The 72089-nt window shown below is 37.9% G+C and overlaps 2 protein-coding genes across 2 annotated transcripts; both read left to right on the plus strand.

Moving 5' to 3' along the window:
- Positions 1 to 1394: 1394 nt before the first annotated feature.
- On the plus strand, positions 1395 to 6876 carry LOC139198088 (uncharacterized). The gene is made up of 3 exons (XM_070826347.1): positions 1395 to 2949; positions 3228 to 3281; positions 6701 to 6876. The coding sequence occupies exons 1-3, from the start codon at positions 1395 to 1397 to the stop codon at positions 6874 to 6876; spliced, it is 1785 nt and encodes a 594-aa protein (XP_070682448.1).
- A 27670-nt stretch (positions 6877 to 34546) lies between these two features.
- LOC103410218 (uncharacterized) lies at positions 34547 to 39940 on the plus strand. The gene is made up of 5 exons (XM_008348961.4): positions 34547 to 36060; positions 36217 to 36965; positions 37046 to 37135; positions 38399 to 39151; positions 39364 to 39940. The coding sequence occupies exons 1-5, from the start codon at positions 35952 to 35954 to the stop codon at positions 39496 to 39498; spliced, it is 1836 nt and encodes a 611-aa protein (XP_008347183.3). The 5' UTR covers positions 34547 to 35951; the 3' UTR covers positions 39499 to 39940.
- Positions 39941 to 72089: the final 32149 nt, after the last annotated feature.

Below are 72089 nucleotides of genomic sequence, written 5' to 3' on the forward strand. Positions count from 1 at the left end.
TAACAACGAGTATTATTTAATTACGATAATAGGAAAAATAAATCAAAAGCTAAATAACTACGTCGACGTTAGGTTCCATTTTGCCACCAAGGGCAAAATCATCATTTTACATACTCGGGAAGAAAATTACATGGAAAATTAGGGACGGGTCGTCACAACCCACCCCCCTTAAAAAAATTTCATCCCCAAAATTTCAACACTACTGAAGATCATAGTTAAAGATGTTAGGGTAAAATTGGCAAACCCTGACAAAATGCCTGAGTCTATAATAGCTTAGACTTGTTACATATTTTCAATTGTAATAGTTTAAGTCTAGGGAGGTTTCTCACACTTTCGATGCGAAGATGTTACCGAAACGCGATACTCGTTCAGGTACGTTTGCATGCATGCATCCAACTACATTCATCTATATCACATGTTATTGTATTAGGGATAGGACTTTTATCCGTGTGGGTTTTATTTCTTTAGAATGAATTATCCCGTCTATCAAACCATGTTTTCAAACCGTGTTTTCAAACTTAGGTGTTTGCATGTTGGTAGGACTTATCTGTTTGCATGGGATCTATCTGATTGCATGGGAGTTATCCGACTACACGGTTTGCATTCTTATCGGTTTAATAGGTGTAAGTCTTTAAGTCCCTATAAGAGTTGTCTGGGACTTTGAAAGAACTCGAGCCATATATGCATAAAAACTAATTTTATTCAAAAGCATTTTCAGAAGCACTAGCTTGGGTTTTTGTGTGCGTGGAAAAACAATTTGATTACTGATGTTAGCTTGTGGTTCCAACAGCATGGGTTTTTTAGAGAAATTGTTATTTTTTATGCTGTTTTCTTTGAGGTTTTAAATTGAATATCAATTATGGAAATGAGCTTTGTGATTTTTGTAATTGATTGTTTTTCAAGCAAACACTTCATCATATAAACATTCTGCATGATCGAGTTAGCATCCTGCAAAGTTCGAGGGAAAGGTGATTGACGGCTGCGTTAGTGTCGTGCCACTTCAACTCGAAGACTAAAGAAATATCAAGTAGCAAAGCACGGAGATAAAGCTGCCAACTGGTATGAGTGTCTAGTTGATGAGTTTTGTAAGTCTTTATGTATTCTTTATTTCTTAGTGCTTCCTGGCTTGGTAGCCCGAGGATTTTCCCAGTGGTGGGTTTTGCCTCGTAAAATCCTACATCGTGTGTGTGCTCTTTATATTCGTGCTGAATATTTGTGTAGGATTAAGTTTGCATAACTGATTAGTTTAAGCCATAATTTAAATTAGTCTTAAGTTGAAATTTATTTATAGTCTAGATTAAATTAGTACCCATCCTAGGACTTTCAATTGGCACCAGAGCAGGTCACTAAAAATATCTAGTAAGATCCGTGGGTAGTCTAGGATGAATCGTGCTATGGGTTCAGTTTCTCATCCACCACATTTTGATGGTGACAACTACGCTGCATGGAAGGCAAAGATGAAATCATTTCTCTGGGCGCTTGATGACAGAGTATGGCTTGCGGTTGAAGAAGGCTGGGAACCTCTAATAGTTAAAGAAACCAAAGGTGAAGGACAGTCTTCGGTAACCATGTCGTTGCTTAAACCTAGAAGGGAATGGAGCGAAGAAGAACGCAGCTCTAGCACATTCAATCAAAGGGCATTGAATGCGTTATTTACTGTCGTTTCGCCTGAGCAATTTAACTACATTAGTAAATGCATAACGGCAAAAGAAGCTTGGGATATTCTTGAAGTTACTCATGAAGGTAATTCTACTGTCAAAGAATCCAAGCTTCAAAATCTCATCACAAAATTTGAAAATATCAAAATGCTAGTTGATGAGAGTTTTTCTTACTTCTATGCTAAGCTTAGTGTAATTGTCAATGGTTGTCACAATCTTGGTGATAGCATTCCAGAGCATAGGGTTGTTAAGAAAATTCTAAGATCTCTTCCTTCAAGGTTTCATGCAAAAAGGACAGCTATAGAAGAATCAAAAGATTTGAACACTTACAAGTTGGAACAATTGATTGGATCCCTACAAACATATGAGTCCGACTTTACAGAAGGCAAGAAAGGGAAAAATGTTGCCTTTAAAGTCAAAAATGAAAAAATGAATGAGGATCCATTTGAAACCTTGACTCAAGACGAATTTTCCCTCCTTACCAAACAAGCTAGGAAATTTTTGAAGCTTAGAAGTTCTAGGGGACGTGAAAATCGAAACAATTTTGATTCAAACTCCAAAGTCCCTCGTTCTAGAGATGTTTCTCATGGAAATACTCCCAAGTCTGTCAAACTTGGTGAAAATAAAAGTTGGAATGATAAAGATAAGTGTTTCGAGTGTCAAGGGTATGGACATCATGCTCATGAATGTGCCAATACTCTTAAAAGGCTGAAAGATGAAAAGAACAAGGCTTTAACTTCCACGTGGAGCGACAGTGATTCAGAAAAAGACACGGCATCTGAAGATGATGAGGAAGTGGTTGCATTTTTTGGAACTTTTGATGGATATGAGACTGATGATTCAAAAGTTGAAGAGTCTGACTCCGTAGAAGTCTTACAAAAGTACACCGCACTTTATGATATCACCATGAAAGTGAAGAAAGAAAATGAAGAACTGAAAAATAAACTCGTGCAGCTTGAAAGTGAGAAAAATGAAGCAGAGATCGAGCATCAATCTCAAATGGAACATGCAGAAAAGCTACGAGAGTCAATGTTGGAGAAGTTACATATGCTAGCATCAGACAACAAAGGTCTTGAAAGTGAATTAAATGACATAAAGAAGAAAGTTGAAGAGTTTAGCATTGGCTCAAGCAAAATTGACAAAATGTTGAGCTATGGAAAGATTTCAGGTGATAGAAGCGGTCTAGGTTTTGATATAACTGGAAGTTCTTCCACTTCTGTTAGCAAGTTTGTCAAAGCTTTACAAGAACCTAGTAGGAAAGTGAGTAGTGATGAACATTTTGGAAATTCGTGTATCACTACAAAATAGTCAAATTCCGTGAGAAATTTTGTTGATCCAAAGAAGTTCATTAGGTCAAAAAATTGTAGTCCTATCTGTCACTTTTGTGAAAAAATAGGACATATCAGACCTAGGTGTTACAAGCTTCGAAAGGAAAATCAAACTAAACACACCACTTCTTGGATTTCTAATAAGAGCATATTTATGCGTCTTAGTTGGCTAGTTCTTATGCATTTTCGTTATGTTTTCTTAGTTTAAGTAGTCTTTTAAGCTAGTTTTATGTGTTTTCAGGTTTTAAGGGCATATTATACAAAATGATGCAAATTGGAGCTTTTTGGAGCAAAAGTGAGCTTAGAGTGAATAACACATGCTTGGAACAAAAGGTTTGGACGAAATTGAAGATTTGAAGATTTGAGGAGTCCTAGTCCAAGAAGGAGTCCTAATTGAAGAAGGATTCCTAATCAACGAGGGATTCCTAGTTGAAGATGGATTCTTAGAAGAATGAAGATTCCTACTCAAACAAGGTTTCCTACTTGAAGTAGGAAAGTTAAGCCTAGAAGTTGCTATTTTGGGTTGATCTTTCCTAAACCTAAATGGCCTTAAGTTTCAGCAACATTAGGAGGTTTTTAAGTGTTGGAAGACACAAAGAAAGGTTCGAGAGCATTTCCTTATCCTTGCCGTGGGTTAGGGTCTATTTCCTCTTGGTTTTGGGTTTTTAGAAGCCCTATCCTTATCCCCTTAATCCATGCCGCACCTATCCCTTTCTAGAACCTATTTCCTTGCCTTGCAAGGCTTTCTAGAAGCCTTACCCTGCCTTATCCAAACCTGCCGCACCCTTTAGCCTATTCCCTTGTGGATTCTGATTTTCTAAGTCTTTTTCTTTGTGGATTTGGGTTATCCAAGTCCATATCTGATTACCCTAGGGTTTTAGGTGCCTATATATATTCAAACGTCAGCCCTAGCTGAATTACCACTTCTCATACACATCAATCCACGTCAGAAATCTGCCCTCTTCTTTGCCGCAGCCTTCCACCACCATACTCCATAACTTCTGCCAAAAATCACCCCTTGCCGCACCACCCATCCATCCTAAACACTCTCATACCATTCCATATCCATTCCCCCATACAAATACCACCCAAAACCTGTCCAAAGTCTCTGTGCCGCAGCAAGGAGGAAGGAGGAATCGTGGATGCACCTGCTGCGAAGTTGGAGCGTTTTAGGTGTTCTCTTTCTTTGGATTTCAATGTTTAAACTTATTTATCTTTGCTTTGTGTGTATGATGAACTAAAGCCCCCCTTGGCTAGGGGGAATTCGAAACCATGTTTATGCTTGCTATATGATTTGATTACTTCTAATTGCGTTTCATAAGTTGTGAATTCAATTTACTTATCTATATGAATTAAAACAGATTTGTGTGTGTTGGTTGAGAGTGCACGCTTAATTTTCATGCATAAGTTTGATGCTAGGATATAAGGGAATTTCACCTAATCGTTACGAACTTATATTCAAAAGTAGTAAAGGTTGTTGATAATAATCGTGTTAAGTAAATTCTTGGCATAAGTTTCATGCAATTCATAGTAACAAGTGCCTCGCCAATGCTTATGATTTTCATAGAACTTAATGATCTTTGCTTGTATCTTTGTTATGCAATTCATGCAGGGAATTTGTGAGGAATGCTTTGGGTTGTCGTATGCAATTCATCCAATTCGATAACTTTAGGAAAATCTGAGGGTTAATTAGTGCAATTCACGGTTAATCTGGGGCGTTGGGAATTCATGGTTTATTGAGAAGCAATTGGAAATCGTTTTGTATGCAAGTGTGACATGTGTGGAGAAGAACCCCTTAGCTAGCTATCCATCCATTCACTTTAACCAAATTCGTTTTTAAAATCTGTTTAAGTTACAAAGTTTCTGTTTTGTTTTCAAATTCGTCTAAAATCAATCCCCCTTTATTTTGTTGAGTCATCTTAGTTAGAAATCAATTTAGTTTGTGTTTTTAAGTGTCTTGAGTCAAGTTATAACCTATTTTCGTCCAAATTGTGTTTTGTGTTCAAAACTGCCTAGATTGTGTTTTTAAGGCAGTTTTGAGTGTTTCGAGGCTGTTTTGAGTCTTTTGGTTTGTTTTAGTGTTTTAGAGTTTAGTTTTGCATTCTTGGAGTCTAGTTTAGTGTTTTAAACTTTGTTTTTACATTTTGAGTCAGTTTTCAAGTGATTTAGCAATCCCTCCTAATCCCCGGCCTAGAACGATCCCTACTTACATACTTTGCTACACTTGATAAAAAGAGGGTTTAATTTGTGTGCTTATATATTTCGCATCAATTTCTGAAAAATCAAATCTCAAAGGGAGATTTGTTGCTCACCCAAAGGGAATGAATAGAATTTCAAAAATAATGCCCAACTTCCTTACTCCAAACTTAAAGCAAGTATGGAGAAGAAAAGAGACTTAAATTTGTCTATTGGATAAAGTGTCACCTTCATCTGAGGAAGACAATCTTACATGCTTGGTGGCCTTCACTACTCTTTCATCTTGTCAGTCTGATACTTGGTATCTAGACAGTGGTTGCTCAAGGCACATGACTGGAGACAAAAGATGGTTCACAACTCTCCCCGAGGATTGCAAAAATGGAGCAGTCACGTTTGGAGATGGAAAAAGAGCAAGGATCGTTGGAAAAGGAGAAATCAAAACACTAGGAATTCCATGCTTAAAAAATGTCATGTTAGTTGATGGGCTTAAAGCTAACCAAGGAAGAAAATATCGGTAATATCAGAAATATCGGTAGTCCGAAAACACGGAAATATCGATGGAAATATCGGTAAAATATCGATATCGATAAAAATTACATGGAAACCACGGAAATTGTAAGAAAAACTTGGAAATTTTTATTGAAACTTTGTAGGATGTTTATTTAGTCAATTATCTATTAGTTTATCACAAAAAATTGGAAGGAAATGCATTGCATGATGGATTTAACATTATCAAGTTGATTATATAGCGATCTGACAAATATTGTGAGTGTAGAAAATATGTAGTAATTAATGAAAGAAGTCTAAACACACCATAATCATTTATATATAATGAATTAGTACAATATTTTACACTTTAGTACCACATAGAGTTCCTATGAGGTTCAAATTTTTCACTATCTTCATCATCTCTATGTGTAGAATGAGTGTATTGTGAAGAGTAGTTATCAAATGATAAATCCCCAAAATAGTTTTGCATGTAATTGTTAATATGCCACCCATATGGATCCGAGATTGGTTGAGGTTGTCCATAAGAAAAATCATTTGAAGATTGAGTCTGGGATTGTTTCCATGAGTCGCTCGATTCCATCCCAACAGGAATGGGATATGAAGGGTAGGGAAATGGTTGGTTATGAGTATAACCATAGTTACTACTTCCCAATCCAACAGAGTCTAAAGTTCTAGATAACGAGTCATCTTCTTGACTTGACAAAATCCCCTTGCCTCTTTCTCTGCGAGTATAGTCCTTCCCTATGGCACCAATTCCTGGTCCTGCCCGCCTACTGCCATGGTCATCATCATGTGTTGCATGCGTGAAGTTTGCCTCACCAGTGAAGGGGCTCATATATCCGGGAGGTGGTGGTCCATAATAGTTTCCATATCCACCACCACTACCTCCAGCTCCACTACCTCCAGCTCCACTATGTCCTTCATCATTCCCACCTCCGGTGGTAGGTGAGTCTCCTGATCTTGTACTAGAGCTATCATTAGTATTAGCACGATGTTGTGGTTGTGTAGGATTGGAAGAAGGTGGAATTCCAGTGTTTCTTGGTCTTGGGTGCAAAAGTTCTTCAAAAGAGTCAGAGCTGCTAGATCCCACCTCCTCCTCTAATACTCTTTCTACATTTATCCCTTCATTATGTGCTTCTTCAGCAACTCTGGGAGCTGGGTTGCCTTCATCAGCATCTAAATGAAGATGTCTAATCCATTGAAAAAATTGGTTACCCTCCGTATCATCATCTTCACCAACAATATCAAACACATCTAGTGGGTCACCACGGTCGACATGATCGATTTCTGCTTCCTTATCTCGAATTTGAAGCTTCATGTTGTAGTAGCAATAAACTAATTTTTCCAAGCTACCATGAGCCAACTTATTTCTTTGCTTTGTGTGTATGAGTGCAAATGTGCTCCAATTTCTTTCACAAGCAGATGAGGAAGCTGTTTGTGATAATACTTTTATTGCTAACTTTCTCACAGTTGGTGCATCGGTCCCATACATGATCCACCATTCAGCTACAATGAAAAATAATGTTGATAAGCCTAATAACTCCAACAAATTCTATTATAAACTTATAGTGAAATATGTTTATACTCACTAGGAGACATATTTGTTCAAGCAGCAACTGATGTTGGTTCTCCAAATGTTCTTCTTGCATCTTTAAGCCATGTTAGCTGAATACAATAAATTGTGTTAGTTTAATCCAACAAAGTAATTATTATAATTTAAGTAATTGTGTACCTCATTTCCAAATTGGCCAACTGCTGGTGATGCAGGGTCTAATTTAGAGTATACATTATGTACAGCACGTATAAGGTTACCATCATCTCCAACACCGGGTCTGTATTGGTATCGGGGATTCAAATAATATGCTGTTCAAAGAAACACATACTCTAATAAGAGAAATAATACTTATGCAACTAAAGAAATGAATTGCAAATTATGACATAATTTATACCTGCTGCATGCAAATCGTGGTATAATGTTTTATACCATCGGTCTTCAATTATTTTTATGACCCACCTTGCACCATGTTTTCTTTCCAATTCATCCTTCACTACACGCATCAACTCATATACTGCCCCCATAGTAGGATACACTTCTGTGTCAACGATCCGTAAAACTTTGTAAAGAGGTTCAAACACTTGACACACATGTTCTGTTTGAGTCCAAAAAGCATGATCAAGCACTATACTTTCCACCATACGACCTGTATTTGAGCGGCTGAAATTGTGGTTGGCCCAATCGTCACTAGTGAATAGTTGCTTCAACCCTGCTTTCTTCTTGAGTAGGCTGTTTAATGCAATATAGTTGGTGGCGAATCGAGTGGTAGCTGGACGAATAATTTCTCCTTTGCAAAATTCACGCATCTTTGCCAACAACCAACCGTGATTGTAAATATAATTTGTGATCGTTCTAGCTCTTTTGACCACAGTAGCAACATTCTCTCTCTTCCCCATTGCCTCAAACATGAGATCAATACAATGTGCTGCACATGATGTCCAAAACACATTATGATGCTTCATTAACTTTTTTCCAGCTTTGACAAATGCAGAACCGTTGTCGGTCACGACTTGGACAACATTATGCTCTCCCACCTCCATGATTACATCCCTCAATAATTTGTAAATATACTTGTAATTCTTTATATGGTCTGAAGCATCAACAGACTTCAAAAAAATTGTCTTTCCCTTGGAGTATACCATGAAGTTGATGATAGATAATCTGGTCGGGCCGGTCCATCCGTCACACATGATTGTGCAACCATTAGTTTCCCACTTTGACCTCAACTTGTTAACATACTCGCCAATGTCTTTATACTCCATATCCAAATATTTGTTTCTTATCTCATAGGGAGTGGGAGGTTGTACTCCAACACCGGCATGTTGACATCCCACTACCATATTTTTGAAATGATGTAATGATGCCTTCGCAGTAGGGACATTTTCATAGATAAAGAACTTGCTAATTAGACGCCCCATTCCCTCCTTCACATTACCTCCAGTGAAATAACTACAAACACTCTTTTGACGTGCTTTGGATGACTTATATAAACTTGGGGCTATTGGTGGTGTTGGTTGTGATTCTCTAAGACTGCCTCCCCGTCTCATTTGTGCACCACCACTTGTCCCGGAACCTTGTGCTCTATTAGGAATTTTATGAAGGTGTTCTCTTTCCCATGCTGACTGTTTGGAGGCACGTAATGCTTTTTTCAAACTGCGTCGTTCTTCAGGTCCCATGTCATCATCACATTCGTCCTCATCGTCATCATCATCACTGTCAACCGCTTGGCCATAGACTTTTCTCCGTAGCCCAGCTCGAATATTTTCCATTCCCTGTGTTATCTTTTCCTTCTGCTGTTTTTTATTTTTTAATAATGTGCTGATGAATGCCTTCACTTCTGGGGGGACATTATCGCATCGTTGGACATTTTTTTATGGATCTAATCCACTAAGATGATACTTCAGTCGTGTCACTCCGCCACTCTTCATTACCCGACCACAATATTTGCAAATTGTGCCATGTTTGTTTCCGTCTATTGGGTCTCCATGTTCCCAAGCTGGATCACGTTTACTGGACATCTTAAACGTACCTATATTTATTTTTCATGAAAATTAAACAATTATTTTTTGATAAAATAAGATAACCTAAATAATAAAGTTATTCTACAGAAGAATTAAATACAAAGTAAATAAAATGATTGTAAAAATTTAAGTAATTATACAAATAATATGGAATAATAAAACCTAATATTAATGAATAATAATCCAATTTCATAATAATTCAATTTAATGAATAATAATCCAATTTGATAAAAAAAAAATCCTAATATAAAACATGGTGATGAATAATAATCCAATTTGATAATAATCCAATTTAAAGAATAATAATCCAATTTGATAATAATCCAATTTAATGAATAATCCACCAATTTGATAAAAAAAAATCCTAATATAAAACATGGTGATGAATAATCCTAATATAAAACATAGTGATGAATAATAATCCAATTTGATAATAATCCAATTTAATGAATAATAATCCAATTTGATAATAATCCAATTTAATGAATAATCCACCAATTTGATAAAAAAAAATCCTAATATAAAACATGGTGATGAATAATAATCCAATTTGATAATAATCCAATTTAATGAATAATAATCCAATTTGATAATAATCCAATTTAATGAATAATCCACCAATTTGATAAAAAAAAATCCTAATATAAAACATGGTGATGAATAATAATCCAATTTGATAATAATCCAATTTAATGAATAATAATCCAATTTAATGAATAATCCACCAATTTGATAAAAAAATAATCCTAATATAAAACATGGTGATGAATAATAATCCAATTTGATAATAATAATCCAATTTGATAATAATCCAATTTAATGAATAATCCACCAATTTGATAATAATCCAATTTAATGAATAATAATCCAATTTGATAAAAAAAAATAATCCTAATATAAAACATAGTGATGAATAATAATCCAATTTGATAATAATCCAATTTAATGAATAATAATCCAATTTGATAATAATCCAATTTAATGAATAATCCACCAATTTGATAAAAAAATAATCCTAATATAAAAGAATAATAATCCAATTTGATAATAAAAAAAACCTAATATTAATGAATAATAATCCAATTTGATAATGAAAATGGTAAGGGAAATAAAATAATAAATAATATTAAACATATTAAAATGATCCTAGGGAATAATTATACAACATTACTTAATTACTTAAAAAAATTAACATGTAATGGTTAACATTACTTAATTATTTACAAAAATTAACATGCAAGTATTAATTACTTAAAAAGATTAACATACGAGTCCACACAAATTTATTTGTTGTTGTATAAATTACAATAGTATAAATTTAAGTTTGTAAACTTACCTTAAATATGGAACCCTTTGTGTTCAAGCTTTGGAATGGATCTGGAATGACTTTGAAAATGGTAAGGGAAATAAAATAATAAATAACATTAAACATATTAAAATTATCCTAGGGAATAATTATACAACATTACTTAATTACTTAAAAAAATTAACATGTAATTGTTAACATTACTTAATTACTTACAAAAATTAACATGCAAGTATTAATTACTTAAAAAAATTAACATACGAGTCCACACAAATTTATTTGTTGTTGTATAAATTACAATAATATAAATTTAAGTTTGTAAACTTACCTTAAATATGGAACCCTTTGTGTTCAAGCTTTGGAATGGATATGGAATGGTTTTGAAAATGGTATGGGAAGAAGAAGAAATGAAAATTCTGTGAATGCCTCTGATACTCCACCTTTGATAAGGTGAAAGAATGTAAGTATATAACAGACATTGACACACTGACATTGTTTTGCATGTGAAAGAATCTTACTGACTGTCACACGATTTCATTATGAAAGCAGTATTATTTGTTGTCCATGCTCTGAAATTGCAAAAAGTTATTTGGATCATTGGATCAGAGAGCTAGAGATAGGTTTTGAATTATTTGGTTTTGAATTATTTGGATCATTGGATGCTTTTTTTTTCTTACACGCCACCACACAGACAGTCAAAAACAGTGAAGAACTCACACTCCACCACACACACACTTCGAGACCCCCCACACCACACCACACACGCACACCACACACGGAGCTCAGTCTCTCTCTCGATCATTCCTTCCTTTCTCGAATCGTCTCAATCTCTCTCTTCTCTCTCTTCTCTCTCTGAGTCTTCGTTCTCAGTCTTCTCCCTCCCTTCCCCCTTCTCCAGTTCTTCCACACACACACACAGACATCATCTCTCGAATCTCGATCCATCTCTCGATCCTCCTCGTCCGTGTCTCCCTCTACTCCTCCCATCTCACCCGCCCTAAACCTAACCGTCGACACCACTCGATAACCGCCTTCTAAACCACCTTGTTTCATGGAGATGGACCGGAATTCATCGTAGTCCCAGCCGTCGACACCACTGAGGAGCACGACGTTGTCCCAGCCGTCTTGGATTCGTGAGGAAGACGACGTTCCCAGGCTCCTACTTCTCTTCTTCTCGGCTTTTAATTTTAATTTTTGTACAGATTTCAATTTTTCTGCATGTTGCACCATTTTTGTACTGAAATCGATTTTAGGGATTTAGGAATTAGGGATTCAGTTCATTTGCTTTGATTTCGAATTTGGGGATTTAGGGATTCGGTTAATTTGCTCCGGCGTTCTTCTCGGCTTGTAAATTACAATTTTTGTACAGATTGCGATTTTTCTGCATGTTGCACCATTTTTGTACTGAAATCGATTTTAGGGATTTAGGAATTAGGGATTCAGTTCATTTGCTTTGAAATCGAATTTGGGGATTTAGGGATTCGGTTAATTTGCTCCGGCGTTCTTCTCGGCTTGTAAATTACAATTTTTGTACAGATTGCGATTTTTCTGCATGTTGATTTTTGTACTGAAATCGATTTTAGGGATTTAGGAATTAGGGATTCAGTTCATTTGCTTTGAATTAGAATTTGGGGATTTAGGGATTCGGATTATTTGCTCCGGCTTTGTTCTCCGATTTAGCAGATACAAAATATCGCGATAGTTTCGAAAATATCGCGATATTATCGATATTATCGATAATATCGCTATATTTTTCCGAAAACAAGTTGGATAGTTAATAAAATATCGGGGTCCCAAAAAAACGATAATATCGGCGATATTTCGCCGATATTATCGATATTTTCTTCACTGAAGCTAACCTAATTAGCATTAGTAATTTGTGACGATGATGATGCTGAAGTACTTTTCAATAAGTTGAAATGTAGTGTAAAGGTTGCTAAAGAGGTTGACAGTTTTGAAGGAAAAAGGTCTAAGGACAATTGTTATTGTGTGAATGCAAATGAGTTACATGTGCCTGACATATGCAATAAAGCAACTGACGATGTTTTGGATTTATGGCATAAACGATTAGGTCACATGAACTGTAAGGATTTGATCAAGCTTTCCAAGAAAGAGTATGTGAGGGGTTTACCGTTGTTGACTGGAGAACTTGGAATTTGTGGAGAATGTCAAGTGGGAAAGCAAACAAAGAGTTCACACAAATCCACAAATTACATCTCAACTTCACGACCTTTGGAACTGATGCACATGAACTTGGTTGGACCAGTACAAACCGAAAGCATTGGGGGAAAAAAATACACACTTGTCTTGGTGGATGATTTCTCACGCTTTAATTGGGTTGCCTTCTTGCGAGAGAAATCTGATGCATTCACAGCATTTTTTGGTTTGTTGAATAAAATTCAAAATGATAGAGTTGCTTCAAATGATCGTGTGGTAAAACTCAGAACCGATCACGGAACTGAATTTGAAAACATATCGTTTTCTAAGTTTTGTGACGAAAAAGGAATTGATCACAATTTTTCTGCTCCAATCACTCCTCAACAAAACGAAGTTGTGGAACGAAAGAATCGTGTTTTACTTGACATGAGTCGTGTCATGCTGACAAACGCTCGTTTGGCTAAGCATTTCTGGGCTGAGGCAGTTAGCACTGCGTGCTATACGGCAAATATAGTCTATCTTAGACCCGGTACAAAGTGCACACCTTATGAGATCTGGAAAGGGAAGAAGCCAAATGTTAAGCATTTGCGAGTATTCGGTAGTATATGCTACATTTACAAAGATAGAGAAATGTTAGCAAAATTTGATTCACGAAGTGATATTGGAATTTTTCTAGGATACTCTCTCACCAGTAAAGCATACAGGGTGTTCAACAAGAGAACTCAAAATGTTATGGAGTCCATTAATGTTGTTGTGAATAACTCTCTCTTAAGTATTGAACAACCTGCTTCAGAGGAAGAAATTTTTCAAAGAAAATCAATTGATGGGTTGTCCACTACTCAGGGAGAAGTGCACCAAAATATTGACTCAACAAAAGCTTTGAGAAAAAGACACAAGCAAGTGCAAAAAGATCACTCCAAGTCAGACATCATTGGTGACGTAGAAGATTAAATGTTGACAAGAAGTAAAACTACTGCTGTAGTAAACTTCACGTGCTACATATCAAAGATTGAGCCAAAAAATGCCAAGGAAGCTCTTTTAGATGATGACTGGATAATGGCCATGCAAGAAGAACTCAATCAATTTGTTAGAAATGATGTATGGTACCTTGTTCCCCGACCCAAAGAAACAAATGTTATAGGAACAAAGTCGGTGTTTCGGAACAAAACTGATGAACATGGTATCATCACGAGAAATAAAGCTCGTCTCGTTGCTCAAGGATACATTCAGGTAGAAGGTTTGGATTTTGACGAGACATTTGCACCCGTTGCGAGATTGGAGTCCATTAGGTTGTTACTTGCTTTTGCTTGTCATCTGCGTTTCAAATTATACCAAATGGATGTCAAGAGTGCTTTCTTAAATGGAATACTTCAAGAAGAAGTCTATGTGGAACAACCAAAGGGGTTTGTTGATCCAAAGCATCCTGATCATGTGTACCGATTGAAGAAAGCTTTGTACGGTTTAAAACAAGCTCCGAGAGCATGGTATGACAAACTCTCAACGTACTTGTTAAAGAAAGGATATACTCGAGGAGCTGTTGACAAGACTTTGTTTGTTAAAAGAATCAAGAAGGACGTGATGATAGCACAAGTATATGTGGATGATATAGTGTTTGGTTCCACATCTGCCACACTTGTAAAAGAGTTTACTGAGGTCATGCAGAGTGAATTCGAAATGAGCATGTGTGGAGAACTAAATTTTTTCTTGGGATTACAAGTCAAACAAGTTGAAGATGGTATTTTTGTCTTTCAGACAAAATATGCTAGTGACCTAGTTAAGAAGTTTGGCTTGACTTCAGCAAAACCAGTCTCCAATCCCATGGCAACAACCACAAAACTTCACAAGGATCCAAATGGAAAACGTGTTGATCAAACACTTTACAGGAGTATGATTGGCAGTTTGTTGTACCTTACTGTTAGTAGGCCTGATATCTCTTTCAGCGTTGGTGCTTGTGCATGATATCAAGCTGATCCAAAAGAGTCACATCTGGAAGCTGTCAAAAGAATCATCATGTATGTGAGTGGTATAGTTGATTTTGGACTACATTATTCCTTTGAAACCAATTCTGAAATTGTTGGATTTTCCGATGCCGATTGGGCAGGAAATGCTGATGATCGGAAAAGTACTTCTGGAGGTTGTTTCTATGTTGGAAATAATCTTGTTGCTTGGCATAGTAAGAAACAAAACTGTGTTTCTTTATCCACTGCCGAAGCCGAATACATAGCTGCTGGTAGTTGTTGTACACAATTGCTTTGGATGAAGCAAATACTCAGTGATTATGGCATTCATCAAAATGCCTTCTCTATTTTCTATGACAACACTAGTGCTATAAACATTTCCAAGAATCCTGTTCAACATTCTCGTACCAAACATATTGACATTCGTCATCACTTTATTCGTGTTTTGGTTGAAGAGAATGTTTTAGTACTGGAATACATTGCCGCTGCACATCAACTTGCAGACTTGTTTACTAAGCCTTTAGACACTCATCGTTTTGAAACCCTTCGCAAGGCATTAGGAATCTGTCGTGTTTCTTAACTTCTGTTTGTTTTCATTGTTTTTCCATGTTTTTTTTTTCTCTCTTTTCATTTTTTTAGTTGTTTCTTCATAAAAATACCGAAAAAAAAACAAAGGATTTCCATATTCTTTATACACAACTTTTGTCCACAAAAGTCTCTGCTTTGTGCTAAACATGATATATTTTGCCTTGGTGGTTGATACTATATGTATGTTTTCTGATTAAACATGACTACTTGCCAGAAACTCCGCACCCTGTGAGCTTTTGAGCCTCCAGTTCGTGTATGCATTTTTCATACACTTTTAATTGTTTCTGTGTGATCTATCTTATGTGATTTGACTCTCTAGAACTTGCTTTGAGATCTCTCAAGGCTTTGTATCACTCCTTACTCTCCTCTTGAGATGAAAGTAGGACTTACGTTCTTCATCATTATCCTATAAGCCAGTGCCTTTCTATTTTTCCCTATCCGCATTATTGAGCCTCTCCTTCAGTATATATTACCCTCTTCCATTTTTATACACTGATTCTCACCTCCGTTGCAAAATCAAAGCCAGTTGCATCAATCATTTTTAAAGAGAAGAGTCCAAGATTGTTTCACTACTGCAGACAAAAATATTGTGCTGATAACAACTTTCCAAGTCAAGAAAAGATATCGGAAAAAAAAAAAAGGGAATCAAGAGTCGTATGTTTGCCACACATGGTGGCTGTTTATCTCTGAAGACAATCAACGTTACAGTTGTACATGACAACCACGAATATATCAAATGTGCAAAGCACTCTCTAATGCTCCAGTGGTTCTCTATGTCTCAAACTCTCTCCAGTTTTATGTCTCAACAGCCTTATGTTCTCCTTCTTCTTCTTTAAATTCATCCAGTGCCTAAGCCCTGTTACAACCCTTCGTAAGAACTTACTTCATCTTTTGAGGGTAGGTTGTTGATGTGTGGAGATGAGATTGATCTGCAAGCCTATGGTAGAGCATTCACATAATGATCTTTTTTAGTGTAAACATTTCAACCCAAACACCTTAAGTGATAATTGAGAATATTCCTTGTGAGTTTAGGGGTTGCTGTTGAGTTGGCTTGTTTAATCATATTGCATGTCTATGGTTTCGATTGTTTTGGCTGTCTCCCGTTCGTATTATGTCTCTGTGGACATTACATCTTGTATTCTGTTTTATTTTTTTTATCTTTTTGGTATTTTAGTTGCTTTGCAATTGGCGTCAATTTGTGTTTCTCTCTTATTTATTGTCGGTTTTTTTTTTAATTATTCATTGCATGGTGTACACAAACCTCTTTTTGTCATGGCATCCTCACGCAAGTCTGCATGTCATCACGCTCCGAAAGGCAAGACTCCTGTTATTAATCCTTCCTTCTCTTCTCCCCGTACACGTTCTGCAAACATAGATTGTTTTCTTCCTCCTCTGATTGTTCAGCTTTGCCTGATGTTGATTTTTCACAAGCGGTCTTCCAACAAATGCTTGATCTGAGCAAGCAATTTTCTTTACTGGAACGTTTTATTAAGAACTCTACAAATGATCTCAATCATCGAGTTTCTAATTTGGAGCAATGTTTTCATCGCCTTCCCAACCACTTGTTTGCTCCTCTTATTCATATTTCTTCATCTGATGACGAGGTTAACTTCCACTCTGATTGTGTTCCACCGTCTACTCGTACTCCTTGTCCACCCATTCTGGACCACTCACCGCTGCCCACTCTTCCTCCAGAAGATGATCCAGAAGAGGATCCTGACGAAGATCCCGAAGAGGATCCAGAAGAAGATCTCTACTGGGTTTCTGATGAAGACGGTGCAGCCAAGGATGATTGATTTTCTATCTTTGGCTTTTCCTGTGCCAAAAAGGGGGAGAGACTATAGTTAGGGGGAGAGATAGATGAGATAGATTTTAGCTACAAGTTTTTTTTATTTTAGTTGTGAGAGTTCTATTATGTTCTTTTTATATTTCTTAATAAAGTTTTTTTTATGAACGTTGTGCAATGTTGATGTGTTTGAATGATTATCATAATATTCTTGCAACATCTATCTTTTGTACGTCATGGGTGTTTCGTTTAACTGTGTGCAGATTACAGACTTCAGTGCATAAGTTTTAAGATTTCTAAAATGTCGTTATTGAGGGTTTTGTCAAGGAAATGCCAAAAGGGGAGATTGTTAGGGTAAAATTGGCAAACCCTGACAAAATGCCTGAGTCTGTAATAGCTTAGACTTGTTACATATTTTCAATTGTAATAGTTTAAGTCTAGGGAGGTTTCTCACACTTTCGATGCGAAGATGTTATCGAAACGCGATACTCGTTCAGGTACGTTTGCATGCATGCATCCAACTACATTCATCTATATCACATGTTATTGTATTAGGGATATGACTTTTATCCGTGTGGGTTTTATTTCTTTAGAATGAATTATCCCGTCTATCAAACCATGTTTTCAAACCGTGTTTTCAAACTTAGGTGTTTGCATGTTGGTAGGACTTATCTGTTTGCATGGGATCTATCTGATTGCATGGGAGTTATCCGACTACACGGTTTGCATTCTTATCGGTTTAATAGGTGTAAGTCTTTAAGTCCCTATAAGAGTTGTCTGGGACTTTGAAAGAACTCGAGCCATATATGCATAAAAACTAATTTTATTCAAAAGCATTTTCAGAAGCACTAGCTTGGGTTTTTATGTGCGTGGAAAAACAATTTGATTACTGCTGTTAGCTTGTGGTTCCAACAGCATGGGTTTTTGAGAGAAATTGTTATTTTTATGCTGTTTTCTTTGAGGTTTTAAATTGAATATCAATTATGGAAATGAGCTTTGTGATTTTCGTAATTGATTGTTTTTCAAGCAAACACTTCATCATATAAACATTCTGCATGATCGAGTTAGCATCCTGCAAAGTTCGAGGGAAAGGTGATTGACGGTTGCGTTAGTGTCGTGCCACTTCAACTCGAAGACTGACGAAAGATCGAGTAGTAAAGCGCAGAGACAAAGCTGCCAACTGGTATGGGTGTCTAGTTGATGAGTTTTGTAAGTCTTTATGTATTCTTTCTTTCTTAGTGCTTCCTGGCTTGGTAGCCCGAGGATTTTCCCAGTGGTGGGTTTTGCCTCGTAAAATCCTACATCGTGTGTGTGCTCTTTATATTCGTGCTGAATATTTGTGTAGGATTAAGTTTGCATAACTGATTAGTTTAAGCCATAATTTAATTTAGTCTTAAGTTGAAATTTATTTATAGTCTAGATTAAATTAGTACCCATCCTAGGACTTTCAAAAGAACAAACATGGATAAAGGTTTGCATACGCTTCTCTGTCTCCTAGGTAGCTTTCTCCATATAGTGGTTTCTCCATAAGACTTTCACCATACGAATTGTTTTGTTTCTGAGAACTTTGTCTTTCCAGTCAATAATCGTCATTGGAACCTCATCATAAGTCAAATCTGGGTTAATCTCTAACGGTTGAGGAGGAACCACATGTAACGGATCAGAGACATATCTCCGTAACATGGACACGTGGAACACATTATGCACTATTGACAACTCTGGAGGAAGATCAAGTCGATATGCAACTTCACCAACTCGCTTAATGATCTGATATGGCCCAATGTAACGAGGATTTAGCTTCATTTTCTTCCCGAAACGTACAACGCCTTTCCATGGTGACAACTTTAAGAATACCCAGTCTCCAACTGCATATATTCTATATGTCGCATGTCTGTCTGTTATACTCTTTTGTTGATCATGTGCTGCTTTCAGGTTATCCCTTATCACTTGAATATTTTGTGTTGTCTCATCCACAATTTCAGGACTCACCAAAACTCTTTCGCCGACCTCAGACCAACACAACGATGTACGAAAAGGTTTCCCATACAGCGCCTCAAATGGTGACATACCAATGCTAGAGTGAAAGCTATTGTTGTAGGCGAATTTTATCGAAGGTAAGCATTTGTGCCATTCGTCTCTGAATTGCAGGACTGAAGATCTCAACATGTCTTCCAGTGTCTGAATAGTTCTCTTTGATTGTCCATCGCTTTGAGGATGATAGGCAGTGCTGTAGAGTAATTTCGAACCCAGAGTTTCTTGAAAAGCTACCCAAAATTTCGAAGTAAATATGGGGTCCCGATCAGAAATAATACTAACTGGAACACCATGATACTTGACAATTTCTAAAATAAAAAGCTTGGCTAACCAACTTATCGAGTAGTTTTCACGAACAAGTAGGAAATATGCTGACTTGGTAAGTCGATCTACAATCACCCAGATACTATCACAGCCATTACGTGTACGAGGCAGTTTATACACGAAATCAATTGTGATATCTTTCCATTTCCACTGAGGTATAAGAAGTGATTGTAGCAACCCGAATGGTTTATTTCTTTCCGTTTTGACCTGTTGACAGACCGAACAACGACTTACGTACTCCGTAACTTCTCTTTTCATTCCTGGCCAGTAGTAGAAAGGTCGGATAGTATGATACATTTTAGTACTCCCGAGATGCATCGCATAAGCTGAGATATGCACCTCATCGAGTATTTCTTTCTTCAGTTCTTCCACATTCGGTACATACATTCGATCGCCTTGCATGAGCACACCATCAGACATTTGAATCCTGAAATCTCCTCTATTGCCTTTCAACACCACTTGCTTTAACTCCTGGGATTCTGAGTCATTTATCTGAGCCTTCGAGAACATGATCCAATAAAACTGGTTTGTCTTAAAAGTTGGCAAGTAAAGCTCCATGGTGATCCATTCCCAAAACATGATAAGCATAAAGAGCATTGAGTCGACTGTGAGATTTCCTACTGAGAGCATCTACTACAGTATTTGCACGGCCAGGGTGATATTTAATAGTATAGTCATAATCGTTGATCAATTCCATCCACCTACGTTGCTAAAGATTAAGTTCTTTTTTAGTAAAGATATACTTGAGGCTTTTGTGGTTAGTGAAGATTCGACATGTTTCCCCATAAAGATAGTGCCACCAAATTTTTAGAGTGAAAACAATAGCTGCCAATTCAAGATCATGAGTAGGGTAGTTCATTTCATGGGGTTTTAGTTGTCGCGAAGCATACGCGATCACCTTTCCATGCTACATCAGCACACAGCCCGGACCGTTTAGAGAAATGTCACTGTAGATCTTGAACTTCCCATTATCATCGGGAAGTGCCAGAACAGGTGCATGAGCGAGACAGTACTTCAACTATTGAAAACTTTGTTCACAATCATCACTCCATTCAAATTTAACTCATTTCTGGGTCAACCTTGTTAGAAGCAGGGCTATGGCTGAGAAGTCTTTCACAAAGCATCGATAGTAATCAGCAAGACCAAGAAAATTTCGTACTTCAGTGACAGTTTGAGGTTGCTCCTAATTTTCCATTGCTGCTACTTCATACGGATCCACGAGAATACCTTGAGCTGATATCACATGTCCCAAGAATGACACCTGATCAAACCAGAACTGGCATTTATTGAATTTAGCATACAGTTGATTCTCCCTTAGCTTCTTCAAAACCAGACGTAAATGTCTAGCATGGTTAGCCTTGTTATTAAAATACACCAGAATGTCATCAATGAAGACAATTACGAACTTGTCAAGGTAAGGACGGAATACCTGATTCATCAGGTCCATAAAAACTGCTAGAGCATTAGTTAACCCAAATGACATCACAAGAAACTCATAATGATCATATCAAGTTTGGAAGGCTGTTTTCGGAACATTATCACTTCTGATCTTCAACTAGTATTAACCGGACCTTAGATCGATTTTTGAGAAAACACAAGCACCGCAAAGCCAATAAAAAAGATCATCGATATAAGGCAACGGATAACAGTTTTTAATCGTTACTCAATTCAGCTGTCTATAATCAATACATAGCCTTAACGTTTCGTCTTTCTTCCTCATAAACAAGACTGGAGCTCCCCAAGGGGAAATGCTCGACTGAATAAACCCCTTATCAACAAGTTCTTGCAACTAGGTTTTTAATTCTCTCAACTCTATAGAAGCCATACGATAAGGTGCTAGAGAGATAGGGTCAGTACCTAGGATCAGGTCGATGGTGAACTCTACTTCATGATCCGATGGTAGGCCAGGTAAATCATCAGGAAAATGTTTGACTACTCGAACGTCTTCCACATGCGCATGAGTGTCCTCAGTCATCACTACATGAGCTAAGTAGCCTTGACAACCCTTTCTCAACATTCACTTCGCCCTCATGGAAAAGATAACTTTGTGTTTCAGACCACTACGTTCGTCGACAAAAGTTACAATAGGCATGCCTGGTCAATGGAAAGTAACAATTTTCTGGCGACAGTTCAACATGGCATAATTGTAATCTAACCAATTTTTGCCCAAGATAACATCGAAGTCAACGATATCCAAGGGAACAAGATTAGCTGGCATTACAACGTCCTCGATAAAAATGGGGACATCCTCAATACACCCAACTAACATAACAAATTTCACTCATAGGCATCGAATGTAAATTAACAATAATTCCAGAAATACACAAATCATAATATCTCAACCATGGCATAAGAAAATAAGGTGCTCATCAATCTATGCTAACACATGAGTTCATAAGAAAATTCAAACGGCGCTAATATGTTAAGTCCATCCAGTTCAAACCCTACTCATCTGTTGAGTCTGTGCACTTCAACGTCGCTCCTCCGTCCAATTCACTGCATTCCTCCGGCAACATACACAGAGACAAAGGAATACACGAATCTGACACGAATCTAGTCCCAAAATCCAGGTAAGGTTCATAGGTTTAGGCTTAGGTTTAGGGTGGGTGGGTGCAGCCGTGTGCCGTGTAGGGTAGTGGTGGGTGCACGAATTAGGATTAGGCTAAAATAAATTGATAATCAGATTACTATATTAGGATGGGGAAATAGGACCTGCACGAATAATAGGGGGATAGGCTATGAAATTGGACATTTGACAAATAGAAATAGAGGAGATCGACAATAGGGTTGATATTGTTTATGTCTATGAAATTGTAGTGCTTAATAGAAGTAGGGAAGATCGACAATCCCAAAGTGACCCGAAATCCCGAAACAATTTTGGGTATCCCAAATTTTTGGGAATTGTAACTTTTCGATTCAGTTTCTTGATACAAAATCCCATACCGAAATGTTTTGGTTTGGGATTCGGGTTAAGGGTTTCGGTACGAGATCCTAACCCGAACCAGCCCTAGGTATTTGGATTTTAGGAGAGTAAGGGAATTAGAAATGTACTTTTTTTTCTACCAATTATAACCCTCTCATTATTTCTAAAGTTTCAAGTCTACCATTCAACCCAACAAGCCCACCGCTCCCGGAACACCCTGCCTTCATGCGTCTGCACCTTACTTTCCAATTTTCACCTCCCCGTGCGACCGTGCTTCACTTCCCAACCCACTAGCTCAAGAAATCCAGCCACATCTCCCCTAAACAGGATTCAAAAATCAACCACCCAAACCTAGAAAATAAACAATTCAAAGCCAAACCCAAACCCACAAATTTGTGGAAGCAGTCACTTAGAAATCATGAAATACTTCACATGTAGAAGAGGTGGCGGCTATGGGGTAGGGTGCGTGGGGAAGATGGAGGTGAGGGCCAGGAGAGAAAAGGTATGTAGACTTGCAGAGAGGGGATGAGTGTTCTATTCAACTAGGTTTGTTGTTAAAGTGTTTAATATTTTAATATTGGTAATACAATAAATCCCTAAATTTGTATGCAAGTTTAATTGTTTGGAATAAGAGCATGAAACAAAACCAATTAAAATAACTAATTAAAATGTTATTAAAAATAAATATACGGATGAAATAAAACAAAAAGGAACAAGGGCATTTTAGTAATCATATTGCTTTTTATTTCGATTCAGGTGAATTAGTAAACAACTTATATGAACTCAATTTCATTAGTACTCCAATTCCAGAACATTTAAGTAAACAGTTTCAACAAGAATCTGATTCTGACTCCTCCTCATTCCAACTCTTCATCAATTCAATTCCTCATCAATCCAATTCCTCCTACTTTGATTACAGTTTCGTAAACGTGTCATCAATTCCTTGAATATCAAGAATGTGATTCCTAATTTCGGGTGAGACCTATAAAAAAATTCATTCTCCTTGGGTAAGTAAACAAAGGGTTCATTATGAATGGGAATGACTCCCATTCTCCACATTCCTATTCTTCAAATGTAACCCTAAGTGGAGGAGGAGGAAAAGGAGGAGGAGAGAAAGCCTACCCACTAAGGCAAACCACCACTTGCAATATCTCACAAATTAAAATAACATAATGAGTTTAGCCAAGTAAAAAGAGAATATAACAGAAAGCTGAAATTAAAATATATAAAAATTTTGGTTTTTATCACAGACGGTTCCTGAAATTGACACAAAATTAATGTCCCTGAAATTGAAAAATGATCAATGTAGTTCCTGAAAATAGGTGTTACAAATTAGTGTGGTTCTTCCGTCACAATTCTGTCAAACAAATTGGGCCATGGTAATGGAAGTTTCAATTTTTTTATTTTATTATTATTTTTTTTTAAATTTGGGACAACCCATTTAGAATCCACCTAAATCTCTAACCTAAGTTGGCAAACACTTCGCTCATTACCAATACTCAGCTGTTTTATTTTATTGTTGTTTATTCTCAAAGTACGGTATAAGCATTTTTTTTAAATGTACAGGAATACCAAACTAGTCCTAAATGTGGGATAGATAATTATAAACTATCTTTGCCACCATTTTGCTCTAGTTTTGTTTTGAAGACAACTTGAAAGATTTGTGCTATGAATTAAACTAAAAAACTTAGGGATATTAGCAACAATCAAATTGCTAATTGGAAATTTAAATTAGATGAGCACGTGAAGAATTTGCTTATAAGAAGTGTGCAGTTTGGGCTGGTTCACATTCTTAACAATGACGGATCGTCCTGTTCTCTGGTACTTGTAGCGTCGTCTTTTTGTAGTGCACATGTTGTTAGTTTGTTGTTCCTAGGTCCATTGTTAGCCTTAGTTTGAGCTTTCTATTATACTAGCCTTCACGCACATGCTCTGTCACAGCCAGTCCCGAGATTTTTATCGGAATATGTGAAAAGACGAGTTTGCCCTCGGACGTTAAAGGATGTGTGTGAATTATTATTGGGTTAAATTGTTTTAGATTGGTGACCCAATTAGAACAAAGATTTTCCTTAGTTTTGATTGGTGACTTTTGGACCACACACATACCCATCTTCTATCTCTCTCCTCTCATACTTCTTTCTCTCAGACTCTCTCTCTCCCTTCTACGTACGGACGTCAACCAAAACCTTTGAAAACACGACGGATCGAAGTGGAAAATGACACCATTGTGTTCGTGAAGCTCAGACGAACACATCCATACCATTTACAGGTAAGAACTACTTCGAAATCACGTGAAAACCCTAACCTCGAATGAGGTACTGTTCATGCAAAAATTTATGGATTGTTTTTATGGAATTTGAAGCTTATAGGAAGCTTTATGAGGTCCGTAGGAGGCTAGGGATAGTTCGTTTGAGGATTTTGGACGTCAGAAAGTGGAGATTGACAAGTTTTAAATTTGGTTGAAAATTCGAGGTAATTTCAGACGTGTTCTCGTGAATTTCAAGGACCTAAATTGTTATATCATGATTCTACTTGTCTTTAGCTTCATTTTGGTTTAAATTTCATAAGATTTGGTGAAGAAATGAGCGAGATAGAGCTATTAGAGTTTCCCGGTTTTCCGGTGACCAAAGACTCATCGGAGTCCAGAGGTTGAAGAAGATGGAATATTCCATCAAATCTGACGAAATATTCTGACGCCGTCAGTTAGTTTTAACAGTTATCATTGGGTTTAAAGGAATATTCCTGACGCCGTTTGTAGAATCCGTCAGGATTCCCTGCGCGTGGCTGTATTGCCGTGCCTTAGCCGGCACATGGCGGCGTGTGCGGGGTCAGAAAATTATTTTAAAAATCTCTGGGTGATCGCGACGTTGTGTAGGTCACTGTGGTATATTCATATACCCAATTTGAGCTATGTATGAGAAGTTATTACATAGTTTGGTATATGTGCATTAAAGTGACGTTTATATAGTTGTTTCTCCAATAGGTGAGACCTATCTAGAGGACGAGTGTAACCAGGCTAGGCACGGAGGTTACGACGCAGCTACATATCAGTGAGTGGGCAGTTATTTTCAGTATATATATATATACTTAATATTTTCCCAGAAAAATGTGTTTAAATGATGATATGCCATAAATGCCATGCATATGCATTTATATTTCGGGTATGATTTGATATGTGGTGCTACATATATATATATATATATATATATATATATAAATGTGGTGTTGTGGAGGCTCAGGTAAGCTCAGGTAAGCTATGTTTGGTTATGTGAATCATCGATGATGTGATATGTGATTGAATAATGTTGAGCTCATAAAACTGCACCTAGGGTGATTATGATTTCGCCAGAGATATGAAGTACATGCCTGTTTATTATGTCACCTCATGCACCATATGCTCATATTGAATCCAATTTAGGTGCACAGTCTTGTCGTACAGACCTTATTTATGGTTCCGACTCGTAGGTGACTAGCGATTTATCGCCCGATATTATGAGAGAGTAAAATTAAGCATAACTATCTTGCACTCAATCTTGTCGTACAGACCTTTTTAGTGGTTCCGACTTATGTGCAGTATAATCCGTACATGTCATTGTAGTGACTCCGGCTAGATTGACTTTGAGCTATGAATTCAGCCGTACAGACTACCACAGAAGTTCCGGCTAACATGTTATATTTTTATGAAATTGTTCTTACCTGAATTGCTTACCCTGTTATATATTGGCATGGCATATATTTGAATATGATTATGTGAAGCATGAATTGAATTGATATGATTTCATATATATATATATATATATATATATATATATGTGTGTGTGTATATATATATATATATATGTATGTATATATATTATGTAAATGCTTATATTCTGATTTTGAGAAAAATTATACATGTTTTACAATGAGGGGTTAGTATATTCAAAGGAAAATAAGGTTTTTATGTAAATGTGTTTTACTGATTCACTCAACTTTGTTTTTTCGCCCCTCTAGGTTTTAAGTAGCAGAGTTTGGTGGCCACGAGGAATCCAACGGTGTTCTGACAGAATTCGAAAAAGTAGGATTTACCTTCGGGTGTTGTATTTTAGTAATTGTCCTACTGGACTGCAACTAGATGTTCTTATTGCTCTGAAAGTGTATTTGTACACTTAGACCCTCACTAGCATCCTTTCTTAACGAGAATTGCTAGTTGTTTGGTTTTAAATTGTTCGTTTTTCCTTATTCTTTATCGCTTCCCCTTTGCGCACAAGGCTACGTCACGCTCACGTGACGGCCAACACGTCTCGACTTCGGTCGGGGTGTGTCATGCTCACGCGTGTGTAGAAGACATTTTTTGAATTACGGCGTGGTACGCGCGACTTACACGCTTTAAATGTATTTATATGCGTAAATTGACAAAAAGGAAAGTTAAATATTTGAAGTAAATCAATAATTTTAGATCATACTAAAAGAAACCCCTCATAAACCAATTAAAGCAGTTGAATTGACATAATAAAATCGGTTTCTATAGAATTTACATTAAGAATAGAAAAAATAATAATATTTAATAAACAATTGATTGAATCACATTATTTCTAGCCAATAGTGTGGCTAAGCTCACCCTCTCCCTCTTAGTGTAGATAATATCATTTGTTAAAAAAAAAAACCATTTGACAATTAATTTAATACCCCTCATAAACCAATTAAAGCAGCTAAATTCACATAATAAAATCAGCCTCTATATAATTTACATCAAGAATAGAGAAAATAATATTAATAAACAATTGATTGAATCACATTATTGCTAGCTCATTGTGAGGCTGAGCCCACCCCATCCCCCTTAGTGTAGATAACATCGTTTGTTAAAAAAAAACAATCATTTGACAACTAATTTAATCACATTATTATCCATTTGCGAAATACTTTTTTTATAATTGGCATTACACATCTCTTAAGATGTTTTGAACGCGTTTAAAAATAGAGAAAATAATATTGAATGAACAATTGATTGAATGACATTATTGATAGTCCATTGTGAGGCTAAGCCCACCACCTCCCCCTTAGTGTAGATAATATCGTTTGTTAAAAAAAAAATTTATTTGGCAACTAATTTAATGTAATTTAATCACATTATTATCAGCATGTGATATTTTTTTTATAACCGGCATTACACGCCCCTTAAGATGTTTTGAACGGCTTGGTGACACCAAAATCACTATTCACAACATCTGATTGAATCATATTATTGCTAGCCTGTTGTAAGGTACTAATTTTTAAAATTAAAAAAAAAATATTTACTAATTTATCACTAGCATTATACGTCTCTTAAAATGTTTTAAACACAATATTCATGATTTTTCTTATTTTTTATTATATTTTTCTTTCCCCTTCACATGGGCACCATCAACTTTCACTTATCCTTTCATTTTTTTTTTATTATTTTCTCTCTTCCCACTTATATTTGTATTATATTTTATGATGACCAAATTACCCCTACATTATTTGATATATTATATTGGACTGCTTTTGGATTTTTTTTGTTGAAGGACAATTTTGTCCTAATTTTTTTGTCGAATGGGGTGACCCCAAAATTTTGTCGCCATGTGTGAGGCTCTCGCTTAATATATAATAGATGTTTCTTGGTAATGAAAATTCTTGTTTTTCCCAAAAAAATTTGAGAAATTGCAAAAATGAAATTATATATTATACGGTGTAGAGAATATATTTTAATAGCTCATTATTTGTCACTTGAAGAATTTGATTAATCTACCTGCTCCATGAATCTAATAATTATATTTGGGTATCCAATGATATATAGATTACAATGTGGTGGTGATATTCACCGCATCAACGAATCAAATTTCAGTGCAACCTAAATCATGTGGTTCTAGGTCCAAATTTTATATATAAAATTTTGATATAAAAAAATGATTGAAAACGAAACTAGATGAGTTCTTAACAGAATCATTTTGCTATTTTGTATGAAGAAATCCGATTCTCTCTTTTTACATGATTTTATGATTCAGAGCTATGTTTTATCGTTTTAGGCATTTGGCCACAGCGATTGCTCTTTGAGTTTTAACGAATAAAATAAAATAACAGAAAAAATATTCAATAACACAATAAAAAGTTAATTATGATAAGAAAAGTAATTTAAATTCTAGAAGGTTAGTTAGATGGACGAGCATTCCAAATAAAGTTATAGTTTCTTTACATTTTTTTGCGATTAAATAAAAGTTCTAGTTTTTTTTTTTTTTTTGGAGAACAATAAAAGTTCTAGTTTGGCTTGGCAAATAAAAGCAAATCAAGGAAGCAAAAATGTTCCAGTTCATTGCTACTAGCCTACTCCTCAACGTTGTTATTGTTAAACAATAAGATAAAAATAAAATTAATTAGCACAAGGAAAAGGAAAGGAAAAAGTCTATATAAAAGTCTTGATAGACTCTGTTAAATATAGTGCTGATGGACATTGGGAGTTGGTGCATGCAATTGGAGTTTGTAACGAGGGAATCAAAGAGCAGGGGCCATTCATATCTATTTTTACTTTTTATTCATGTTTTTCAATTTTCGATCATTGAATAGAATGAATTGAAGCAGATAAAATGTCAAAATCAACAAAGATGTTTGAGATGTGAAAATAAGTGTGTGAATAGCATTATCTGAACCAAATTGTTATAAAAGCTCTAATTTTACTTACACTAACAACTTGATCAACAATGTAATTAATAATTATGATACAAAATTTGTTTGGGGAGTGTTTTTATTTTATTTTATTTTTTTATAAATATTATTACTAAGGAGTGAGAAAATATTTGAAACTATTACAATAATTTAAAAAGGACGCATGAGTAGAAAGTAGAAATCAAACACTCTATCCATTACAATATTGGATCACATGTTATTTGGAGAGTGCTAGCAACATTTGTTGTTAGACTTTTTCAGAAAAGGATCATCTCCGGAGCCGGTTCCACTGGAGCCTCCTGATCCTCCTCCTTCCTCTTCTTTCTCTGCAGGTTTTCGGCCCCCAAAGTTGGCGTTGTGCTCCCCCAGAATAGGCGTCTGCTGGAGTCGGCATCGTGGCCTCCCCGGAGCTAGTTATCAGAAAATTTCAAAACTACACAGTCGGCGACGACTACAACAACGTTGCCTATAACTAGCTCTGGGGAGCCCACGAGGCCGACTCTGGCCGACGCCCACTTTGGGGGATCACGACGCCGACTCCAGAGGCCGAAAACCTGCAGAGAAAGAAGATGAAGGAGGAGAATCCGGTGGAACTGGCTCCGGAGAGGATCCTCTCCTGACTTTTTCACTTCTTCAAATGACACATGCCATTTTATTACACAGAAAACAAGATTTTAACTATAATGAATATGCAAATATGGGAACGTGTTCAGAGCATACAACTAATCAAGAATACTGTAAAAGAAATATTATGAGCAGGTATGAACAAAGGAATGGGCCCAACACCGAGAGGACTCGAAGATACCAATACGGGAGTGCCCTGACACCGGAATTGTACGCCTCGATTCTAAGTCCTGAAGGGGGCGCAAAACAAAGCATGAGTGGACCAAGTTTATATATAAGTAATACTAAAACAATTATTCTTCAACATACTAACCCCCAGTTTAGAAAACTCATATAGCCTAAGTAGTAATAGGTTTTCCGAAAACCCTAACATGCCATAAAACCTTCATAAAACATATATCGTATATAGTGTGCTTAGTAGTGGTATCACAATCGCCCGAAGGCCCTGCATCACCCGCCCGACGCCCGAAGGCCCTTCATCAACCGCCCGAAGGCATATATAAATCTTCCGTCCACAAGCCCTACATCACCTGCCCGAAGGCATATATAAATCTTCATTCATCAGAAGGCTCTTCATCACCCGCCCGTAGGCCCTACATCACTTGCCCAAAGGCATATACAAGTATCATTCGCCTGAAGGCCCTACATCACATACCCGAAGGCAGATATAAGTATCATTCACCCGAAAGCCTTACATCATCCGCCTGAAGGCATATATAAGTATCATTATCCATTAAGTAAGCACAAAAAATCATGAACATAATCTTTCCAAAATATATCTTATTGGAGCTCAATAACTCAAACATCATATCATAAATCCATGTTCATAAATATCTCACTAAACATAAATTCGATAAAGCATGATATTTCACTAAACATAAATTCGATAAAGCGTAAATCCGATTTACTCATAAACGTTTCATAAAACATAGTCATCAAATCATGTTTTTCATGTATGCATTTCTAGTAATTAAATCATCGATTTTGGAAAGGGTCCACTCACAGATACTCCGTCATCGAATAACCATGCAAACTAGAGAGGACGGGGACGTCACAATAAACGCACCTAAGCACATAAAGGGACCAATTAATAAAACTGTACTAAAATGATTGAATTTGGGAAAACGAACGTCCTAAACAGATTCAGGATGTCGAAAAACCTAAAGGGGGACCTTGGGTTCACCCATGCGCTGCCGCATATGCCACCACAAGAGGCCATGCGCTACCACGTGTGTGCTCTACGTGATGGCCATGATAGCCCTCCACGCGCACCCACGCACGGCCACGCGCCGACTTTTGAAAATTGGGTATCGGGCCTAAATCAAGTCGGATATGGGTTTTAGGTTGCTGGGTTGGGCCTGGTTGCTGGGTTTTGGATTCGGTTTTGGGTTGCAGGTCAACCTGGTTTCAGGCCTTGGATCTGCCGGAATCTAGGTAGAGGTTCTAGAGCTCAATTCGAGCTCATTTCTTCACATTTTTCAACGTTCTAGCTATGGAAATGAAGCTTAAAATGAGAAGAAGAGTTTCATACCAATTTGGTGATGTATCATGGTCGAAGTTGGCCTAAAAATGACTTACAAGTCACGGCATCCCTTGCTGAAAACTGGGTTCAGGATCCTCGCGTTACTTCTGCATGTAACAAGTGAAAATGACTTAAAACCTACCTTAATCTAACCCCTAAAATACACTTGAAAGGGTTCTACGAACTTACCAACATCGGAAGTGGCAAGACATCGCCGTGGGTTTATTGGGGATAAAGGTGAACAATGGTTTCTACCACTGTCGAGTGCTACGACCTTGGTCTGGGTTCGAGATCGTGACGTGGTGACGGTGGTTCGCCGGTGTTGTTTGTTTGTTCGTGAGGATCAATGCCTTGGGGAGGAGAGAACCGTGCAGAAGTGAGAGGGAGCAAAAAGAAGAGATGGTTAACAGAGGGATATATGAGAGAAACTTGAGAGAATAGAGTCATGGGGGATAAAGAAGAAAGAGAGAGGGCCAAGAGACCAAAATAAATTTATGGACCCTACAGGCACACCATACAAGATCCACCAAAGACAAAATTCAAAATAAATATCTCAACCAAAGTTACAAAATTGCCCTAAACGTTCCGTGTTTTCGTAAAATCTGGAACGGGTCATTACAGGAGAACACCTAAATGTTTTTTTAATCCTATTTGGCATATTTGACATCTTCTTTAGAGATGGTCTATGCATTTTTGTCAACATTCCATCTATGTTATCTACAACTTTCATCTTATTACCTTGTACCATGTTTGTAGGATACTCTGAGAATTTATCTCGCAGTTTATGGTGTCTAGTCACATATACATATAAAACAATATTTTGTTGACCAATGGTGGATTCATGATTTTAAACATCTGGTGGTCCTAATATAAATGTGAACACGGAAATTCCTGAAAGAAACGAGACAAGAACACGTGTACAAAATAATATTTTGTATTAATGATTTTAGGGTTACAATCTCTCTCAAATTTGATCCTTTGATTCGATCTCCGTAAGGTGTTGATTTGTGGATGTACGATTGATCCAAGGGCCGTCGATGCTTGATCTTGGATGAACGATTGAAAGTTTCTTTAAGGGTCGTTGGGGCTTGATCTTGAAGGTCGAGGGAAGTTTCTTCAAGGGCCTTTGGGCTTGCTCTTGAAGGTTGATGGATGAACGGATATTCAAGGCTTTTAGGCTTGATCTTGAAGAACTGTTGATGAACGGATCTTCAAGGGCTTTTGGGCTTGATCTTGAAGAATGGGTTGGAGGATTTGTTGATGTTGTTGATCCAAAGGGCGGTTGGGCCTTGATCTTAGGATGAACGGATGATAAACGATGAACACTTTCTTCAAAGGCTGTCAAGGCTTGATCTTGAATTGGTGGAAGTTCTTCAAGGGCCGTCGAGGCTTGGTCTTGAAGGAGGATTTGAAGAACGAAGAGGGCTTTCTTGATCCTTCGGGATTTCTTGGGAATTTAGGAGGTTGGATGTTTGAAAGCTTTAGAACTTCAAAGCTTCAAGGATTTAGGGAATTCTCTTCCAATTTGGGAGTAGAGAAATGAATATGTGAATTGGAGATGAATTCCTCTCCCCAAATGAATGAAATGGCCTTGTATTTATAGAATTTTTCAAGGCCTAATTTTGAATATAATATTCAGATGAATAAATCATTTCTGCCAGGTGTTGACATGTGTCTTTATTTGATGACTTTTTCCAATTTATTTTGATTTTTCGTTTAGTCACACGCTACGTGTAAAATTTATGTGACACGTGAGTGTTGAAATTGTAATTATTGGTCAACATTTATTTCACCGAAATTTCGATGTTTACAATAAAAGTTATAAAAAAAAATAGATGAATATAACATTGAAAAATTAAATAATTATAATATCGTTTCATACTTCTAATTTCTACAAATATCAATTAATCAAAATAAAAAAAACCATAACAATTCAAGAAGCTAAAAAAATATATATGAACTAACCAACATATGATCCAATCAATATAAAAAAAATCATAACAAATTAACAATAACTATAATATATTATGAATTTAACATTCTACATGGTTAATTTAGACTAAAATAGAAAACTTATTTAAATTTAGAAATTAAGGGATTAAGTAATGGTGGAGAAAAGTGAACCAGGTGGTGGTCGTCAAGAGGAGACAGGTGGTGGTTATGAAGATGACATTGGTGGCGGCCTGGGGATCGCTTGGAATAGCCAATTAACCCATTAGGGGATTAAGTGGTCATGGAGAAAAGTGAACCAAGTGGTGGTCGTAGAGAGGAGACAGGTGGTGGTTGTGGAGAAGAGACTGATGGTGGCTTGGGGATCACTTGGATGAGAATGGCCAATTAGCCAATTAGGGGACCTTGAGAGAAGTGAACCAGGTCGTGAAGAGGAAACATGTGGTGGCTGTGGAGTGAAGACTGGTGGTGGCCTAGGGATCACTTGGATGGGAATAGCTAGTTAGCCAGGATAGTGAATGAAATGGGATTGGGTGAAGTGAAGTCTAGAGGTCTAGGGTAGATGAGTGAATGAAACGGGATTGGGTGAAGTGAAATGAAGTCTGGGATTGGGTGAAGTGAAATCTAGAGATCCGGGCATCTCACGTGCTTAATAAGAAGGTTGGGATTTTACTTTATTTTTAAACGGTTTGGCTTAAAACAACATCGATTTGGCCAAGTTATGTGCTTAATAAGAAGGTTAGGTTTTTATTTTATTTTTTAAACAACTTTGCTTAAAACAACATTGTTTTGCCATAGTCATTAAAAAAAAATAAAGTAGTCTTCTTCTCCTTCTGGTTTGCAAAATCTGTAGTGCAGCTATTGTTGCTTTCTCCTCCATTACATGCCTAGACTTAGGTGGTTCCTCACAACTACTTATCCAGGCTTCCGAATGATCTCGAGACCACCTAAGTTTCTTACTATCCCCTCATTATGGACACTCTAATAAAGTTATTATGCACTTTTGTGTATAAAATCATATAAGAAAGAAATTACAAATGAAGTAGTGCAAACTAATTTTTTCCGAAGCACCAACATAATTTGCGAATAAATAATGTAATAAGTGTATTGAAATCTTTATTTGGTTTTTCAACATGGACTTTCCTTTTCTTCTCTTTTTATCATGCTACCTATAAATATCACACTTATCTTTAATTTCTTTAATGCTACGTTTACGAAAAAATAAATTTAGTTGCAAAAGTATGGAGTAAAGTGATATTTACGTGCCAAGGGCGTTTTGATAAATAAGCTTATATAATAACAAAAAACAAGACACGCGTTTTTTCATTAATTAATACTTGAAAAAAAAAAATTATGATAGATATATATATACACACACACACACACACGAAATTATATAAATAAAATTATGGTAAATATATATATACAAAAACATGAAAAAAAATCTAATTTTTTCTATTTTACCTAAAGAAGAAGAGGCTGTTCTTCATACGTTTCATTCCCCAGTGTCGCTGAAAGCTCTATATCTCTCTGTCTCTCTCTCTCTCCCCTCCCCTCTCTCTCCTCTCGCGCAAACAAAACCAACAAAACCCTATTATTTCAGGCTCTCACAGCACTCTAACCCCATTCTTCGTTTTCGTCCCCCAATCCCCTCCTCCCTCTCCTACTCTGCTGCGCTTCCCCCCTCCGCCGCTCGCCCTCTCTCTCCACCGCAACTCTGAAACTCTCTCTCTCTGTTGACTCTGAAACGCATTGTTTTCAAGAGAGAGAATATATTGGGGGCGGTTGTTAAAACGGTTACGTTTTGGTTTAATCGCCAATCACTGCGCGGGTCTAGGGTTAGTTCTCTCTCCCCTCTCTCTGAATTTTTCGTATCGCTTTGGTGGAATAATTTGGGGCCTCTGCAAATCCTAGGTCTTTTGGGAGTTCCATAGAAACAGAGAAGATGTATAAATATGACATATAATATGTGCTAGGGTTTCTATTTCAGCGCATTTACTCGGCGTTCAGTCCCAAATTTTAGGGTTTTTATTTTTATCGTCTGTGAGGTTGAAGAGTTGTATGGGTGTGAATTTTCTTGTGAGAATCGTGGGTTGTTGTTATTCATTGTTGCCATAGTGAACAAATCCATACCCAATTGCTTCTATCTTTATTGGGCTTGAAGATGAGGGTCTGCTGAGATTGCAATTCCTTTCTGCAAATCCATCTTTCAATTGGAGATGGAGGCGTAGACAGTTTTTTCCCCTTTATCTTCTTTGCGTTCAGTTGTGTTCGATTCCATCGTGTTGCAATTCGGGACATGCACCTTGTTCTTGGCATTGCCCTTGTTTTTGTGCTCTGGGTACAAGCCTTGGTTAGAATCTTTTTCTTTTCCTAAGTCCCAGAGTGTTGGTAGATTGTCGAATATAACGCATTCAGTCCGTAGGATCGTAGCAATATCAGAGACTTTTTACTTGATTAACTGGCAGTGGCTGGAAAGCAGGATTGCTTATTTAGGGGAAAGGAAACTTGGACCTTGGCTCTTCTATATTGAAGAGTACCTTCTGGGTACCCAACTTGTGGATATTTTCATCTTTCATAAGTTTGACCGAGGCAATTTTAGTTGTGATAGATAGGGATAAAGCAATTGGCGCTTATTGTTGTGAGGAGTACAATTTGAGTTGTGGTATTCACTTGCTTATCGTGGTTGATTGTGAAGCAAGATTGGCTGTTGAAGTGGAAGAGAGAAATAGTTTTGTTCAAACTTGGTATATCTTTGTCGAAATATAATAAGTTTGGGGTAAGGGCAAGAGGTGGTGGAGAAGGTGAGAAGTGTTTCTGTTGTTATAGCTGATCATGTTCACTGCTCCTTATGGAAAGAAGTGAACCCACCTTAGTTCCAGAATGGTTGAGAGGTACAGGAAGTGCTACTGGGGGTGGCAGTTCAGCCCACCATTTTGCATCATCTTCTTCTCACTCAGGTACTTTTTCGCTATCCAAGTTGTATGGTCTCAATGTCTTTGTTTTGATTTTTTATACACATGCATGCACACACATACATATTGCAGAGGCTTCTATTACAGTGGAACTTTCGGGTACATCGTTTGACTTAGATTATGTTTGTAACTCTTATATAGAGGTTTCTTCTTTGGCTAATCATCTGAGAAATAGAACCTCAAAGAGCATAAGTGATTTTGATACACCGCGCTCTGCTTCCCTGGACCGTTCTTCCTCTTCCAATTCCCGGAGGAGTTCTAGTAATGGTTCTGCAAAGCATGCTTACAGTAGTTTTAACAGAAGCCACCGTGATAAGGACCGTGAGAAGGAAAAAGACAGATTAAATTTTGGAGACCATTGGGACCGTGACTCTTCTGACCCTCTGGGAAACATTTTCACCAGTAGGGTTGAGAAGGATACTTTGCGACATTCTCAGTCTATGGTGTCCAGGAAGCAGAGTGAGCCTTCGCCCCGAAGAGCTGATATTGACTCAAAAAGTTCTAGTAACAGCAATCATCAAAATGGCAATGGTTTGCTTTCTGGGGTTGGAGTTGGTAGTCAGAAGGTAGTGTTTGATAAGGATTTCCCCTCACTTGGAACTGAAGAAAGGCCAGCTGCAACTGATATTGGAAGAGTTCCATCCCCTGGATTTAGCACAGTTGTTCAAAGCTTGCCTGTTGGTAGTTCAGCTTTAATTGGTGGGGAGGGGTGGACCTCAGCTCTGGCAGAGGTCCCTTCGACTATCATTGCGAGCAGTAACTCAGGGTCCTTTCCTGTTCAACCAACTGTTGCTGCTACTTCAAGTTCTGGGGCATCAACTGCAATGTCTGGTCTTAACATGGCTGAAGCATTAGCACAAGCTCCAGCAAAAGCTCGCACTGCTCCTCAGGTAGCTGCAGTTTGATTTGTCTCGTGCTATTTTAATAATATGTGTCAGTGGCTGATCTAACGAGACATTTTCTTTTGTAGTTGTCTATCAAGACACAGAGGCTTGAGGAATTGGCAATCAAGCAATCAAGGCAATTAATTCCAGTGACACCTTCAATGCCCAAAGCTTCTGTAAGTAAATTCCCTGATGTTCGCTTCAGCTTGTTTTGATGGATATTAAGCTTTGGAATTCTAATTTGGCAGACAGTTCTTAGAATAATATTTTGTAGGTCATTTGTATTGTTCAAGATGGTATTCTTGTTTTAGTACTTATATTGTTTACCTTGATGCTTCTCTCTCTCTCTCTCTCTCTCTCTCTATATATATATATATATATATATTTACACTTTTTACCTTACCATCGAGCATCAAGGAATTCCGTTGAAAACTCAAATTGTGATGTGAGATTGAAAGCTTACCTGGTGACCTTTTCCCCATGTACCTTTTCTTTGATGCTTAGCTTTAGTTCTCCAATCTGAGTGGGCCAACGAACCATATCTCAGTGTGCGTTAGTATTCAATTTCTTGAATGTTTAATTCTTTTAGCCTTTTCATCTCCCTTATATCAATATGTTAGGTTAATGGTTGGGACTAAAATCACCTTGTTGACATTGAACTTCACGATCTCACTTGTAGCGCAGACTGTAGAGGCATATGGAAGAGGTTAAAACTGAGTTTTGTAGGATTGATGCTCTATTTTAGATACATAATTATTATTAGATGGACCTCTCAAGTTGCAACTTATAAATGTTTAGAGGTGTATGTCTGATAGCAATTCTGAATACATGTTTACTTGAGTTTCTATTCTTAGTCTGAACTGAAGTGATGGGGCTGTAATTTTAGGGTCATTGACAGTTGCTAGTTTAGTAGTTTAAGTTGACTCTAAAACTATGCAAGTAAGTTGATGTTGTGCTTTGTTTGGTTTGGCTCCATTTCCAGAGACGTGAACAATTTATTTTATATAACTTAGATACAGTCGGTTTGGAGTACTTCAATTCTTTCTTCTGATGCTCATGTGCCCTCTGTTACTCCCTGGGACTTTTGTTTTTCCTCTCTACCTCTCTTGTCATTGGTCCATGCATGATGGGGATTTTAGGAGTAGGTGGGCATGATAGTTTGTTGCGAAACTAGTTTGCAGGCTGTCTTTTGACTACTACTCTTGGAGGTTTCCTCCTTTTTTTTCATGTTATTTTAAGTACTGAATAAAATATGAGATACTTTTGTGATTTACCTTGTAAGAGACATTAATTATGTGTCAAAACAATGCAACCTTAAATTTCTGTGGTACTGTGCGCACACAATAAATGTATTTTTAAACATGTCCATATAAATTTACCAGTTTTTAGAAGCCTTTACTCTTTTGAGTTCTGGTAACAACTATCTTTTTTCTTTTCAGGTTCTCAATTCTTCTGACAAATCAAAGCCCAAAACAGCAGCCAGAACTGGGGAAACAAATGCGCCAGTTAAAGTTGGACAACAGCAGCCCTCTCAATTGCACAATCAATCTCTTCGTGGTGGTTCTGTCAAGTCTGATGCTCCAAAGACTTCTAAGTTCCTTGTTCTCACCAAAGGATGGGAAAATGGAGTCTCCTCTTCACCAAAAGATGTCACTAGCCCAACAAGTAATGCCAGCAGCAGAGCAGCAAATAGCCCACTTGCTGTTGCTCCCCCAGTTGCATCCACTCCCTTAAGGAGCCCCAACAACCAGAAGCTTTTATCTGTGGAGCGCAAGGTAGCTGCCTTGGATCTGAAATCTGGATCTACGTTGGAAAAGAGACCTTCTTTGTCTCAAGTCCAGAGCCGGAATGATTTTTTCAAACGCTTGAAGAACAAAACCTTGATGAACAGTTCAATTACTCTCCCAGATCCAGGCCCAAATATTTCATCTCCCACTATGGAGAAATCTGGTGAAATACACAGGGAAGTATTCAGTGATCCTGCGAGCCCTCATACCATTGAAAATGGTGCTCTGGTGACTGGCAATGGTGATAGCTCTGAAGATGTTCAGAAGTTTTCCGATACTGCCCTCAGTGCGGCTGTATATCCGGATGAGGAAGAGGCTCGCTTTCTTCGATCTCTTGGCTGGGAGGAAAACTCTGGGGATGATGGTGGCCTTACAGAAGAAGAGATAAATGCATTTTATGACCAGGTAAAGAACTCTTTTTTGTCTCCAATAAGGGTTAGATTGCTCCAAAGATGGGACCTCAAGAGCTGAGCTGAATTGACATATTTTAGTTTATATATTTTGTTGTTTAGTAAACTAAATAGGTGCGGTTTTTGTGGTATTTTGTTATTCTTTGATGTCTTAACAATTTGTTAATGCAATTCATTAACAATTTGCTCGTGCTCGTTCTTATGTAGTACATGAAATCACGACCGTCTCTGAAATGCCGAGGCATGCAGCCAAAGCTTGCTGTGGCGTCTGAATCTCCTGCGACTAATTTGGGTGGGGCTCGGTCTGAATTGAGCTCAACTGACTCTGGGTCTGAAGCGTGATTTACATTTTCCCTTACACATAGATCCAAGAATTTTCAATTTTTTGATGGCAGATGGTTAGTCTCTTTTCTCTTTTGTTTTGCAAAAAAAAGAAAGAAAAGAAAGAAAACTGATGAGTTTGGGTATGAAAGAAAGAGAATGGGTTTGGGTACGAACTCTGGATTCTGCAAATAGTGCAATAAGTGTTACAGGTGCCCCAATCCTGTCTGCCTAAAATGTTTCTTTTTCGTTCGTTTAGGTTTTAAGTTTCATGGGGGGAGATAGGTTAGGGTCTATTTTCTCTGCAGTGGAAGGAGAATGAGGAATTGATATTTTGGTGTATTTTGGTCCTTTTCTTCATTTTCTTCCTTCCAGGAGGGTTTTCATTCTACAAGAAAAAGCTTACGATGTTTTTTGGTCAAATTTTACGGAAAAGGAGAAATTAAAAAGGGGTTTATTTTTAGTTCTAGTTTTTCTTGCTATGAATGTTTTATTTTTTTTTGCAGTCGTTGGTTATTATTTTCTTGTTTAAGTTCTTGTAATTGTTCGATGGCATTATTTATTTTGTTAAGTTCTAGTTATTGTTCGATGGATCTAACAACGCTGATGACGATGAATAAATAAAGGGAACTTTGACGAAAAGCATCTGGTACTGTTCACTTTAACGAAAAATCACATTTTTACACTAAAAAGTCAATCCTGATACTATTCACTTTATCCTTTATTTTGTCCTTATTATTAAAACTCAAAGTTTTTAGGTCATTTTTCATTAGTTTTTCTATAAATAAAACCAGAAAATATCAAGTTGTAACATTCAGGAGTCTGTCATGATCTCCAAAGCAGCGTTTGGGTGTGTTACTGTTTGCAGATGCTGAAGTAGATAAAAGGTACTCTCAGCGCTTTTTGGAGAAGTGCTTTCAACAAAAGTAGAAGAATAGATAGTGTCCATGGTTGGTAATAAGTTAATAACAACGTATACAACTGAATTTGCCAAACATGGAAAAAATTCTTATGTGTATTGTATTCTTTCCCAAATTGGCAAATTCTCAATTCCCAAAGCCACTGCAACGTATCACTTTTGCCTCAAAATCGTTGTATACAACGAACTATTTTCTGGGTAGTTTAAGCGAGCGTAATGTTTATATATAAGAATTATCCAATGTGAGTTTAATTTTTATGAAACTATTTGATACAACAGCATTAGTTTTATATATTAAATATGGGATTCGTCTTTTTCTTTCCCTTTCTCTATTTTTTTTCCTCTATTTTATGATTGGTTACCCCTTTTCTTTCTTGCTATTTATTGTATAGGTTTCTCACTCAGTGAGGTTAATATATTGAACTCAAGAATAAGAATCACTCTCAGATTTTTTGGCTCCCTTTAGAAGTTTGATTTGTATATTATTGATACGACACTCAATTTTTCGGCATACTGTGGGGGCCTATGGGGTAGAACAAATTGATATTGAATTTGTCATTCACGAGATTTGAACCTAAAACTTCTTATTAAGTGACCCTGATAAATGTTGTATCAAAAAAAGAAAACTTATGTCACTTAACTAGTCTGCTGGTATAAATGTTATGATAGCTAACGATTTGCCCTTGGATGTTGGTTATAAACATTACCTCACGCATGACGTATTAGTAAAGATGTACAAAGGTGTAGTCTCTTTAAGATTAACGATGTACAATTTGTACCGTTGCATTTATGGTATGTAATAGTTTATAAAGCTATGAATTGTTACAATGGCCCTACCGTAGTTAACCACTCTTTTACATGGAGCTTTGATGGACGCACTTCTTGCCTACATGAATGACATATTCATGTCATATAGGTCATTACTTAGGGCTGGTTTGGTATTGCTGTGCTTTGAAAAAAAGCTGCTGTAAGAATAAGCGGCTGTGCTGTGAGAATAAGCGGCTGTGAAATAAAGCAGCAGAGTGTTTGGTAAACTTTTTTGTAAAAGTGCTTTTGGAAAAAAAAGCAGTCTGATAGTGGGTCTTTTTATTAAAGGAGCACTGTAGCTCCGTGTGCTTTGAAAAAAAGCCAGTTTTCCAAAACTGCAAATAGCAGCTTCAGTTTTTTCCTTTTATTTCAGCTTATTTTCATAGCAGCTTCTAAAATAAGCCCTTTTTTTTCAGTTTACCAAACACCTAAAACCCTCACAGCTTTTTTTCATGGGTGCTTTTTTTTTAAGCACCTCACTCCCAAACCACCCCTTAATCCTATCTTATATCTTGAAGGTATGTTTTTACTTCTTATTTGTCGTGGATATAACACATGTTAATTTATTTGTTATCAATATTGACTTCATGAAAGCAAAACTTGTGACGACTGAGAGTGTTATGTCAAAATAGTAAAAGTTAACTTGATGGTTAGAGTGATGGATACGAAGTGTAAATAGCCCTTAAAGTATATTATGTAGTGTTGGAACCAAATTAGCATATTGTGGTGAAGAGTGGAGATGCACAAATCCGTTTAGCTGCAAAACAGTAAATAATCATAAGTAGCCAAAGATTAAGAGGGTACAAGTTAGTGAGCAATATTATGAGACTCAAGCAGTAGGCAAGAGAATAAGTGTACGATAGTTACCAGAGATGAACCCTAAAATGGTGTATTTATACCAGTCAAGGTAGAGACCTTTTAGGGTAGAGAATTCGTATTAAACTAGGAGAATCTCATAGGATATCTAGGAAGTAGATATTGCATCCTCTTATGTGTGTGATTACTTACGGTGCACACCAATCTTTAGATTGTAAGAACTCCAAGATTATAGGAAACTTGCTGATTCCTTGCTGGATTAGGTTTTCGTATCTTACGAGATAAGCATAACCAATCTCAGCGCAGTCGTCGGACTTTGCCCACTACTTTGAAATAGGATGATGGTGGCATCATTGCTCCATTTATTCAGCTGTGAAGCTGTTGAGTTCATGATCGGATTTCTTAGGTATTCACATTCAAATCTACCTTATTTCAGCCTTGGCAAATTAGGGTCCCATAATTGCCCCTAACTATTTATCAGAAAATTAATAGTTCCCCTTGAGGATAAGTAGTTATCCAAAGACCATGCCTTTATGAGTAATTCGAAATATGTACAGTTTTAATTCTTCTTACACGTGCGATCTTGGCTTTGTAATCACGAACTTTTGACGTTTCGAATTCAGACATGCGACCTTGGAAATCATGCACATTTAATGAGGGACAATTATTTGCATCATTGAGTGGCTTTGACTTTTGGACACATGAATCTTTAGGTGAGACTTCTTGAATTCGACTGTGAGATTTCCCAACAACTCCTCTTTAAATACTTCAAACTTAGCTTTATTTTTCCAAGTCCTTCCTTTTGAGTTTCAAGCTTCAACATGGATTCTCCCTATTTCTTTTATGTCTTAGCCTTTAAACCCAATCTCCACTTTAAGCCTTCGATGATTAGGGTATGTAACCAAAAAGTTTGCCACATCCTTGTTCACTCTTATCCACAAAGATAAAGTGAAATAAGGACGAGCCATAACCTTTCAATAGTTAACCTTGCTTCCCTTAACAGGTTTCATTGCCTCCATACTTTGCTCCATAAAAATAAAATAAAAAACGACATCTTCTTCGCATATACATTCAACTTGAGGAGAGCATGAAGATTCCTAATAAGGTTCTTCTTCATTGGAGTCCTTTCAATATTCTCTCGAAGTAGCGTTCTTCTTAATCGGCCTGATGACCTTCATTAGAGTTGACGACCTTGGCCAAGTTAGCCTTTTCAGTATCCTTAGGAAAGTTTTTGCTCTATAGTAAGGGCATATCTCCCCCAAAGAATTGTACTCATTTTGCCTTATTCATGGGACTTCGGTAATAAACATGTGCTAACATGTTTACGAGAATTTAACTTTATTCAAGTCGTTTGTCATGTTAGATAAAGTGTTTGAAACTTTTCATCTTTTGATTCCTAATCAAAGAATAATACTTTAATCTGATAAATCTTTTACAAGTAATCTAACTTTGGAGCAATGAGTAACGAAGTGAAACATGAACAAGTTTGTAGGTTTGGGACAGAGCTGGAAACTTCTAGGTAATGTTGATTCGGAAAACATCATCTCCCAATCTTGGTGTTTGTATAGATTCTCACAGCGAGAATAAGAATACCACCTTACTCCGACATCGAGTCTAAGCACATGAGAAATCTTTTACTTTGCACTTGCCATAATGCGTTGGTCGAATTAAAGATGACAAGGTGAAAGAGTTTGTCCGGAATGTCCTCTAGCACTTCGACTTTGATATATCCCCTTCTGTTCAAGTATAATGTTGCTCGTTTGTTCATTCACCTTACCCCATTTCGAGTATGAAGATTAAAATGGTCGCAGCATGTCACCAAGAAGGGGTTTTCTTCCTAGTTCAAATTGCATGTTCATCCCTAGTGAATCTTAGATGAACGTTCGTTAAGGGCTTGGTTGCTTGCATATAGGTCAGAAACACCATGAGAAAACGAATTTAAACTTAGTGGTCCATAATTATTCAATATAACCCTCACCAGGGGCATTTTAATCATTTTACACTTTTCGAGAATAAAGTACATTTATTTAAGGTCTAGGTCATAGCATTTTCATAACATAAAGAGCCGCCTTATAAACCTTATTTTTCACTTTATATCCAAATTATGAAGCTTTGCATAAACGGTGTGGACCTCATATTAATGTCTATAATAAAACTTGGAAAAACTCAAGTCTGGCCATGACACGAGATCCTTGGAATGTAACTATGTGGCATGGATTTCCTTTAATGGAATCGAAATAAGATACTGACCTTAACTTCAACAATTTTTTACGCTATCTTGACAAACCAGGTTTTACTAGTGGACCTTGGAGTTAACATGGGTAATCTCTTATGTGAATCATTTTTGGAAATCTTAGGGTTCCTCCCCTTATATTTCCCCTTTAAGGATTAGTTCAACAACTTTGATAAAAAAATCTCATGACTGCACGGGCCGGGCCGGGCCTAATTTTGAAGGGATTGGACCAGACCCGAATTTAAAAGAAACGGGCCAAGCGTGTATAACAAATTTTAATACATGAACCAGACATAACCCAGCCCGTTTGAAATGGGCTGGGTCCACAGGTCCACAGGTCATCTTGTTTTTTTTTCTCTTCTTCTTTAACTCTCTCGATCGTTCCAGACTTCTAGTTCTCTGTCTCTCTCTGTCTCTTACAATTGCGCTTTTTGAGTTTTGTTCTTTCTGCAAATTGGATACATTTAACAATAGATACAGTTGGTATGTGTGAGTACTACTGCTGATGATTCGAACCTCAACACACAAGCAAACAATAATCTCTTCAACCTAAAACTCTCCATGTGATTCAGATCGGACTCTCTCCCTTTCTCTCTCTCTCTCTCTCTTTCTATATATATATCCGATGCTCTTTATTCAGGCAGACCTCTCAGTCATTCTTCCTCTTTAAAAGAAAATTGTTGGAACTTTGTTTTATTTTATGAGGAAAAGACATTCATGCATTTGGGAATGAAATTAGGTCAGTGAGGTAATGTTGTGAAATTTTGTTCCTTTTTGGAGAATGATGTATGTAGACATCGAAATTTCGGTGAAATAAATGTTGATCAATAATTAAAATTTCAACGTTCACGTGTCACGTAAATTTTACATATAGCATGTGACTCAACAAAAAATCTAGAATCATCAGAAAAGTCATCAAACATGACACGTGTCAACACTTGGCAGAAATGATTTATTTAATCTGATTATTTAATTCCAAAAAGTTTTAGAATTCTATAAATAGGAAGCCAAGGCATTCATTTTGGGACACCAATTGATAACCAAGTCACATCACACCAAAACCTTGAAGCTTTGAAACTCTGAAGCTCCCAAGCAAATCCCAAAGGATCAAGAAAGCTCTTTTCGTTCTTCGTCAAATCCTCCTTCAAGGTCAAGCCCCAACGACCCTTGAAGAACTTCCACCAATTCAAGATCCAGCCCCGACGGCCTTTTGGATCAACAACATCAATAAATTCATCCACTGTTCTTCAAGATCAAGCCCAAAAGCCCTTGAAGATCCATACACCACTGTTCATCCTAAAGATCAAGCCCCGACAACCCTTTGGATCAGTAGCCCATCCACAAATCAACACCTTACGGAGATCGAATCAGAGGATTAAATCTGAGAGAGATTGTAACCCCAAAATCATTAATACAAAATATTATTTTGTACACATGTTCTTGTCTCATTCATCGTAGAAATTTGCATGTTTACAAATTTGGCATGCCTAGTGGGACAATCTCTACCTCTCATCTCTTTCTCCGTTCAAGGAAATCAAAGCACACCTTCGAAAATCAAATGGCATCAAGGAAGGTTCAAGCGGTTATCGCAACCAATGCAAAAAATGTGAGCGTCTTCGCCGCAAGTGATGTCACTTCGGGCATCATAACTCGAAGCAAGGCAAGAGCTCTTTCTGTTGCTTCTTCCACCTTTGCGTCAACTCTGCCAAGGGAACAAGAGCACCCGAGGTACGAGTCTGTGATCACCCTAGATTCGCTAAGGGCGCCAATGGAGGAAAGCCCAAGGAAGTACTTTGATTCCATGCTTTCCAATGCCGACTCAAGCGGCAGCTTAGCCATGCAAGTCATGACCATTGGAGCACCTTCAATCAATGAGCAGCTGGCTCATATGAATGAAGTGATCGCAAGGCTAACACGGATTGTGGAAGAAAAAGACTCACAAATCGTTGCACTCGTTAACCAACTGGAGGCGCAGCACGACGAGAAACCCGACCTAAAGGGTAATCCACTAAAGAGAGGAGCTGGCAAAGAAGATGAGCCTCCGGTGGAGAAAGTTGATGTGAAGCCGAAGCCAGACCAAGCAGCGGCACTCATAGGATCTCTTTCTATCCAGCAGCTATAAGAGATGATTGCCAGCACCATCAAGGCACAATACGAAGGAAGCTCACATGACTTCATACTATACTCAAAGCCTTACTCCAAGAAGATTAACGCTTTGAAGATGCCGAGGGATTATCAGCCGCCAAAATTCATGCAGTTCGATGGAAAGGGAAGCCCAAAACAACATGTCACCCATTTCATTGAAACCTGCAACAATGTTGGGACGGAGGGAGACTACCTCGTCAAGTAGTTCGTGCGCTCGCTGAAAGGTAACGCATTTGACTGGTATATTGACCTTGAGCCCGAGTCTATCAACAGTTGGGATCAGCTAGAAAGGGAATTCCTCAATCGCTTCTATAGCACGCGTCGCACCGTCAGCATACTAGAACTGACCAGTACGAAACAGTGGAAGGATGAACCTGTCGTCGAATACATCAATAGATGGTGTTCGTTAAGTCAAGATTGCAAAGATTGACTTTCTGAAACCTCCGCCATTGAGATGTGAGTTCAAGGCATGCCTTGGAGGTTACATTACATCCTTCAAGGCATAAAACCAAGAACGTTTGAGGAATTGGCAACTCGTTCCCATGACATGGAGCTAAGTATTGCCAATCACGAGAAGAAAGAGCCGATCACTGACTTCAAGAAGGATAAGGTATTCTCCTCAAATGTAGATAAAACTGGGAAGAAGCTCTCCAAGGAAGCGTTCACCGTCAACACTGCGCCCATCAAGACCTCATCCGCGCCTATCAAGATCTCTTCCAAGACCAAAGTAAATGAGATAAAGAGAGGTGAGTCTCCTCGCACCCAAGACCGGTACAAAAACACCTTGAGGGAATTGGAGCAGAAGGTGTACCCTTTTCCCGACTCAGACATGGATGCAATGTTAGACGACTTGTTGAAAAAGAAGGTGATCGAGTTACCGGAATGTAAGCGCCCTGAATATGAATCGCATAAACAATCCTAGGTACTGCAAGTACCATCATATCGTGAGCCATCTTGTTGGCAAGTGCTTCGTCCTCAAAGAACTTATCATGAAGCTAGTGCAACAAGGGCAAATCAAGCTCAACCTTGAAAATACGACCGCAACACATACTACTACAATTGCATTTGGATCCTTCAATCCCGTGCCTCTCCAAGTGACATCTGACCATTTCCTTCAATGCTCAAGCTGCACGGCACCTTCTACATAACCATGATCGGGGGCAAGCGACCAAGATGCACATACCAATGATGAAGAATGATGGACATTGGTGACCTACAAAAAAACAAGGAAACCAAAGCCACAAGCCACAAGGCCAAAGGTGGAATAAATGAGAAAGCATCGTCGCCACAACAGTAGGAAGCCCAAAAGAAACGTAAAAGCTGTTAAGCCAACGTATGTTGGGGAACCTATGGAGAAAGAGCCAAGCATTCCTGTCTCCTTGCACGAGTACTTCCCGAAGGATTTATTCCAACAGTGCAATATCGCTGCATGTCACATGGTCGAAGTAGAAATGGAAGAACCTTCAAAAGGTAAAGCCATCACCATCGAGGGAGAAATTACCCTCACACTCAAAGAAAGCCTACCGATACACTTTAGCATCGAGGAAGCGCTACGATTGGCAAAGAAGATGTGAAGAGCACTAGTAGCGGTCTTGGCGAGTCCCAATGACCACGAAGCGTAAGAAAGCAAGGACGAAGGCTTGAAACTTCGACCACATGAGTATGCCGATTGTTATACTGCCCAGGACACAATCCACTTCACCGACGAAGACTTGTTGTTAGGATCCAAGCCCCACAACCATCATCTCTTTGTCTCTGGGTACGTAAGGGAGCATAAAGTCAATCACATGCTTGTGGATGGTGGATCAACCATAAACATCATGCCAAAGTTAACAATGACCACAATTGGCATCAAGGTGGATGAACTATCCCTAAGTCGTCTGCTAATCCAGGCTTTTAACCAAGGAGGACAAAGAGCGATGGGCATGATCTGAGTGGAGATGACTATTGGTGAACTCAAATCAAGCACGATATTCCACATAATTAATGCAAGAACTTCCTATAGCTTGCTCTTAGGAAGGCCTTAGGTCCAAGGTAATACCAAGCCATTCACCGAAGCCGAATCAGACTTCACAGACGTCAAGTTCTACATGGATGAAGACATGGTGCCTGAAGCTTTTCCAGAAGAGATCAAATCCACTGGCAAAGCAGCACCTAAAAAGCAGCAATGGCAAGCCATGCCCAAGAAGCAAGAAGGGCAAGTCGTGTCATCTTCAAGCAAAAACGATGACGAGCCTGCTAAACTTGCAACAACCAAAGGGAGTAGGATGCTTTCAAAAGGATCGAACACACCCATCTTCCGATATATCCCGATGTCAAGAAGAAAGAACGGTCAATCCCCATTCGAAACTGGAGCAAGCAAAGCCGACACATAGTGGCACAAGGATAATGTGAAGTTGCTCAAAACAAATGCAGTTTTGCCTCTGACACAGCTAGGCGACGCTAAGGTTGCAAGACTACCACAAGGCTTCATAAAAGCTCTGCCAAATGAGGAGGAACCAAGCTTTCTTCCAACCAAAAGGACCGAATAAGGTTTTGATCCAAACGCCTACAAACTCATGTCGAAGGCTATGTACGACTTCGCTTCTTCTTTGAAAACGGGAAAGAAGGTTTCAAACACCGTTACAAAGAAAGTGACCTTATCGAGACTCAAAAGAAGTTGAAAAAGCATGGTTACGGAGTTGACAACAACAAAGCTAGACTTGGCTTCACACCAAATGCACCTGTGAAGATTTCAAGTAAAACGAAAAACGCTAGCACTCAACACATCAACGTGAGCATTGAACAAGATCAAGAGGAACCTAAATCCATACCTAGGACGTCAGTCTTCGATATGCTGAATCGTTCAAGGCCCAGAATTTCGGCATTTAATCGCATTGGTGGTTAAGATCAAACCTCTATGTGCAAGAGGCTTAACGCGCTAACATCCCAAAGCTCTATTTTTGAAAGATTGTCAAAACCTAAGAAACAAAGCAACACGGCTAGCTTTCATCTGCGACGGTCAGCTTTGGAAATACTTGAAGATAATAAGAAGTTTTCGGGAAAGAGAAAGACAACACCGAAGGAAGAAAAGCTCGACGGGCTAGCAGAAAAAGATAACGTTCGAAGCTCGATTCCTTCAAGAATGAAGTACCAAGCAGTCTTGGAAGTTAACACAAATGGACCACTAAAAGTAAGAAGGTGCACCATCATCCACACTGGACAATCTTCATGCCAACAAGCTCAAGATGACAAATCTGAAGATGAGGTCCAAGATGTCTTCCCCATCACGATCCAATAAGGCAAAGAAGACGAAATCCCCGAGGAAGATGTCACTGTTGCGCCACCACAACTTGAGGATAAGGGGCAAGCCACGGTTGATGATCTCAAGGAGCTCAACTTAGGCACAAAAGATGAGCCGAAGCCTATCTTCATAAGTGCATTGCTAAGTGCATACAAGATAGAGGAGTATTACCCACTGCTATCAGAGTACAAAGATGTTTTTGCTTGGACCTACAAGGAAATGTCCGGCCTTGACCCTGTCATCGCTACGCATCATCTTGCAGTTAAGCCTGGAATGCGACCGATAAAGCAAACTCAAATGTGCTATCGATCCGAGCTCATCCCACAAATCGAGGCCGAGATTGACAAACTAATCGAAGCAGGCTTCATTCGAGATGTGCAATACCCCAAGTGGATTTCAAACATCGTCATTGTCCTTAAGAAATTTGGACAAATACGTGTTTACGTAGACTTCAAGGACCTCAACGACACTTGCCCGAATGACGACTTCCCCTTGCTAATCATCGAAATTATGGTGGACACAATCATTGGCCACGAGGCATTGTTATTCATGGATGGCTCTTCTGGATACAATCAAATTCACATGGCTCTCGAAGACGAGGAACTAATAGCCTTCCGCACTCCAAAAGGTATCTACTGTTACAAGGTGATGCCCTTTGGTCAGAAGAACGCTGGAGCTACATATCAACGCGTAATGCAAAAAATCTTCAATAACATGCTACACAAAAACGTAGAATGTTATGTGGACGATGTGGTGGTCAAGGCAAAGAAAATATCAGGCCACTTGAAGGATTTACGAATAGTGTTCAAAAGGCTGCGAAAATAAAACCTCAAGATGAACCCGTTAAAGTACGCATTTGGCGTCACCTTTCGAAAGTTCCTCGGCTTTATTGTCAAGCACTGTGGCATTGAAGTGGATCAATCAAAGATCAAGGCCATTCAAAGCATGCCTGAGCCAAGAAACCTGCACAAGCTGAAGAGTTTACAAGGACGACTAGCCTTCATCAGACGCTTCATCTCCAACCTCGTAGGGCGTTGTCAACCGTTCAGCCGACTCATGAAGAAGGATGTTCCGCTCGTATGGGACGAAGCATGCCACAATGCTTTTGAAAGCATGAAAAAGTATTTGTCAAGTCCACCTGTCTTGGAGGCGCCTGTGCCCGGAAAACCACTCATATTGTACATCGCCGCTCAAGAAAGTTCAGTTGGAGCACTCTTAGCACAAGAGAATGAATCCCAGAAAGAATGAGCGCTCTACTACCTCAACCGAACTTTCACTGGCGCCGAGTTGAACTAATCCCCAATAGAAAAATGTGCCTTGCCTTGGTGTTCGCCATCCAGAAGCTCAGGCATTACATGTATGCTTACACCATCCACTTGGTTGCTAAAGCTGACCCGGTCAAATACGTCATGTCCAAACCAGTCTTGACAGGGTGACTCGCTAAATGGGCGTTGCTTTTTAATCAGTATGAGATCATCTACGTCCCAGCTAAAGCCGTTAAGGGACAAGCGCTAGCAGACTTTCTTGGCGATCACCCAATCCCAGCTGATTGGAAAATCTCAGACGACTTGCCTGACGAGGAGGTGTTCTACATCGACATCTTCCTGACATGGACGATGTTCTTCAACGGATATGCACGAGCAAACGGAGAGGGGGCATGAGTAGTATTTATGTCGCCACAAAGGCAAATACTACCTTATTCATTCCAACTAAGCGAATTATGCTCCAACAACGTCGTTGAGTACCAAGCACTAATCATCGGGCTCCAAATGGCGATTAACATGGGAATCACAACCCTTGAGGTATTTGGCGACTCCAAGCTCATAATCAATCAACTCTTAACTGAATATGAGGTGAGGAAAGATGACCTCGTCCCATACTTCCAGCCGGCAACTTAACTGCTACAAAAGTTCGAGACTGTAACACTAGAATATGTGCCAAGAAAAGAAAATCAAATGGCAGACACTCTTGCCAACCTAGCCTCGAGTATGACACTAGGAGAAGACGAAGCTGCAGACGTGCCAGTTTACCAAAGATAGGTGATCCCCCTCGTCACTGAAATGCTACTGGATGATACAAATGTCATCTCAGTACTTCCAGTTCATGTTGAAAAATGGAGACAACCGCTGGTCGACTACTTAGAGCATGGAAAACTTCCAGATGATCCTAGACACCGCTCTGAAATATGTCGACGAGCACCTTGTTTTCTCTACTACAAAGAAACACTCTACCGGCGCTCTTTCGAATGAGTTCTTCTGAGATACCTAGGTGAGGAAGAAGCCAATCAAGCCATGGAAGAAGCACACTCAGGCGTATGCGGAGCGCATCAATCTGGACGAAAGCTACATTTCCAGCTCAAAAGAATGGGTTACTATTGGCCAAGCATGGTGAAGGACTGCCTGAAACATACCAAAATGTGCTAAGCCTTCCAATTCCACGCCAACTTCATATATCAACCACATTAACCATTACACCCTACAGCTGCTTCATGGCCATTCGATGCATGGGGATTGGACGTCATAGGACCAATTATTCCAAAGTCATATGCCGGAGAAGCTTACATCCTAGTTGCAACAGATTATTTCTCCATGTGGGCTGAAGCCATACCCTTAAGGGAAGTAAAGAAAGAAATTGTCGTCCGTTTCATCAAAGAGCATATCATCCACTGATATAGTGTGCCTTACTACATTATCACTAACAATGGAAAACAGTTCTCCAACCGACTCGTGGATAAGCTCTGCGAGAAATACAAGTTCAAGCAGCACAAGTCTTCCATGTATCATGCTTTGACCAACGGTCTCGCAGAAGTATTCAACAAAACATTATGCAACCTCCTAAAGAAGGTGATCGACCGAACAAAGAGAGACTGACACGAAAGAATAAGCGAATCACTTTGGGCATATAGGACGACACATAGGACTCCTACCCAAGCTACGCCTTATTCTCTCGTATATGGCGTGGAAGCTGTTCTACCGCTCGAAAGTCAAATCCCCTCACTAAGGATGGCTATATAAGAAGGCTTGACTGATGAAGAAAATGCAAAGTTGCACCTTCAAGAGCTGGAAGCGCTGGATGAGAAAAGGCTCGAAACTCAGCAGCACTTGGAGTGTTATTAAGCACGACTCTCCAAGGCTTTTAACAAGAAAGTTCGCCCTCGTTCTTTTCAAATGCGAGATCTCATCCTTGCATTATGTAGGCCTATCATCACAACTCACAAAACGAAAAGCAAGTTCACATCAAAGTGGGATGGACCTTACGTAATACAAGAAGTTTACACTAATGGCGCCTACTTAACGGCTTGGAGATCGGCCCTATCAATGGTAGGTTCTTGAAGCGCTACTACCCTTGAAACATATGCATCACACTTCTGGCCCGTAAAAGTATAAACTGTGTATGGTACACACAAAAAAATGCATTTGAACTACATTATGACTTGATCCTTCCTCAACCGAGGGTACGTAGGCAACTTGAAACGTCAAAACTTCAAGTACAGTCGCACCATCTAAAAAAAATGCATTTGAACTATGTTATAACTTGATCCTTCCTCAACCGAGGGTACGTAGGCAACTTGAAACTTCAAAACTTCGATTATAGTCACATCACCAACAAAAAAACACAAACACTTTGAAGAATAAAAAGAAAATTCAAAATATGCATACTTTATTTCTTTAAAGAATGATTTGGTTACAAAGCCATATTACAAAGGTAAGCATCACACCAACGTCACCACCGAGGAAAGTTGTGACCAAAAGACACTACACAGTATAAACTCACTGCAGTTTTTTGCACGACCTCACACGGTAAAAGTGACACACTGGAACAATCTCCAAGCAGCAATGGCAAAGAGCCCATGGCAAGCACCAAGGTCAATGTGCACGGCAACATCACCACCGAGGAAAGTTGTGACCAAAAGGCACTACACAGCATAAACTTGCTGCAGTCTTTTGCACAACCTCACACGGTAAAAGTGACACACTTGAACAAGCTCCAAGTAGTAGCGGCAAAGAGCCCATGGTAAGCAGCAAGGTCAATATACACGGCAACGTCACCACCAAGGAAAAACTGTGACCAAGATGCATTAAGTAGCGAGGCCCCGCTGCAGTCTCTTGCACAATACCACACGATAGCGCACCACAGAGGGAAAACTATGATCAAAAGGCACAACACAGCGAAACCCCGCTGCAGTCTCTTGCACAGCACCACATGGTAGCGCACCACCGATGGAAAACTGTGATCAAAAGGCACACACAGTGAAACCTCGTTGCAGTCTCTTGCACAGCACCACACAGCAGCGTACCACCGAGGGAAAACTGTGATCAAAAGGCACTACACAGCGAAACCTCGTTGTAGTCTCTTGCACAAGCACTAGGAAACAAGTACACCCACATCTTGCTCACTTTGCCACTAATGACCACATCTCTGAAAGCTTCGTGAGGGTCCCAGTATCAGACTCTGTTTCCTCAAAATTAAAGATTCCTTGCATGACAACAAATCCATCAGTGGGGTACACACATTATGTGTATAAATAGACACATTATGTATATATGTATATGTATATATTATATATTATATATGTATGGCGATGAGACAGACAACCATATATGTGTGCGGTGATGTGTGTGTATATGTATATATTATATATTATATATGTACGGTGATGAGACAACCATATATATATATATATATGTGGTTTAAAAAAAATCGAAGTCGTCCTTCGTTTAAAACAAATAAGCCTCACAGAGTTTAAGGGCTTCACAAAGGCAACTACCCTTTCTTCTTCATCCACCGTGCCTTCAAAGAGTGGTGAACAACTCTCTCATCCTCTTAACGGCCTTCACCTTGTTCACCAAGATGCCTAGTAACGGCAGCAGCTCCTCTGCCTTTGACAGGAATTACTTCGTCAGCCAAACGCACGGCCTTAAGCTCCAGCTTAATGTCTCTTTGCTGCAGCTGCTGCTCGCCCTTGTTTCGAGGCCTTAATAGGCTGCTTCACCTACTGCTCATTTGACGCCATTGATGGGTGGTGAAGTTGAAGGTCCAGAGCTTGAAGAAACCGAAGGGCTCATCCAGTTGCCTTTAACGCATGAGGTTATTGGGCTTGACAAACGTTGATGGGTTAACGAAGGAAGGGCGTGCATAACAGGGAAAAAGGCTCAACGGTGATTGATGACCTCACAAGAGGAAAAAAAAAGACAAGGTCACTACGACAAGGCGCCAAGCAACACAGTGGCTATGCAATGGTCGAAGAGTGACGGTTGGACCCCATATATCTATGTAGAAGAACCTAAAGAAGCAAAAGAAGTACGGTGACTGAGCAAACAGCAATCCGCATACAGTGAAGGATGTAATAAGGTAGCTGTGCAAATAGCAATTCGCATGCAGTGAAGAATGGTGCGGTGACTATGTAAACAATGATCCGCATGCAGAAAAGAATGCAGAAAAGAATGGTGTTGTGATTGTGCAAATAAAGATGCTCCCCATTTCACTTCTCTGTCGAATAATCATGCTCCTAGTTTCTCAGGAATAAAATATGTATATATATATAATAAAAATGATAAAAGATATTTGGTGCATCAGACAACATCCATCAAGATATATGTATGTGTGTGTGTGTGTGTGTGTGTATAAATGGTGAAATCTTGGTGCTTGGGCACCATCCTGAAAAGAAGAAAAAAAAAGAAATAATGGGGAAATCTTGGTGCGTGGGCACCATTTTGAAAAGAAGGAAAAAAAGAAATAATGGTGGAATTGTGATGCATCAGCACCATGCTAAACAAGAAAATATGCGGGCTACTACTATTAGCAAGTCAAAGAAAGAAAAAAAAAAAGGCGGTGGCGACATAATGATTAGTAGAGAATAGGGGAAGATGGTGCATCAGGCACCGTCTAAAAAAAAAGGGAAGTAACACATCTTAGTGAGATATGTGTTTTAGCATAATACGCCGAATGAAATAAAGCATGTCTATTGATATCTCCGAGAAATTACAAGTACAATAAAAAAAAAGGGAGACTTCACAAAGGTTGCTCACGTGAAGCCTCAGCACTCGGCAGAACCCTAGAAGAAGAAGGCACTAAAGATTGATCATGTGGCGCCTCAATACTTGGTCGAACGCCAGATAGCGAACGCAAAATGTGCCTTTGGAAGAAAGCCACGAACTTCTGATGGTTGCTTTGAATCCGACCTTCAGATTCCTGCAGATGATCAAGCTTTCTCTTCATGCTTGTCGAATAATCATTTGCAAGCATGCGTAACTCTCGATTCTCGCGCTTGAGACGTTTGATCTCTCGTCCAAGGCATTCCACCTCGGTCGTCAATGATTCAACTTGGCTAGTTCGAGCCAGTAGGCGTTGGCCCATGTTGGACATAGAGCCCGCACACTGAACACTAAGAGCCCGGGAGTCTTGAACAACCAACTAATCGGACCTCCTTGAAAGTAGCCTATTATCTCTAGTAGTGAGAAAGTTCCTAGCTACAACCATAGCAGTTGTTGCATCCCTCATCACAGAGTCTTCAACTGTAAGAGGGTCATTAGAAGAAAAGAAGGACGGGCGCCATATATTACCCTGACGCTGCGCACATGTGTCACTGCTGAGACTCAAATCTAAGCAAATGTTAGACGAGTAAGCCATTTTCAAAAATGTTAAAAGAAAAGGGTTGGATAGAGTAAAAGCTCAGAAATACACTGGAGCCGACTTTCACGAGCAGGCAATCTTCAAAGTGTGCATGTTAAAAACGATTGACACTTCTTTAAAAGGAGAGGCAACACAACCACTTGTTCAAAAATCGAAGAGACACCATTCTTCGAATTTCAAAAGTCGGATTTTCCTGTGTAAAGTCCATCAACACTTTTCAGACGCAATCTCAGCTTTTTGGCTATCACGTGTAACTTTGTCAAAGATCACTGACAGAGTTGAAAACGCGGGAAGTTCATTATTCCAACTACCACACTTTTGGCCGACAAGCGTGGGTGACGAAGCCACATCCGCACTACCACTTGCTATTGGGAAATCACTATATAGTTCGACCTCCATCCTCTATGGCAAGGCACACATCCAAAACGCCTAACTCTTCTTCCTTGCCAAATGCATCTGCAACCAAACCCTTCAACATACTCAGTTTTCTTCCTCCCTGGAAACACCTCTTCAACCAAGTCACACCAAAGCAAAAGTATCTCATATCACTAGGGTTGAAAGCAAGAGTATGTCATAGCACGCTTTCTCTTTATCATTTTCTTTGTCCTCGTTCTTCTCTGCAGGGCAAAGAGAAAGAGAGCAATCAGTCGACACTTAGAATCAGCCTTCTAGTTTGGAACCGACTGCCTGGAATCCCTTCCCTGATTACTCACCTAGCACTACTCTCAAGTACTCATCTTCAACTGTTGATGCACTGCCAAAGAAGATACCAGATGCCTGGAGAACAGATGAGGCAAGTGAAAGTGATGCATCGAAGTAGGTGGAGACGAGCGCAACAAATACATGTGTTAATCATCCACTACTTCTTCAAAAGCAAAAGTATCTCATATCATCAAAGTCGAAAGCAAAGGTATCTCATATCATGCTTTTCCACTGTCATTTCCTTTGCCCTTGCTCTTACCTATAGGACAATGAGAAAGAAAACAATCAGTCGGAACCCGAAATCAAACTTTCGATCAAGAACTGATTGCCCAGAACCTTGGCCTGGTTGCTTACCTAACATTGCTCTCAAGTGCTCATCTTCAACTGTTGATGGATCTCGAATTTCCTCAGCAAATACTTCAAGACAATTGATATGATGTTGGCTCTTTACACTGAAGCTGCCAAGCATGGATGAGTCGCTAAGAAGTGATGCTTTGAATGACCATTTAAAGGCAAAAGGTTGCACACCACTTCTGCTATGCGAAAGAAACAAGCAGAGAAGAATGCAGCACGATGAGCCGGAATAAATCATTGTAGCATGACTCCCTTCCCTGCAGAACTACATAATCTAGACGGATGAGTCTAAGTCAAATCCAAGCCCAACATCGTTGCTATAATCAAATAGCTCGATAAGCTTTAACAGGCTGGCACTATCGCCGAAAAGCAAAGTCTCAAGTTTATATGAAAATGCCGCGAACTTTCTTGATCTTTCAAAGCAAATTTTTTACAGCATCTGACCTTATCCCCTGACCTTATCCAATATGAATTGGAAAGATTGAACAAAGAAACAGACCATCACCTTCATCTCGTGCGTACCTGCCATGTGTCCAAATCCTGAAACTGCTCGTGGTCGTGTTTAAGTTCAAGATCAAGCCCCAACGGCCCTTGAAGAATCACAAGTCTGATTCAAAATCAAGTCTCCTCCACCCTTGAATCAAATTCAGCTCCAGATAAAATGAGTAAGTTCATACTTTTGAAGGAAACCAGAAAACCGTCCAGCCCAGTTTAAGATTAAGCTTGTGGAAAATCAATAATTGGAGGAAACCATAAATCTTCCAGCCAAATTAAAGATCAAGCCCCGACGGCCCTTGAAAAAATTACCAGCCAGTTCAAGATCAAGCCTCAACGGCCCTTAGATCGACATCTACATTAAAGGACTTCAAAACGCATCTTCTACACATGACAAACACGTGTATACAACGAGCCTTGAAGTGGGGGCATTTGTAGACATCGAAATTTCGGTGAAATAAATGTTGATCAATAATTAAAATTTCAACGTTCACGTGTCACATAAATTTTACACATAGCATGTGACTCAACAAAAAATCGAGAATCATCATAAAAGTCATCAAACATGACACATGTCAAAACTTGGCAGAAATGATTTATTTCATCTGATTATTTAAATCCAAAATTTAAGTTTTGGAATTCTATAAATAGGAAGCCAAGGCATTCATTTTAGGACACCAATTGATAACCAATTCACATCACACCAAAACCTTGAAGCTTTGAAACTCCGAAGCTCCCAAGCAAATCCTGAAGGATCAAGAAAGCTTTCTTCGTTCTTCGTCAAATCCTCCTTCAAGATCAAGCTCCAACGGTCCTTGAAGAACTTCCACCAATTCAAGATCCAGCCCCGATAACCCTTGAAGAAAGTGTTCGTCGCTCATCACCGTTTATTCTAAAATCAAGTCCCCGATGGCCCTTTGGATCAACAACTTCAATAAATTCATCCACTGTTCTTCAAGATCAAGCCCAAAAGACCTTGAAAATCCATACATCATTGTTCATTCTAAAGATCAAGCCTCGACGACCCTTTGGATCAGCAGCTCATCCACAAATCAACACCTTACGGAGATCGAATCAGAGTATTAAATCTGAGAAAGATTGTAACCCTAAAATCATTAATACAAAATATTATTTTGTACACGTGTTCTTATCTCATTCATCGCAGGAATTTCCGTGGTTACAATGTAATTTCATTTTTCATGCTTCATTGTGGTACTCTTTGATTTTATGGGAAAACTGGATTTTGGAGTTTTTCTTTTGTGAGAATTAACTCTCTCGATCATTCTAGGAACCGGACCACCACATTTTCCACGGAGGGTCTTCGACCAAAAGGTTGTCCCATTCGCTTTGGCCTTCAAGCTCAGATCCTTTGTGTTGCCAACAAGATCGAGACCTGCTGGATTTGAAGAATGGGTTTTTTCAATTTGTCTAATTTCTGAGATCTGATGGGAGAACTGGATCTATTTGGGTTTTATTTTCAATTTGGTTTTCTGGATTTGAAGAATGGGTGATAAAGATCGGTGTTTTTTTTTCTTTTTCTGCTTTTCTGTTGGGTCGTTTTCTGCTTTTTTTTTCTGCTTTTCTGGATTTAAAGTCTAGGATGTCATCGAGGACTCGAGAAAGGAAAGGAGATTCAAGGAGGAGAGATCGAGGGAGGAGTAACAAGTTTGGCCCTAGACTGATATCATACATCTGTGTGTGTGAGATTCGAATGGCATAGATGTAATGATTGTAATCTCCACCAAAAGACACTAGGTATGGTTCGGGCCGTGGGCTCGTGGCTCCAAGAATTAGGAACTGCCCCGCCCAACCCCATTTTTTACTTGGACCCGGCCCGGCCTGCTGATGTGAAATTACTTAACACACAAATTAAACCCTCTTGTATCACTTGTAGTAAAGAATGTAAGTAGGAATCGTTCTAGACCGGGGATTATGAGGGCTTGCTAATAACCTCTAAACTAACTTAAAAACATATAAACAAAGTTAAAAATACTAAACTAGACTCAAAGAATTCAAAACAAACTCAAAACAAGCTAAAAACGCTCAAATCTGCCTAAAAACACAAACTGGGCATATTTGGATTCTAACACACTTTTGGACGAATTTTGGTTTTAACTTGGTTCGAAATACTTAAAAACACAAACTAAATCAGTTTCTAACTAATATGACTTAACAAGGTAAATGGGGTTTTGGTTTTGACAAATTTGAAAACAAAACAAGTAAATTAAAGAACTAATGAAATCTGCACGAATTTGAGTAAATTGAATGGATGGAAGGCTAGCTAGGAGGTTTTTCTCCACACATGACACACTTGCAAACAAAACGATTTCCAGTTGCTTTTCAATAAACTACGAATTCTCAACGCCCCAGATTAACTGTGAATTGCACTAATTAACCCTCAGATTTTCCTAATTTCATTGAATTGGATGATTGCATACAACAACCCAAAGCATTCCCCACAAGTTCCCTACATGAATTGTATAATAGAGATACAAGCAAGAATCATTAAGTTCTATGAAAATCATAAGCATTGACGAAACACTTGTAACTATGAATTGCATGAAACTTATGCCAAGAATTTACTTAACACGATTGTGACGAGCAACCTTCACTACTTGTGAATATAAGTTCATAATGATTAGGTGAAACTCCCTTATATCCTAGCCTCAGATTTATGCATGAAAATTAAGCATGCACTCTCAACCAACACACATAAATCAATTTTAATTCAAATGGATAAGTAGATTAAATTCACAACTTATGAATCACAACTGAAAGTAATCAAATCATATTGCAAGCATGAACATGGTTTCGAATTCCCCCTAGCTAAGGGGGGTTTAGTTCCTCATACTCACAAAGCAAAGATAAACAATTTTAGACATTGAAAACAAAAGAATGAAAACACCTAAAAACGTTCCAACGATCCAATTTGAATGGCAAGTACGTCCAAGGGTCCTCCTTCTTCTCTTTGTTGCGGCACAAGGTGTGGTTTGATGGATGCATATGGATATATGGAAGGGAATGGCTGAATGTGTTTAGGTTGGATAGAGGTCACGGTACGAAAAGGGAAATGAAGGTGCATGGAATTGTGTTTTTGTTGTAGGAATGTGTAGAATGGTTAAGAAGAAAAGACTCTGCCTTGCGACAGAATGTGTCTTCCTCCTTTCTCCCTAAACTGTCCGTGTGAATATGTCTTTGGATGGATCTCCCCTCCCCTTGTTATGGTGAAGGGTGGATGTATTTATAGGCTAGGGAGAGGACCACCATCTAATTAAGGTGGTAGTGGTGTATGTTGTGGTAATGAGTGGATGTAATGGGTATAGTGGGTGGATGTTTAGTAATGAGTGGATGTAATGGGTGTAGTGGATGAGTGTTTGGTAATGAATGGATGTAATGGGTGTAGTGGATGAATGTTTGGTAATGAGTAGATGTAATGGGTGTAGTGGGTGAGTGTTTGGTAATGAGTGGATGTAATGGGTGTAGTGGATGAATGTTTGGTAATGAGTGGATGTAATGAGTGTAGTGGATGGATGTTTGGTAATGAGTGGATGTAATGAGTGTAATGGATGGATGTTTGTAGTTGTAGTTCAACATACTTGCACACACACATGCTGATTTCTAGCCTTCAAATCTTCAAAAACGTCTATCCTTATGTCTCCATGCTTGCACTATCCAATCTTGGCCCAAAAATACTCCAAAATGCTCCAAATAGCACTTTGTTGCTAACTTTGTTATTTGAACCTACAAACACACGAAAATAGCTTAAAGTACTAAAATAACTAGAATTAAACTAAGTAAATGCCAAGAAACAAGCTAACTAAGTTGCATAAATATGCTCCTATCACCCGCCCCATTGTGATATAAAAAAATATGGACCTGCTCCTATCTGCGGGTTTAGAACCTGTTTGCCCACCCCTAGTTGGAGATATGTCAACAATATGTGATAAAATTATAAATGCTAATAAATAATAAATACGAACAATTAATTAACAGTGTATGAACAATGAAATAACATTAAACATAAATATTGAAGATCAAGGCTTGCATACCGCAATGTCCTTGAAACATAAATTTCGTCCCTACTCAGTGCTTGTAGTTCTATAGACGTCTACTTCACAAGGATTCAACGATCAAGTCAGAATTCTAACACCAAAAAACTTGACTTCTGACGAATTTCTGTGTGGTTCTCTCATAAAGGATATTGTGATTGTAGAAGAAGAATGTTGATTTTCTATATTTGAAATGTCATGCATATAGATGTATATATAGTAGGTGTATGCATGTTCACAACAGGTATGAGAATGAGATGTGTCTGTTGGGAGACATCTTCTCTAGAGGGGTGCTTTGCCCTTTGCGTTCTTTCATCACTCTTCACAGATTTCATCCGAAAAGATAAGCATGTTGATAAAAAATAATTAATTAATTAAATTCAAAATTAATTAAAAATAATTAATTAAATCCAAAATTAATTAATTAAAGAATTTAATTATTAGAGCCCGAGCCCCAAGGCCCAGTGCCAATCTTTTGATAATTAATTATATATTAATTATATTAATTATCAATTAATTAGCACACCCCAGAGCTTAACCCCAAGGGTGAGCCCAATTTTATTCTCCAAGGTCCATCACTCCAATCACTTTCTATAAGGGACACAGCCTTATAAAGTGAGGAAACCTTTTGGTAGTGACCAATGTGGGACAATGAAATTTCTACTCAAAATTTCCAACAATATCCCATATTTGAGTTGAAATTTCATTCAAACACCACCAATTACTTATAACACCCCACATTTGAATGCAAATGTATGATTAGGCTGCCTAAAACTGAGAGAGAATAGACATGATATGCATCGGGTGAAGTGTCTTTTGGACTTGAACTTACCCTAGTGAAAACATATTGGGTTTACTTGGTAACACAGTGGATGTGGAAGATCTTGAACTATTTACCGCAATAGTAAACTGAGACAATATGCTACACATATATCATGTCTGCCACACGTTAATTCATACGGTTGTGTTTATTTTGGCCTTGAACAAATCCCAAATTTCGTAGAAGTTTTAGAGAATTTAGCAATTTCAATTCTCATAAATGCAGCCCATTTACTCCTATATAGGTGACATTAATTAAGAATAGTCTGCCATATTCCTCTTGATAACAAGATAATACTGTCATTAAATGTATAAAACATAACTCCTCAAACTCAATAGACAACACACATTTTATCATAAGAATGGGTAAGTTGTGTGTTCAACTTGTGAGTCAAACTCAACCAATTTGTCTATTAAACCTAGACCATGGGATCTCCAATCAGCTAGGTTAGGTTTCTGCCCAATCCGATTCATTGAATTGGCTTGAGACCCATTCCCCTTGATGTAAATAATATTTGCTCTCTTGGTAGGCCTTTTGTCAAAGGATCAACTATATTTTCCTTTGACTTCACATAATCAATGGATATTATTCCATTGGAGAGCAACTTCTTAAGAGTATTATGTCGACGCCTAATGTGTCGTGACTTTCCATTATATGCATGACTTTTGGCCCATGATTGCGCGACCATACTATTACAATGTATACATATAACAGTTACAGGCTTTGGCCACACTAGAATATCCTTCAGAAAATGTTTGAGCCACTCGGCTTCTTCTCCAACCAAGTCTAAAGCTATAAACTCTGACTCCATGGTGGAACGAGCTATACATTTCTGTTTAGAGGATTTCCAAGATATTGTTGCATCTCCCAAGGTAAAAACATATCCACTTATCGACTTGGATTATATAGTGTCAGAAATCCAATTGGCATCACTAAAGCCTTCTACAACAGGTGGATACTTTGTGTAGTGTAATCCGTAGTCAAGTGTATTTTTCAAATACCTTAACACTCTTACTAAAGCATCCCAATGCTCTTATGCCTGATTACTTGTATATCTACTAAGCCTACTTACTGCATAAACTAAGTCGGGCCTAGTTGAATTTATCAAGTACATTAGACTTCCAATTACTTGAGAATATTCAAGTTGAGATATGGCATTGCCTTTATTTTTCTCCAACTTGCATCCAGCATCAAAAGGAGTTGCAGCCGATTTGCAGTCAAATTGACTAAACCTTTGTAATATTTTTTTGCATAATGAGAATGTGTAAGGACATACCCTTCACTATTTCTCTTAATTTGAATTCCTAAGATAACATCAGCTTGACCTAAGTCTTTCATGTCAAGACTTGAATTCAACATTTTCTTTGTTTTGTTTATTACATCTTTATCGGTTCCCATTATGAGCATATCATCCACATATAAGTAGACAATAACACAAGTTTTATCATTACTCTTAATGTAGACACATTTATCAAATTCGTTTATTTTGAACCCATGTGTCAACAAAGTATGATCAAATTTCTCGTCTCATTGTTTTGGTGCTTGTTTAAGTCCATATAATGACTTAACTAATTTGCACACTTTGCTTTATTGTCCTTTAAGCACAAACCCTTCAAGTTGTTCCATGTGTATTTATCATCTAGTTCTCCATTTAAAAATGATGTTTTTACATCTATTTGATGTATATCAAAGTTGTATTTAGCCGCAATCACTATTAACGTTCTAATTGACGTTATGTGAGAAATTGGAGAATAGGTGTCGAAATAATCCAACCCTTCCTTTTGGAAATAACCTTTGGCTACTAAACGTGCCTTGAACTTATCAATGGTTCCATCCGCCTTAAGTTTATTCTTGAAAATCCATTTATGACCAATTGGTTTACCATCGGGAGATAAATCAACCAATTCCCATGTGTTATTTTCCATAATGGATTCCATTTCACTTTTAATTGCTTCCTTCCATAAAGGAGCATCGGAAAAAGACATTACTTCTTTAAAAGTTCTAGGTTCATTCTCGGACAAGAAAGCAATGAAATATGGTCCAAAGTTTTTAGAAACTTTGATTCTTTTTCCTCTTCTTAGTTCCACATCATCTTCTTGAACACTAGAAGAAGAGGCATCATCATGACTATGATCATGAATCCTCTTTGTATTAAAACTAGATTTCTTTTCTTTGTAAGGAAATATATCCTCAAAGAATTATGTATATGCCGATTCTAATATAGTGTTAACATGAATATCAGAAATCGAAGATTTTACAACAAGGAACCTATAAGCAGCACTATTATTTGCATATCCAATGAATACACAATCAATAGTTTTAGGTCCTAGTTTCTTTCTTTTTGGTAACGGAACTTGCACTTTTACTAAGCAACCCCACACTTTGAGGGTTTTATAAGTGGATTTATATCCTTTCCATAGTTCATAAGGTGGCTCGTCCATCTTCTTTTGAAGAACCTTATTCAGTATGGTATTTACAGTAAGTAAAGCTTCACCCCACAAACTGTGTGGAAGCCCAGAACTATTTAACATGGAATTAATCATGTCCTTGAATGTTCTATTTTTTCTCTCGACAACACCATTTTGTTGTGGTGTGTATGGAGCTGTTGTTTGATGTATAATTCCATGTTGTGCACAAAAATTTGAGAAGGTAGTAGACTCATACTCTCATCCTCTATCGGATCTAAGTGCTTTGATTTTTCTCTCAAGTTGATTTTCAACTTCGGCTTTATATGTCTTAAACATATTCAAAGCTTCGTCCTTGTTATGAATCAAAGAAACATAGCAATACTTACTGCAATCATCAATAAAAATGACATAATAATTCTTTCCTCCACGAGTTGGTGTGGATTTAAAGTCACAAAGAACACTATGAATTAGTCCAAGTAATTCATTTGATCTTTTCATAATTGACTATCTAATTTGCCTAGCAAATTTGGATTCAGTACATGTCTCACACTTACGATTAAAATCAATTTCAAATTTAGGTAATAACTATAATCTAACCATTCTTTGCATGGAATGAAAATTAACATGCCATAATCTAGCATGCCAATTATTAGAAGACTTAACAATATAAGTAGAAGCATTTATTTTATTAGCATCATCAATGGTAATTACATTGAGTTTCACGAGGTCATCAGCCACATATCCCTTTCCAACAAACATCTCACCCTTGGTAAGTACAAATTTGTTGGATTCAAATACAAGTTTAAAACTCTTAGCAATCAGAATAGGTCCAGAAACCAAGTTCCTCCTTATTTCAGGCACATTCAGCAAGGTCAGACTCTTTTGAGATATGAATTTGAGTACCACTTTGCCTTTGCCCTCCACTGCAGATGAAGCAGAATTGCCCATATACAACTTTTCTCCAAGGGCAGCAAGATGGTATTAAGTGAACAAATTTCTGTCAGCGCAGATGTGCTTAGTAGCACCAGTATCTATCAGCCATTCACTCACATTCGAGACCATGTTAAACTCGGACAAAACAGCAACCAACTCTTCATCGGTGATTACCATGTTAGCATGGTTGTTGTTGTTTCCGTTAGCATGATTTCCATCCTTGCGATGATAACAATGTTGTGCCTTGTGACCAGATTTGCCACACACATAGTAGGCGCCCTTAATCTTCTTCAAATTCTTGCCTTTAGGAGCAAGGGCATATTATACAAACTGCTTGGTTTTCAGAGCCTTATTCTTTTTTGGCTTGGCCTTGGAGTTTCCTTCCTCAACTTAATTCGCATTGGCTTCAATGGCAACAAACCCACTAATACGGTCCACCTTTCTATGGTCTTCTTCCACTGGTAGCCTTAGAATCAAATCCTCCATATTCATTTCACGACGCTTGTGTTTAAGATAAATTTTGAAGTCATTCCAGGAAGTTGGCAATTTCTTTATTATCGATCCAACTTGGAAATGCTCATTGATCTTGCATCCCTCGGAGTGCAGTTCATAGATCAATTTTTAGATTTCTTCGACCTGAAAGACAGCAGATTTCAAATCCATCATAGTATATTTGAAAAACTTACCGATAACAAATTTCTTTGAACCGACATCATTAATCTTATACTTTTTCTCCAGGGATTCCACAACTCCTTTGTAGTCTTGCACAGAGAATAAATGTCGTAGAGATTGTCATCCAAACTATTCAGAATATAATTCCTGCAACAAAACTCAGAGTGATTCCAAGCTTCAATTGCCATGACAGTCTTTTTCGTCATTGGATTCTCATTAGACTTCGAAGCTTATTCTTTGACAACATGAGCGAGATTATTAGTTGTCAGGAAAAACATCTTCTGTTGCCATCTCTTAAAATACAGCCCTTTGAACTTCTTAGGCTTTTCAAAGTATTTTGGCACAGCGCCATTCACATTCACATATTGTTGATCCATGAATTTTTTGTTTCAAGATTGTTGGAGATATGTCAACAATCTGTGGTAAATTTATATATGCTAACAGTGTATGAACAATGAAATATATTAAATATAAATCTTAAAGATTGAGGCTTGCGTACCTCAATGTCCTTGAAACAGAAATTTCGTCCCTACTCAGTGCTTGTAGTTCTACGGACGTCTGCTTCACCAGGATTCAACGATCAAGTCAGAATTCCAGCACCGAAAAACTTGACTTCTGGCGAAATTATGTGTGGTTCACTCATAAAGGATATTTGTAATTGTAAAATAAGAAAGTTGATTTTCTATATTCGAAATGCCATGCATATGGATGTATATATAGTAGGTGTATGCCTGTTCACAACATGTATTGATTCGAAAATTAACTTAACACACAAATTAAACCCTCTTTTGATAATTGTAGTATATGTATAAGTAGGGATCGTTCTGGACCAGGGATTAGGAGGGCTTGCTAATAACCTCTAAACTGACTCAAAAACATAAAAACAAAGTTAAAAACGTTTGAATAGACTCAAAGGACTCAAAACAGGTTCAAAAGACTTAAAACAACTTAAAAACACTCAAAACTGCCTAAAAACACTTGTTGGGCAGTTTCTGACTCTAAACACAACTTTGAACGAAAATTGGGTTTTGGCTTCACCTAAAACAATAAAAAACACAAACAAAACATATTTGAAACACTTTGAAACAAGAAACTAAAAGGAGGATTTTGATTTGGATGAAGTTGAAACAAACAAACAAGTATGAAAAACTAGACAGATTGTAAAATGAATTTGAGAAATAAGATGATGGAAGGGAAAGCTAGAGGCTTTTTCTATACACATGACATGTATGCAAACAACTCGATTTCCAGTTACTACTTCATTGAATTATGAACGACAATTGCATAAATTAACTGTGACATCACTAGTTAACCCTCAGATTTTCCTTATTTTATTGGATTGGATGACATCATTCGACAACCCAAAACATTCTTCAAAAGTTCCCTACATGACATCATAATAGAGATACAATCAAAGATCATTACGTTTAATGAAAATCATAAGCATTGACAAAACACTTGCAACTATGACATCATGTCACTCATGCTAAAATTAAACTTAACGCGATCGTTTATAAGCGACCTCCACTATTTATGAATATAAATTTGTAACGATTATGTGAAACTTTCTTATATTCTAGCATCGGATTTATGCATGCCAATTAAGTGTCAACCCTTAATCAACAAATACAAATAAGTTATCAATCAAATAGTTAAGCCAATTTCATTCACGATTCAAGAGTTCATAACTGGAATTTATCAAATCATATTACACACATAATCATGGCTTTGAAATCACCCCTAGCTAAGAAGGGTTTAGCCACTCATGTTCATAACAAAACGAAAGAGAGTGAATTTAAATATTGGAAACAAAAGAAAGAAAACACCTAAACGCTCCAACGATCCAAGTTGGACAGCAAGCACGTCCAAGCACGTTCCTTTCTTTCCTTTACTACGGCACAAGGTGTTGGTGAGTGTTTGAAGGTTTGTTTGTATGGAGGAATGGATGTGTTGATGAATGAATGTGTTTGGATGAAGGTTGTATTGAAATGGGGATGAATGATCAAGCAAAAACTAACTCTATGGCTGCCACACACACTTCATTTTATAAAGGAAGTGCACGGCAATGGAGGGGAAATTGGTGGTGTGTGTAATGATTCAAGGGTGAAAATGAAGTAATGATGCAAAGCATGGGGGTAAAATAGAGTGGTGTTGCAGTAATGAGTGCATGGAGTGGTGTTGAAATGATTCAAAGGTGAAAGTGAAGTGATGATGCAAAGCATGAGGGGTAAAATGGAGTGGTGTTGCAGCTATGAATGCATATAGGGAACATGAATGATTGTGCACATGGTAGAGAAAGGAAATGGAGGTGGAATGGTGCAAAAATGAGTCAAAGGTGCAGCAAGAGTCATGATGCACGGCATGGGATTCCAAAGGTGGTGGATGGTGCATCAATGAGTGCATGTAGTGGAGGTAAAAGTTGTATGAAATCTAATGGGTGAAGGGGACAAAGAATGTGCAGCAATTGAGTGCAATGATTCAATGTATTGGTGCATGAAATCAGAAATAATGAAGGAGAGGTGCACGACATTGAGGGATAATGAGTGTAATGGTGCATGAAATGAGTGCAAGAAATCTGGTGCATGAAGGGGACAATGATGATTATGCATGGCTTGGGTGGAAAGGTGAGTAAGTGCTGAATCAATGAGTGCAAGGAGGTGAAAGGATATTGTGCACATGGTAGACAAAGGAAAGGAAATGGAATGGTGCAGCAAATGAGTGCAAGGAGGGAACATGGATGAATGTGCATGGCATGAGTGGAAACTGGAGTGATTTATGGCAGCTCCCTTGCACGACAAGGAAGGGAAATGGTGAAGGATGGTATGGCTTGGACTTTTAGGGTAGGTTTAGGACTTGTAGAATATGTAATGAAATGTCCCAAAGTATTTAGGAACCCTTTGTGTGACTGAATCTTTGGTAATTTAGGATTAAGAAAGGTAACGACAAGATAAGGCAAGTTTGACTAGTCTTTCCTCATTCTTAATGGTTTCCTTGTCTTCCTTGGTCCGCAATTTATTTTCTTCCTCTCCTTGGCACATTCCTAACTTCTTTAGATCTTTAATTTCGTCCAACCACTTTGCTCCATGCATGTGATATCCATTCCATGCCCAAAACTGCTCCAAAAGGCACCAAAATGCACTTCTTTGCCTCTTTAACCCTTTGTACCTACAACCACACGAAAATGGCTTGAAATACTATATCAACTAAGAAATAACAATATAAATGCACAAGAACAAGCTAACTAAGTTGCATAAATATGCTCCTATCATGTATGAGAATGGGATGTGTCTAGTGGGAGATATCTTCTCCAGATGGGTGCTTTGCTCTCTGCACAATTTCATTACTCTTCACAGACTTCATTTGAAATGATGAGTCTGTTAATAAAAAATAATAAAAAATAATTAATTAAATCCAAAAATAATTAATTAAAGAATTTAATTATTAGAGCCCGAGGCCCAAGGCCCATTTTTGATAATTAATTATATATTAATTATCAATTAATTAGCACACCCCAAAGCTCAATTCAGGGTGAGCCCAATTTTATTCTCCAAGGTCCATCACTCTAATCACTTTCTATAAGGGACAAAGCCTTATAAAGTGAGGAAACCTTTTGGTAGTGACCAATGTGGGACAATGAAATTTCTACTCAAAATTTCCAACAAGATGTTGAAGGTAGTGGTGTAAAGAGAATGTGGTGGTAGGAGACTAGAGAGAGAGGAGGAGGAGGAGGTGGTGGTGCTGAGAAAAAGGGTGTGGGTTAGGTGATGGTGGCTTGACATGGATAGCCACCTATAAGGATGGGTGGGTAAGGGGTGAGAATCAAATGAAATCTTCAGAGGAAGGGGAGATTGTTTATAGATTTTGACATATATATTTTGTATGCTAGAATCCACTAAAATTCACCAAAATCCCCAACTTAATGAAATCCCATCAAATCTTTAACTTTCTAACTATACATGGATTTGCATGCACACAAAAAAAAATCCATTAAAATATTAATTCACTACACATGCATTTGCTTGAACTTTACAAATGTCTTTTGAAATCGTGATTGACTACTCCAAGATTTTAAAGTCTTTTAAAATCCTTTCAAATCTTAATTCGACTACATCATCTTAAAATCTTTCAAAATCTCAGTTGAATACAAGCCCCTTTAAATAGTACGAATTTATGAATTTTACTTTCATGCCACTAGCAAAAGCAAATAATTGTTATAGATTTTTTGGTTTTCTTACTTAAGTTACTATTTAAAAAAATGAAAGACATTAGAAAGAAGATCAAACTACCCATACAATTCAAATGATTTTCTTTTTGTCAATTTTTTTTTCACCGTAAAATTCAAATGGTATAACTTAAACATCATGGCAAAAAGAAACTACAAACGTAAATACAAGATTGATAGTAGCTAAAGTATCTCCAACAATTTGTTGAAATTTTGCTAGAAAAGAAAAATCACAACCTACTCATTTTCTAAAACCACATTCTTTCTCTTTGGCTTGTTCCATCATTGAGTTTTATAAATTTTTTAACATATAACATATGAACAATGGCTCTATAAATTTAAAGAGCAATTGTTCACTTTTGTATTTTATAGTCTCTTAGAGATGAGTTTTTTTTTTTTTTTTTTTGGTAGATTTGACTCATTAAAATAGAGTTTTTATAGTTTTACAATTTCTCTTGGAGATGCTCTTATGTGTTAAAAGTAGCAAAATATTGATTGTCGCGTTAGCTTTTTCCTAAAACTTTGAGTAATAGTATAATTAGGAATATGCTTTAATGAATACTAGATGCCTTGACGAATGATGAAATTTGTCATATAGATAAGAAAAAAAATGAAATTTGTCACAGAATTTTGTATCTTTTTGTGTATGTATTAAGATTTTATTGTCCCCTCCAATAACAACATTGTCAAACATTTTCATAGTTACCCATTAAAAAGCCCTTAGTTGTAACTTCAACATGTAAAATATGTGAAGTACTTTAAAAAAAAAACCCTTGTCCTCATTAAAGTATTAAAAAATGGTCATATTTTTACTTTCAGAAAACAAAAGAACCTAGAGGTAGATTCCTAACAAACTACCCGAAAGCTCTCAAATATGATACAAGAAAAACCATAAGGAAGAATAACACAACAACTCAATTCTCCCCCAACGAGTGCCTAGCCATTTCCCATCACCTCCGGATCTAAAAGCACCCCATATACAACACAATCACTTTATAATGGAAAGAGATACTCTTCGGATCTCTTCCACCAAGGTCACTGGATCAAGTCATCCGAGCTTTAAAATTTCATCCAACGGTAAAAAATTATTATAACTTTTAAGGGATCAAAACAGTTGGGCC

This window comes from Malus domestica, chromosome 08 (genome assembly GCF_042453785.1).
Source record: "Malus domestica chromosome 08, GDT2T_hap1".
In the NCBI taxonomy this organism is placed as follows: Eukaryota; Viridiplantae; Streptophyta; class Magnoliopsida; order Rosales; family Rosaceae; genus Malus; species Malus domestica.

What these genes read in the sequence shown, in the direction of transcription:
- LOC139198088 (XM_070826347.1), top strand. Translation starts at nt 1,395, where the DNA reads ATGGGTTCAGTTTCTCATCCACCACATTTTGATGGTGACAACTACGCT. An exon ending in TGAACATTTTGGAAATTCGT is followed by an intron (nt 2,950 to 3,227) that starts GTATCACTACAA and finishes ATGTGTTTTCAG; the next exon opens with GTTTTAAGGGCATATTATAC. An exon ending in TGGAGCTTTTTGGAGCAAAA is followed by an intron (nt 3,282 to 6,700) that starts GTGAGCTTAGAG and finishes GTGGTTGTGTAG; the next exon opens with GATTGGAAGAAGGTGGAATT.
- LOC103410218 (XM_008348961.4), top strand. Translation starts at nt 35,952, where the DNA reads ATGGAAAGAAGTGAACCCACCTTAGTTCCAGAATGGTTGAGAGGTACA. An exon ending in AAGCTCGCACTGCTCCTCAG is followed by an intron (nt 36,966 to 37,045) that starts GTAGCTGCAGTT and finishes TTTCTTTTGTAG; the next exon opens with TTGTCTATCAAGACACAGAG. An exon ending in CTTCAATGCCCAAAGCTTCT is followed by an intron (nt 37,136 to 38,398) that starts GTAAGTAAATTC and finishes TTTTCTTTTCAG; the next exon opens with GTTCTCAATTCTTCTGACAA.